Raw genomic sequence first — 72089 nt, forward strand, 5'->3', positions numbered from 1 at the left:
CCGTGATCTATCAGAGTCTGCGCCAGACACTTGGCACTGTCGAATGTAGAAGGCTTAGCAGCCAACACGTTTCCTTGAGTTGGGGGCGTCAATCCCCAAATGTACCTCTCAAACTTCTTGCTTTCCGGGGTGACCATTCCCGGACAGAGGAGAGCTAGATCGCAAAATCTAGCTGTGTAGGCAGCAATGTCGGAAGCCTTCATCTTCAGGGTCCAAAGCTCATGTTCCAACTTCTGCATCTCGCCTCTTGGGCAGTATTCAACATACATGAGTTCCTTCAAGTTATCCCAACCCATAACATTTGCCACCGGTAGGGTTAGGGATTTGACACGACCATTCCACCAGGTCAGTGCTCTGTCAGTGAAGGTGCAGGCGGCGAACTTCACCCTGTTGGCTTCCGAACAAGCACAAATTTCGAAGATGGATTCGATCTTCTCGAACCATGGGGTTAAGGCGATAACTCCACCATTGCCATCGAAGGGTTTGGGTTTTGCGTTCATGAAGTCCTTATAGGAACACTTCTTCAGGTTTCCCTGACCTCCACCAAGATTTTGGGGGTCCGGTCCACCTCCTGATCCACCAGAGCTGCCCTGATTGATTTACGCCATTGCTGCAGTCACGGCGTCGGTAACTGCTGCCTGGAACATGGCAGGATCGAATTGTGGAGGTGGTGGCGTCGGGTCAGTTGGGGTATCGTTGTTTCTTCTGACGGGTCTTCTTCTGGGAGGCATCCTGTTCTAAAAGAATGAAGAAAAGAGGATGGTAAGTCCTCTAGAATTTTAGAACCAAGAGATATAACACAAAGATATATCTCAGCCTGATAGATAAAGTGTTCTACGAAGCGATAAATAAGATAGAGTTACTAATGAAAGTAAACTATCGCCAAGATGAAATGTGTAGCAACACTTGGAATGAATCTTTATACTGTATTTGGCTCTAGCTAAAATACTCCTATAGTATTTTAAGTTGTATGTTTTGTTCTATCGATACCTGATGTATGTATACTTGGTAAGTTTTAGGCTTGCTGCAACACCACAGTCACTCCCAAGCACATGTTGGTCATGTCTCGAATAAATATAGTTGATCAGGCTATATTGACCTAGACATGATTACATAACAGCCCAGGTTTAACCGTAGTGTCCAACATCCAAATACTTTTGTTTTGTTCTACTTATGACTCTGGTTCTGGTATGTATGTATACTTGTATACTTCTTATAAAATACTTATATTTTAAAAGTATACTTTCAGAGCGCTTCAGCCCCTTAGTGTTTATAGTTGTATACCATGTAAGGTTCGGTATACTTAGTTCACTATAAACAAGAGCTCTGATACCAATCTGTCACACCCCCAAACCGGAACGGCGGAAACGTTCGGTGGTGGAGGACGTCATGTGTAGTATCACAACAATTGTATCATAGAAATCATAGTAAACACAACCATTACATTGAATACACATATGAAAAACGTTTACATCTATTTAAGTCTTGTTTGAATACATCAAAAGTATAAGAAAAATAAAAAGACATGACTCCATACTCTTCGTCTTCTCAGAACTTCGGAAGGTACCTGTCTACTGATTTCCTGAGAATACAAGCAGTTTTGAAAGAGTATCAGCATAAAACTGGTGAGTTCATAAGCTATGTTTGGTAGTGAAAACTTGTTGATGTATCTTGTAAAATGTTCGTATGTTTCCAAGAAAATCCAATATTTTCTTTGATAAAAGCATGATGTTACAAGTTCCTTCTATGAAAGTTTGTTACGGTATCCTTTGTAGTATAAAACATATCAGTTTGTATGCTTGGTTACTACCAATATGTATAGTATGATGTATTCTGTATGAAAACCTCTGTGGATGGAATGTTCAGATTGAAAACCCTGGCTACCACCAGTATGTATTGTATGTTCTGTTTGAAAGCCCTGGCTACCACCAGTATGTATAGTATGTTTTGTTTGAAACGCTGGCTACCACCAGTATGTATAGTAGTTTTATTAGTTAAAATAAAGCCATTTGTTGTATCCCTGGAATCCTTTAGTGTAATGTATAATAGTTCTATTAATTAAAATAAAACTAATGAAGAATGAAATCCCGTAAACAAAAGGTTAGTTTATATTTATTGTGAGTCGTATAACCATGCTTGATATGACCTAGTGACCTCTACGACGTTCTTCAGGCGTCGGATGTTATGACATTTGTCACCCCAGGCATGCCTGCCTAACTGTAGCTAGCAGTTCAGGTGTAGGATTGTCAGTCCCGAATAGATCTATTCACAAATCTCACGCTCTCCTTCCAGGAGACTCTGGTTATACTATGATAGGATTTAGTTCAGTACACCAAAGGGTACAGTTTTGAAGTAGAGTCTAACAATTCTGCATAATCTAGTTTACATGTAATTATGTATTGTTCTCTTGTATTTGAATCCGTTGAATACTGTATAAGGTAATAATTATACTTAAATAATTATTAATCGTTGCACTCTTGTAGTAAAGTGTATCATAAACTAAATCTGTCATAGTTTATATGTTTAGCAATGTATAACTCAGTGTAATGAAAACCCCAAACTATACCTATTATAGTTTGCATGTATATAGTATATCCGGTTCGTATATTGATCTGAAAACTATGCAATCATGATTGTACGTTGAAAACGCCCCTTATGCTCAACATATTACAAAAAGGGATAAAATATTTAACTATTTTATAAAAACGTGAAAATCGTTTGTCTGTATCAATTGCATAAGTTTTATACTTGTTAAAAGTCCTTTTGTATTAGTTTCACAAAAATCATTTGTGTTTGGCTTGTATTCCCCCCTGAAAACGTTTAAAAATCATGAAAAACATAGGGGTATGAACTCACCTCGAGCAAGTGGTTTGTATGAAAGATCGATATGAGATGCCGAGTGTCAAGTGAAGCCTCGAACACAATTGGATCCTATTTAACATGTAATAACACATATATGATTCAAATTGGGGTATTTCTCGACTAGACATGATAGGAAACCACCCTAAGGTCTTGGAAACACTTGAACTAAGTGTTAAAACCATATGTGATTGAGTGAAGGAGGTGTACGGCCACCCTAAGGGTGTGTACGGCCATGTGTGTACGGCCCATGAGTGTACGGCCGTACACTCATGAAAAAGTGTGCATGTTGAGGTGTTTTAAGGCCTTAAGAAGCATCAAGGAAGTGTTCTAGGTCCCATGCATAGTTGTAATGCAAGTTTGAGGCCTAAAATGATCATCAAAGTGGGTTTACGACCCTAAGAGTTGTGTGCGGCCGTACAAGGGGTGTGCGGCCGTACACCCTTCATGTTCATGATAAACTTGTCGACTTTAAGGTGAGTCAAGGCTAGGATAAAAGGTTTAGCATGTCCAACTAGCTGATAGGGGCCAAACTCTCACTTTGGAGGGCCTTTAAGGTGTGTACGTCCAACCTTATGAAGGTGTGCGGCCGTACTCCTTCAAAGGATGAAGAACATGATGAAACTTGAAGAGTCAAGGCTTAAATCAAGAGGTCTTTCAAGTATGGCAAGCTAAAGGATGGAATACTTACGTTTTTTAAGCCTTGGAGGGGTTCACGGTTGAAGAAACTTGAGAGAAGGTGGAGTGGTGTGCGGCCAAGGGAAGAAAGGGAGGAAGGAAATGAGGTACACACATATATATAGGGGTGGGTGACCCACCACCTTGAGTGTGCGGCCATGAGGGGGTGTACGGCCGTACACCCATGTGTACGGCCGTACACTCCTCCTAAAGGAGCGTATGGCCCGAAATGCTACTTTACGACTTTGATAACTTACAACTAATCTCAACCTTGGTTGTACTCAAGCTTAGAACACTTAAACGAGCCCTTAAACAGTGCTAAAAGATAACAGAAACGAGTTTAACATTGATTGAATTGATTAGTTGAACAAGGTAGAAGTTCCGGGTTGTCACAGAGTCTGATATCTCGGATGATGATCTCACAAAAGAAGACAAGGTGTTGATGGTGTCTAATCCGAAGAAGTTCTTCAAAAAGAATTTCTCTCGATTCAGAAACAAATACAAGCCAGGTCATTATAGCTATGAGAAACCGAGAGAAGAAAATTACAAGATCTTTCAGAATGATGAAGAGAAGAATGATAAGAAATTGTTGGATGACTCTGGATACGATTGTAATTATTGTTACGGTAAGAATCACTTTGTGAAGGAGTGCATGTTGAGGAAGTAGAATGAGAAGAAGGAGAAGGTGAAGGAAGAATCGTACTATGTTCAGAAGATTGAGGAAATCTGAAAGCAGGCAACAACAAATGCAAAAATGGTGATGATGGTTCAGGAAGACAACGATGATGGCAAGGTAGAGGTGTGGTCAACGGATTCTGAAGGTGATGACGTGAGGTAATGCGTGATGAACAGTATGATTCAGAATGGTTTGGAAAGCTTGTTCGGAATATACGAAGCGATAATGGTTTGGAATTCAAAAATCAAGCATTGGAAGAGTTTTTGATGAACAAAGGAATTTCTCACAACTTCTCTTCGCCTTACACTCTTCAGCAGAATGGTGTTGTTGAAAGACGAAACCGTTCTCTCTATAAAGCTGCAAGGGCCATGCACTTGTTTGCGAATCTACCTTTGTATTTTTGGGCAGATGCCATAGCTATAGCCTGTTTCACTCAGAACCGTTCTTACATAAATAAACGTTTTCTGATTACTCCTTATGAGATTCTGAACAATAGGAAACCTAATGTAAAATTTTTCCATGTGTTCGGATATAGGTGTTTTATATTCAATTCCAAGGAACATCGAAACAAGTTTGATGAAAAAGCAGATGGAGGTATCTTTCTGGGATATTCTTTGACATCAAAGGCGTACCGTGTTCTAAACAAACGATCCAAGAAAATTGAAGAAAGCTACTATGTCACTTTCGATGACAACTACATAAAGAAATATCAGAAGAGCAATTGTCAATCAGATGAGATTTTTCCATCAACAAAAACAGAATCTGTTCCACTCATGAATCTCTATGAAGATTTTCTGAATTTGTTTGATGAACCTGAAAAAGCAATCTCTTTGGAATCCAAAGCCAAAGACAACAAGGAAGATGAATTACTGAAGATCATTGATGATGCTGCTGGTGTAACATCCCAAAATTCAAGGCCAAAAATTTCATTTTTAATTAGGTTATTACATAAAACCAAAGTGTTAATAGTCAAAATATAATATCATGAACCCATATCAGAGTGTAATCCCAAGGATTTCGTGTGCGGAAAACATAGTGTGATGCGCTGCGATCAAGCCGGCTCCTTTCCTTTGAAAACAAGCACCTGAAACCAAAACTATAAACCGTAAGCACGAAGCTTAGTGAGTTCCCCCATCATACCACATAATACCATCGGTATCTTTCAACCGGTAACTACCATCGGTATCTTTCAACCGGTATCCGACATCGGTATCTTTCAACCGGTATCCGCCATCGGTATCTTTCAACCGGTAACCGGGGACTATTTCACCCCTACCACCATCACATAATAATATCATAAAGATACTGATCACGTACTAACATCATAAACATGCTGATCACATACTAACATATCATAAACATGTTGATCACATACTAAAATATCATAAACATGCTGATCACATACTAACATATCATAAACAGACAAATAAGCATTGCATGGGTTCTGTATACCCCTTCGGTATCTTCCAACCGGTAACTGCCATCGGTATCTTTCAACCGGTATCTGCCATCGGTATCTTTCAACCGGTAACTGTCATCGGTATCTTTCAACCGGTATCTGCCATCGGTATCTTTCAACCGGTAACCGGGGACTATTTCACCCCTACCACTATCATACAATAATAGGATATAACCATACAGTCAGGCATATCTGGAGTACTGACCTACCCTTCGGTCCTAACGACCGAGTCAGGGAAAAACTATTCCCTGCTACTACCATTAACACACATAGCATATCACATAAGCATATCACATAAGCATATCTCACAAACATATCATACCAAGATAATTATCACAAAGACAATTATCTACCAACTACCCCTGTTGATGGGCCGACATTGTGGCCTTAGACCCACCCCTACTGGAAGGTAACTCACCTCGCACTGCTGAAGTCCCGTAGACTCAACCCCACACTGTTGAAGTCCCGCAGACTCAACCCCAGCTGCTGGAGGACAGATTCCCGATCTGTCAATATCAAAACATCACCCAATTAATAATTGGGACATAACCATAAGTACATGCTTTGGGTAATTACTACATTACCCCTAGCTTGGCTTATTCAAGCCCAAGGCCCAATTCATAGGCCCAAAGTCAACTAGGACTCAAAGCCCAACATATGGCCCAATTTTCCAAATTGGGCCCAAGCCTATACATGACCTTATTCTAAGGCCCAACATCATATATAATCATTAAGGCCCAGACTATGGCCCATCTATGGCCCAATTTTCCAAATTGGGCCCAACTCCTCATATGGGTCTTACCTCAAAGCCCATTAATTATTCTAGTCCAATTGCTTGACTTTGGATGGCCCAATAATAATTCAATCATCAAGGCCCAAAAGAAAGGCCCAACAATAAACCCAAGTGAAATTAGGGTTTCACATAAAATGATGATTAGGGTTAAGTTTCCTACTTAACCCATTAAGGACTTAACCCACTAAGGACTTAATCCATTAAGTCCAATGTTGACTTAGGTTGATTGCAATGATTATTAATTAATATTCTGAATTCATTAATTAATCCCGATGCGATCCCGATAAACCCCAAATTAGGGTTTCATGGCATTAGGGTTTTCCAAATCCTAATTAGGGTTTCCAACCCAACTTAGCCCAATAGGCCCATTAGCTAAGTCCTTAGATCCATTAGGGTCCATTAAGCCCATTAGACACATGTTTGGGCTTTAATGTCAATTAGGGCTTCATTGGGCCCATTAGGGTTTATGTCCCTTGTCCAAACACCACAAACGAGTCACCATACAACGAGGCACACCGCCACCCGACACGGCGGCCGTTGGTGGCAGGAGGCGGCAGCCACCACCTCACGGTGGTGGTTTTCAGTTTTCCTTTCATTATTCCAATTTGTAAATACACTTTACAATGCTAAATCTGAAATAAACACACACACCTACTAACACATACACACAAATACGGTGGTGTATGGTGGCGGTGGGTTTTCCGGCCAAAGTCACTCATACAACCCATGGATGCAAGATACATCTTGTACACTGGAACACACACCAAAACACGCACATAGTACACGTCCTTTGCTCGGAAACGGAAACGACCACCCACCTTACGGTGGCGTACGACGACGGTAGTAACAGCCCTGGCGACCACAGCGGGGCTCGAACTCTCGCTTCATCGGCAGCAAATGCAACGGCGGCGGCTGATGGTGGTCAAAGCTGGAACGAAACACCGGCGAAAGAAGAAGGACGACGGAACTGTGAGCGACAAAGCAGTGGTAAAAGGTGCTCGCTTATTCCTCGTTGGGGATAGGAACAACCGACGTCGCTGGGGACGGCAGTCGCGACGTCCGGCGGTGAGTCCGTCTTCCCTGGCGTGGTATAGCAGCCATAGTACTCCCGTCGTTCTCCACCCCATGCATTCACGTTTCAATCTCCGACTCTGGTCTCCGGCGGTTCCCTCACTTGGGTGCACACAACGTCCGACGGTGATGTTACTATGGCACAGCGACCGGCGACCTGGTGGCGGCGGCTGGAGAGAGAGAGAGAGAGAGAGAGAGAGAGAGAGAGAGAGAGAGAGATGAAGGTGGCGGCTGGAAAGATGTCTCTTAGGGTTAGGGTTTGACTGGAAAGGGTGGCGGTTTTTAAACCCCGACCATTCTAAATCTTTGACATATTTACAAGTCTGGCCCCTCCCTACAAGATCCTTTCAATTTAAGCCTCAAACTTACCTTTTAGCCCCTGACTTCCATGAAATCTTTTCAAATTAAGTCCCACTAATTACCAAGTAGTCCCTGCCTTCAATATTACTTACAAATTGGGTCCGGAACTTACTCTTTTAACCCTCTACTTCTAAAATGGTGACAATTAGCTCTTCGAGACCATCCTTTTATACATAATTATTTATTTTAGGGCTACGAGTCCTTCATTTATTTATTTATTTATTTATTTATTTAATAAATAAACGGGTGTTACAGCTAGAGACATTGAAACTCCGAATAATCAAGTGATTTCGGATTCAACTGATCCTCCATCTCCTTCCAACACTCATAATGATGCTACATTCGAGGGGGAGAGTTCTACTCCGAATGATGATCCAAGTGAAAATGTCCAGGGGGGGAGGATCATGAGCCTAACAACTCCAATGCTCAATCAGACTTCGAGAATGTTGTTGCTGAAATTGATCCTGTTTATAACCAAACCTTCCCTCCATTAACAAAGTGGACCAGAGATCATCCAAAATCTCAAGTGATCGGAGACACTTTCTCGGCTGTTCTCGCACGCGGACATCAAAAAGTGATGCAAAATGCTTTATTTTCAAAATTAGAATTTTGCATGTTTAATTCATTTGTTTCTAAAATCGAACCTAAAATCATTATTGTTGCGCTTGATCATGCATATTGGGTTCAAGAGATACAAGAGGAGCTACATGAGTTTGAAAGGAATAAAGTATGGAGATTGGTTCCTACTCCAGAAAATGCTTCGGTTGTTGGTATGAAGTGGGTGTACAAAAATAAAATGGATAAGGAAGAAAACGTCATTCGAAACAAATCACGTCTGGTTGTTAAAGGCTATTTCCAAGAAAAAGGAATTGACTACGAAGAGACGTTCGCTCCGGTGGCAAGACTTGAACCAGTTCGGATCTTTCTAGCATACGACGCTTACAAAAACTTTCAAGTCTATCAAATGGATGTGAAGTGTGCATTTCTGAATGGAGAACTCGAAGAAACAGTCTATGTGGAACAACCACCAGGTTTTGTTAATGATAAATACCCAAATCATTGTTACATTTTGGACAAGGCAGTGTATGGTCTGAAACAGGCCCCTCGTGCATGGTATGAAACTCTGACTCGTTTTCTTAAAAAATCAAAATTTAAACAAGGTTCGGTTGACCCAACCTTCTTTTGCAAGAAAGATGGTGACCATTTAATGATCGTTCAGATTTATGTTGATGACATTATTTTCGGATCCACTAATCCTAGATTAACAGCTGAATTCCGAAACTTAATGGAAACTAAATTTGAAATGAGTTCGATGGGTCCAATTAACTTTTTCCCTAGTTTAAACATTAGACAGAGTTCAAAAGGCAACTTTATCAACCAAGAAGCTTACACGAAGACCTTGCTTGCAAAATTCGGAATGACGGGTAATTCAAAGGTCAAGGATCCTATGGCGTTCGGAACCAAACTTACTCCGTCCTTGGACAAGCCAGCAGTCGATATAACATTATTTCGTCAAATGATTGGATCATTAATGTATCTAACATCAAATCATCCCAATCATTAATGTATACTGTTTGGAAAGTCCACTTTAAACACCTCACTAAATCTAGCCTTTGTCACCATCCCCGTAAGTAGATCAATCAGTATAACGCTTTCGAATCACTGATAAATCTTGTTTATAGGTTCATAATAACGATAATGAATGTAAACATAAGTCACACTTAAAGCGTAATAGGTGTAGCTCAACTTACAGGGTTTCTAGCGAAAACTTAGAACTCCGTGGTCAGAACTTTGTCGTTGAATATTTCTTCTAGAAAGATTCTTGTAGCGCTTCAGCGATAACCTTACTATACTAAAACTACAAAAAGAGAGGTCGAATCGCGAGGGACCGGAATGCTCGGGGTTAATAAGAGAAATACTCTTGAATCAAGAGAATTGTGGAAGAAATATGAGAGTCTAGGGCCTCTTATTTATAGTAATTGAATTTTCAAAAACCACCCATGAATTTTTTAAAATCACCCTTTATAGTTATTTAAACGACCAAACACCCATTTATAATACTATTTAAAATAGATTTAACGATATTTGTAGTAAACTAACGTCGAAAGTAATCAATATTAGACTTATAATGACCGCATCGTCGATACCTTTCCAATGAGATATATATATATATATATATATATATATATATATATATATATATATATATATATATATATATATATATATATATATATATATATATATATATATATGATTTATACTTAATTTTAATACGTAAATATGCTATTATAAATTATAAATTGTTTATACGAACTCTGTTTTTGGACGTTCTTCATATCCACGCGTAGCAATCGACGAGATCCACAACTTTCGTTTACACTCCGTTGGCTAATTTTGACTTTATTTTTCGTCTATATTTATATAAATTTAAATGATTTTTACTAAAATCATAACTCTCTCGTACGGACTCCGTTTTTGGCATTCTTTTTCTCAAAATTCTTATTTTAAAGAGTACTACAATTTTTTTTGGTGGCTTTAGCTAAAAGTCAACCATTCTCTTCGTAGCATTTTACGTCACACATTTCTTGTGTGCGGCTGACTTTTATATCTTATAAAAATCATATATAATTCATACAGATTCGGATTCCTACAAAATTTATATTTTCGGGATCGGGATGACGTGTACTTGTTATATATATATATATATATATATATATATATATATATATATATATATATATATATATATATATATATATATATATATATGTGTGTGTGTGTGTGTGTGTGTTTCAGCGCACTTGTTTTTACGATTTACAGGCGATTCAACTGATTTTTTCTATTTTATTATATTATAATAATCATGAAACACATTCTTCTTTATTACGTCAAATAGTTTGCAATTGTTGACCCTAACTATTACTTTGGTTAAGATTATTTATCCTAGATAATTTTCTATAAAAAATCATTTTTAACATTTATTATATCTTAATTGACTAGTCCTAATCTGAGAGTGTTACAATCTTTTCCCATTTCCAAACGGGAATGTCTAATGACTGCATCTTGTCGTGAGGCCGTTGATACTCGTCCTTGGCTTTCCTGCAAGTCAAGCACCTCTCCACATACCAAACTACATCCCTCCTCATACGGGGCCACCAATAATAAGGACGAAGACCTCTATACATCTTCGTCGCCCCGGGATGAATAAAGAATCTCTATTTGTGTGCCTCCTCCATCAGAACCTGACGCGCACCACCCCAATAAGGAACCCACACCCTCCGGTGGAGAGTCATTAACCCCCGACTATTATAATCGAAGGAATCCATCTGACCCACTTTGCGCTCACTCTTTCGGTGCTCTTCCTTCATAGCCTCAACCTAAGCCTCTTAAAACTGCTCCAAGATTGGAGTAATCACTGTCATCCTCATACATATATCCCTGATCGGAGCCGTGACCGCCTTGAGGCTGAGAGCATTGGCCACCACATTGGCCTTATTCGGATGGTAAAGGATCTCACAATCATAATCCTTCACCAAATCCAACCATCGGCGCTGCCTCATGTTCAGATTTGATTGATCCATCAAATACCTCAGGCTCTTGTGATCCATGTAAATAGTACAACGGACCCCATAGAGGTAATGTTGCCAAATATTAAGGGCGAAAACCACAGCCCCCAACTCTAAATCATGTGTCAGATAATTCGCCTCATGAGGCATCAGTTGCCTCGAAGCGTAAGCAATCACGCGACCCCTCTACATCAGAACTGCACCCAAACCCCTGATCGATGCATCACAATAAACCATGAAATCCTCAACACGATGCGGCTGGGTCAAAATCGGCGCCTCACATAATCTCTGTCTCATGGTCTCAAAAGTTTCCTGCTGCTCAGTCCCCCAGCGAAAAGTGACAGTCTTCTTCGTCAACCGGGTCAGAGGAACCGCTATCTTAGAAAAATCTTGAATGAACCTCTGATAGTAACCTACCAACCCAAGGATATCTTGGTTTACTCCAAGTCTCAAGAGCAGCATGAGGAGCACCTAAGGGAGGTGCTGTAGACAGTGAGGAAGGAGATACTTTTCACAAAGTTCTCCAAATGCGAGTTCTGGTTGCGCGAGGTGCAGTTTCTGGGGCACCTTGTCCACCACAAGGGTATTCTGGTAGATCCGGCCAAGGTAGAGGCCGTGATGCAGTGAGAGGTTCCGAGGTCTCCATCCGAGATTCAGAGTTTTCTTGGTCTGGCAGGTTATTGTCGGAGATTCATCCAGGATTTCTCCAAGATTGCTATTCCATTGACTCGACTAACCAAGAAGTCGGTGACATTCCACTGGGGGCCTGAGCAGCAGGCAGCTTTCGAGACTCTCAGACAGCGGTTGTGTCAGTCACCGATTTTGACTTTGTCAGAGGGCGTCGATGATTTCATGGTTTACTGTAACGCTTTGATCACGGGCATGGGTGCAGTGCTGATGCAGCGGGGTCACGTGGTAGCGTACGCTTCGAGGCAGTTGAAGCCTTGTGAGGCGAATTATCCGACGCATGATTTGGAGCTGGGGTATGTGGTTTTCACCCTCAAGATTTGGCGACACTACCTCTATGGGGTTCGTCGTACCATTTGCGCAGACCACAAGAGCCTGAGGTATTTGATGGACCAGCCAAATCTAAACATGAGACAGCGTCGTTGCTTAGATGTGGTGAAGGACTATGATTGTGAGATCCTCTACCACCCGGGGAAGGCCAATGTAGTGGCCGATGCTCTCATCCGCAAGGCGGTAGCAGCTCCGATTCGGGATATATGCTTAAGGATGACAGTGATCACTCCATTGCTAGAGCAGATCCGATAGGCGCAGGTAGAGGCTATGAATGAAGACAACCGGAAGAGCGAGTGCATAGTGGGTAAGGTGGCTTCCTTTGATTATGATAGTCGTGGGTTATTGACCCTGCATCGGAGGGTATGTGTGCTATATCTAAGCGGTGTACGACAGGTTCTGATGTAGGAGGCCCACAAGTCTAGGTTCTCCATCCATCCCAGAACGACGAAGATGTATCGGGATCTTCGCCCTGATTACTGGTGGCCCTGCATGAAGCATGATGTGGCCTGGTATATGGAGTGGTACTTGACTTGCAGGAAAGTTAAGGCCAAACATCAGCGACCTCATGGCAAGATACAGCCGTTGGAGATTCCCGTGTGGAAATGGGAAGACATCACCATGGATTTCTGATGGGTTTTGAGCATTCTAACACTTCCTAAGTGTACATGCAACCCTAATAACCTTGGATCTATGTTTGTCTAATTACCATGCAAAGTTGAATTCCAAGGTTATATTCCTATCTAGCATACATGGGGAACAAATTTTAACTTGCATGAAAGATAGAATAACTTACCTTGTTGTTGCTTATGATCCTTGAAACCTTGTGAGCCTAGCACCCCAAGTGTGATGCCTCAAATGCTTCACACAACACCAAATGCTTTTGGAATGACTTTAGAGAGAATACACACTTCTAAAATCGGCCTAGCCCTCTTGTTTCTTATGTAGCCCGATTTTGGTGGTGAATGGGTTTCTTATATAGTGTTGACACATCTAGGGTTACACCATGTAAACCCTAATGTGTCATGACTCTTCATTTCCATGACCCATGGGTTTGTAACTCCCATGGAGCATCCATGGAGCATCCTATGGGTGGAACCCAACTTGATAATCCATGGAGCCTCTTAGCCCACTATATAAGATATGGAAGATTTACATAATCTACCCATATATTTAATTAGTTATCTTTTGATCACTTAATTAATTCTAAATTAATTCTTGATCAAACTAATTAAATAATATTATTAATATATTAGAACTTATAATATATTAATAAACCATAAGTGTTATTTCTCTTATTTTAGTTTATCCAATTGCATGGTGCCATGCAACCCAAATGGACCATGCCGGGTCGGGTCAAGTACATACCAGAAATAGTTATGGACTTAGAGACCTTATCCAACAATTTCATCACCAACCTTCCCAGGACTGCACGTGGAGTAGATTCGATTTGGGTCATCATGGATTGATTGACCAAGAGTGCACATATATCGGCTGAGAAGCTAGCCGAGATCTATGTACGTGAGGTAGTGGCACGTCATGGAGTGCCGGTCTCGGTTGTGTCAGACCGAGATATTCGTTTCACTTCCAAATTTTGGAAGCGGTTTCACGACGAGATGGGTACTCATCTTCACTTCAATACAACTTTTCACCCTCAGACGGATGGGTAGAGTGAGAGGACGATTTGGCGGCAGTTAGGATACGTATCTTCCGTTAGCGGAATTTTCGTATAACACTAGTTACCACGCTAGCATAGATCGACCTCCCTTCGAGATGCTCTATGGGAGGAAATGTAGGACCCCAATCTGTTGGGGTGAGGTCGGTCAGAGAGTCATGGGGAGTACCGAGGTGGTACTCAAGACCACTGAGAAGATTCAGCAGGTCTGGAGCAGGCTTCAGACTGCTTAGAGTCGGCAGAAAAGCTATGCCGACAAGCGACGGTCATACTTGGAGTTTCAGGTGGGCGTTATGGTTCTCCTGAAGGTGTCACCTTGGAAAGGTGTCATTCGGTTCAGGAAGCGGGGCAAGCTGGGCCCCAAGTATATTGGTCAATTCAGGGTTTTGGCTCGGGTGGGCCGGGTTGCGTATCAACTGGATCTGCCAGCCGAGCTTAGTCAGATCCACAATACTTTTCATGTCTCCCAGCTGTGGAAGTGCATAGTGGATGACTCCGCAGTTGTGCCTTTAGAGGATATTCAGGTGGATGGCAGCCTGAACTACATCGAGAGACCAGTAGCCATTCTTGACAGGAAGACGAAGGAGCTGAAGAACAAGAGGGTAGAGCTGGTAAAGGTGCAATGGTTGCACCATAAGGGGTCCGAGTGGACTTGGGAGCCCGAAGAGGAGATGAGGGAGCACTATCCGGAGTTGTTCAGGGCAGCAGACTTCGAGGACGAACTCTGATTCATGTGGGGGAGAATTGTAACACCCGTGACTTGAGGTAATGCTAATTATTAATCTTTGTAATTAATTCTCGGACTATGAGATTAATGTTGGATTATTGAGTTAGGCCTTTAGTGAGTGGGCCGTTATTAGGCTGTCCAGAGATGTACACTGGGCGTAAGCTTGATGTATGCGGGGCGTAGTGCAGCATTAGATGCGGGGGGTTGATACGCGTACACGCAGCATACCAAGGGGTACGCGCAGCGTACACGAGAAGACTCAAAACCCTAATTTTTAGGGTTTAAGCCATATAAATACCTCATTATGTCCCAAACCCTAGCCTCCTTACCAGCCTTCTTGACTCAGAAAGCCTAGAAACGTAACCTTCTTCATCTTTGTGTGATTTTGATCTTGTGAAGCTCATTTTCGTGGTTTGAAGCTTGGAAGGAGAAAGAGGAAGTTGGTGAAGAAGAACCTGTGTACCTTGAGCTCAAAGATCGGATATATCATCATCATCTAGTACTCATTTGAGGTAAAAAGCTCACAACTTGCCTCATGTATGCTTAGAACTATGTTAATGGTGTTTTGGACCTTTTTGGGTCCCAATAAGGGATTTTTATGGTCCAAATCCGTTTCTAGGCTTAGGGTTGCCACCCTTAGTGCTATATGAGTCCCAAGAATAGAAAAGTTTCCATCTTGAAGGTCTTATTGTGGCCATGCATGAGTTTTAGTCATTTCCATGGAAATTAGGGGCCATATTTCAAGTTTGGGTCCATTTGGTGGGTTGCAAGCCACCAAGTAATCGACTTTATGGATTAAGACACTTTAGTGGACTCAAATCTGTCTTTGGAGCTTAAGGTCTTAAGGGATTAAGCCTTTTTGGAGTCTATTGCTTAACATGTTAGTACGTTGGGCGTACAAGCCCGTATGCACAACATACAAGCCATGCAAGTTGTACGCTTAGCGTACAGAGGAGTACGTCCCGCATACTCACTGGATATGGGTTTTCGTCATTCGGGCCTCGGTTTGGGCCGATCCATGGACTTTGTTATTATGGGCCATAATGGGGCATCAGAAATCAGTTATTGGGCTAAGAACATGTTTGGGCTTAAGGGAAGGCCCATTTGAGGAGTTGGGTCCAATTTAGAAAATTGGGCCATAAGTGGGCCATTAGTGGGCTTGGAAAGGCTATATAGAATTGGACCATGTATCTTATAGATTTGGGCCTAGGTTATGGTCCAAATTAGATCAGGGGTAAAATGGTCATTTTACCCTAAGAAGGATTATTGGATTTTGATTAAGTGTTGTTGTGGAAATGATAGCTCGGGGGGTCGTCGGAGCAGCCGTTAGAGATTCCTTACCGTGAGATTCTGCATTCAGCTTTGCGAGGTGAGTTTCCTCCTGTAGGAATGGGTCGAAGGCACCAATGTCGGCCCGTTTATGTATGTTAGTATGTTTCAGACTAAGGTCCGATGCCGCGCAGTGCCCGATGAATGTTTATATGCTTTCCGGATTTCGGTCCGATGTCGGGCGATGCTTGAGGAATGTTTGTATGCTTGATGTCTTCGTGATTCTTGCATGTGTCTGTATTTATATGTTTCCGGATTTCGGTCTGATGTCGGGCAATGCCCGAGGAGTGTAGTATGCTTCCGGATTTCGGTCTGATGTCGGGCGGGGCCCGAGGAACGTTTATATGTTTATGTTATGTGATTATTTATGTGTATTTGTTGATATGTTTATATGTATACCAAGCTTTGCTCCATGCCGGGTGGGGCCCGATGCCGGACTTTGTCCGATGCCGGGCGGGGCCCATGATTTGTTATTATGTGATTATGTGTATGGTATGTGATAGTTTGGGGAGACTCACTAAGCTTCGTGCTTACAGTTTTCAGTTTTGGTTTCAGGTACTTCTGGTAGCAAAGGGAAGAGCTCGGGATGACTGCAGTGCACACACCATGATGTTTTAGCCTGGGATGTTTTACTCTGATGTTTTGATATGGATACTCTGATTTATGAACATGACTTGATGTTTTGATGAAATGTTTTAATATCTATGGTTTGATTTAATAAATAAAACGAAAATTTTTGGTCATGATTTTTGGAATGTTTCATGATTGATGCTGCTCTCCTAGATATCAGAATTGTATCATGTAACCTTTTAGCTTCTTGCTAGTTTTGCGTTTATAGAATTCTTATGTTAAAAAAATAGTACGTTTAACATATACCATGTTAATAATATGAGTATGAATTTCTATTTTTGATAAATCATTTAATTTGATATAAAACGTATATTAATTTATTTACCAAGACATAAAGTGTTTGTTTACTCAGTACTAGAAAGTGGGAAGGTTACCTACAAACTATTGTGTTGGTATTTAGTAGGAAATAACGAATAGCCCTAAAGTTCCAACGAGACTGCTTTGATGGAAAAGGGCCATGGGAAACATAGTTCCCAAAAAATTCCAACGAATGTCTAACAAATTAATATTCCGTAGGAAATTTCCAACAATACTTCCTGACACAATTTTTTGTACGGATTTCCTACCGATCCTCTTTCTTACGGAATTCCTGTAGTCCATTCCAACAAATTTCCAATGGTTTTGTCTCTCAAAAGAGTCTAATTTTATGTATTTTTCTATAGGTATTGTGTTGGTAATAATGCATTTTTTTGTTGTTTCTATATCCATCGCTATATTGTTGGAATAATAATTGTCATATTTATAATTGATAATAATATACAAGAGTTATTATTATATTAATGTTAACTAGCAGGGTACCCCGGGCTTCGCCCGGGTCGGTGTGTGCTTTTTTTTAAGTGTGTCATTCTGAAATGTGTCCTTGTTTCACATGATTCGCCTCCTTCAAATTCTTCCAATTATAGCATTGCATTTGGGAAAACATACAAAGATAAATAAGAAATAGATTTGGGAAAACAGTTAAGCGATGCTAACAAAGTAACCCCATCACCTTTCAAATTTAAAAAATTGATGAATTGGTCTTTCATTTTAAACATAAGAGTGTACTACAATAAATTCAAACAAAAAAAAGAACAACCGGGGAAATATGCCTCTTGTGGTACAGATTGCATCCACAGAGCTTTTCTAAAACATGAAACAAACGAATGGAATTAGTTTTATCACTTTAATTCCATCCCACAAAAACAAAACGTTTTTTATTTCATTCCAATGGAATGAATGATTCCATTCCATACCTTGACCTTCTTCTTGGGTTCCTTCTCAGCAACTTCTTTCACATTACTTCATGGGAGTTTAACACTAAGTTCCAAATTTTCAGTAATAAAAACTTCTTGGATGCAAGGCTGCCTTTAATGTAACAACTCATATCCCTACAAAAAAGGGTCATAAAATTGAATTCTTATATTAATCCACAGATTTGGATACTCCAAAAAGTAAACGACAGATATGAAGGAGAGTCATCCATAACTCTTCCATTTAACTGATATGAAACCGAAATGGAATCCATAATTCCAGAGTTTAAAATGTTATGTTGTGATTCCATTCCATTGCCATAACCATGAGTAACCTAATAGGAAAACCTCGAATTACCCAAATACCCTTCAAGTCCACCAACTGCAACCCCATTCACATTCTGGGCACCCGCCACCATATTCACCGGACCATGTTGCATCTCCGACTGTATAAGCAGTTCACCACCACTAAATCCTGCATCACTGCTATAAAATCAAAGTTACGTTTAGTAAATTTGTGTGATTCCAGAGACAAAAATGTACTGAAATTATGATGTCACCTGGGAAAAACCAGAGGAATGCACTCTACATATAGACAAAATTCTGAGTATCACTTCATCAATCTGTGGTGGCTCTTAGTCAACAACATGGCAACACATCAAATATTGCAACCAAACAGACATTATATTCAAAATAAATTCCATATACTGCATGTTTCTGCCAAAAGTAACAATATAAAACATATGTTAATGCCATGTCATCGCCACATCATTGCCATTTGAAGTCATCAATGCCACATCAGCATAAAGGCATAAACAGAATAACTTACTACAGAAGCTTTTCCACTTTGGAACCATCGTCTTCCAGTGAGTTTTTTTTTTGTTGTAGTAAGGGCTGATTCTAGTAATAGCCTGAAAGTCAGAGGGTAGTAATTAATCATTATATAAATTGTGGAAAATAATAAAATCTGTTAATTACTTGGCTCTCTCAAGGGCTATTTCTGCTTCAAATTTTTCTCTCCATGCCAAAAATGTTTCAACAGTGACAGGTTGTCCATGTGGCACAATCAAATTAATATTTTTCAATTTAGTTGGACCCAATCAAATCTTTTTTTTCCAAATTAACCATTTTGATGGTTTGAATGGAAAAAAACAATATATGTGGTTCAAAAATGCAAAACTATCCTTTACTTTACCAAGTCAACATATTGGAGTGAATGTTTAATCAACATTAAAAATAATTTTTTTATCAAGGGCAAAATGGTCAAGTAAAAATACTTGGTGCCTGGAGTTTTCTGTTTTTTAGAGACCAGGGAACGCACAATGCTCTCTGGCATGGTCTCGGACAAAGTGTGAAGCCAGATAATCATATAATAAAAATAAGATTACAATATTATTACGACAAAAAAAAAAGTAAATTACATTGCTATATTCTGCAAATGTCCCTTAATTATTCACCGAATCTCAACACGGGTTGAAAAATGTCTGCAGGTCAACCTACCACATTTTGACCAAAGACTTTTATGGTTATATTAAAAAGGTGGGTAAGTTTTTTTTTCGTAAACCTACAATATTTTTTCATACCTGATTATAGAGGTGATGAAACATTCCCACCCAAAAGAGACCAATCAGAAACTTAGCCATACATCTGCATTACATTTGGAGAGTTAATTTTTAACTTTTGATTCTATAAATTTACCTCTTTATTTCATGGAATCAGAAACGGAATGGAATCACTCAATCCATTACTTTGGAATATGACTCATTCCATTTTGTTAATCCTTCACTTGACTAATGGAATGAAAAATTGCAATTTAACCAATTTTTATTCATGAATTTATTTGGAAATTAAGTTTTGTGATTTTAGTTAAATAATAATTTTACTATGAGCTTTATGATTTACTTACATGATACTTCGTATACGGGCCAAAAACAACAGATTTATGATCAACAGTAAACTAATATTACTTGACGGGTACTAATCTTCAAATACCTTGAAGCAACAACCACAAAAAAGAACCACATGTTAATTAGATATTCATCAAATGCTTAAAAAGATAAACATTTATAATTATTAACCTGTGATTCAAGAGATTTGAATTTAACTGCAACAATTATAAAAATGAGCAAGAAAAGATGAATTATCAATTTTTTTAAAAAAAATTAATCCAACTTTAAGGCTATAGTGTTTTTATGCTTATGTTTTTACTTGAACTGCCTGTTTTTAATCCTCACGTTCCATAATCCATTAACTTCTTTCCAAAATGTTGCTTAAGAGTCATGGTATCCGATCCTTCAAAAAGTCTCATTTCTGATTCTTTCTGTTCTAATCGTTTATTTAATTCATGTAACCTTTTATTCATAGAGTCTTGGAGAAGGGGATGCTCCAATTCTTTTGCTGTTTCTTCCTATATCACATCAGAATCGCCTATATTTATTGTCATTTAAAAAAATGATTAAATAAAAATAATTTTACATTTGTATAATTTTTTTTAAGCTTACCACTTTCACTCATTTCATAATCTGATGAATTGATACTTTGCAAACCCCTTTTAAGCCGTTAAGTTTTCACGCAAAAGGAATCACCAATCTGAAAAATTGCAGCATAATTGGTTATTTTTTTATAAATGTTGACAAAAGTTACAAACTTTTACATACTTTAGAGAAAGATTGTTGATCAATAGTGATGACTCCATTGCGATTCTCATGAGGTTTGCGACACAAATCCTGATTTGTAGCTTCAAGCCAAGAAATCCGCTCCCGTAGGATCTAAATAACATGTGGTAGTATGATCAATACTGTTCCTTAAGGATGAAAGTAAGTTTGACTTTTACAATGATAAAAGACTTAAAAAAAGCATACTGGTAAATTTTTGATATATCTAAGTTTTCTTTTGCATCAATCATGCAATGAGCTTAAGCCTCAACAATCGACTCTATATCAAAGCTACTACAATTATAAAAATCACTAATAGAAACTTAGCAATCAATCAAATGAAATAGATACAGAATGGATTCGGTAAGCAAACCTTCAAGTTTCTGAGCATCGTTTTGAGATGGTGATTGCTTTTCACGATTAGCAGACAAATCTAGGGAAACAATAATCCCCTGATATAATGATTTATGTAAAACATTTAACCCAACACCTGTTAGTCAAACACCAATACACAGATAACTGTAGGTAAAGTTGGATGGAATTATAAAGTTAATAGAAACAATAATCCAATGAAAGAAACCAGTGGCCTGAGCTTTCAATGATGTCGATTTTGCAGAGAAGTAGCGTATGAGCAGGAGCCAAGTCACAAGAGAACCGAAACCTCATACACATTTTTTTCGTTCGACGATTCAGAGGAACCTAAGGATACTGCAACAATTTCGGTGGTATTGAATACGCTGGAACACAAAATTTGAATAATTCATAAACCCAAGAAATCTACGTATATATAAAGTACCTGATTCACCTGTTGCAGTCCCGGCCTGTTGTCGGCCACCTGGAGTTCCGATTACTACCTATATCTTTAAAATTCAAACAAAGATAAATATGAAAGCACAAAATGAAATGATTTCAACAAACAAACATATGATTGATACTTTTATTATCTAAGGTTTCAATCTTTCAGTTTGCATCAAATTATAGTGCTCACAATTATCATTAGAGTAGGAAAAGGAAATGCCAAAGAAACATACTAAGAAGAAGTGAAAATTAAAATCAATATAAACGAACAATTTACCTTTCTAAACCAAAGGTATTTAATTTCAGCAACATTATAAACAGACATTAAATTAAAAAATGTTTTTTTTTGTTATTTGGTTTAGACATTTCTTCAAACAGGTGGCGGGCATAGATACGAAGACACACATACACATATAACGTGGAAACAGCAAGTTGGCATGAAGAATGTGGAAAAAGGGTTTGTGTTTGCAACCTTGTAAAAACGACAATCAAATTTCAATTACACCCGGTACTCAAAACAAATCGACATGGAGAAAAAAAAAAGTAAGCCGATGGAATAGTAGGATACCTTAGAGACCCACACGCTTCATCAACTGTCCCAACAGGAACCGATTTGTCCCCAAAAATCATGAAGTTAACAGACGTAAGGAAGCACAACATCCCCACCCCTGCAACAGTGATTATACCTCGGATGACCAGGTGTGGAGAACTTCAGGACCTTCTCAACATACCAGAAATATGCACCGCAGAACTCACAAACACAATCACAGTCCCCGGAATCAAGGTATTGGGGAAGAACAGAAAAGGCTGGAAGACGACGACACCTGCGACGACCACTAACGGAAACTCCAACAGAGGAGGAAGCACCGTCATAAGGTTTCAGCTTCGGCTGGACAGACATAGGAAGAAGGACCGACGAAAGAACAGAAAGGAACTAAACAAAAAACCAAATGGAAGAAACAAAGGTCGAAGAACAGAAGAAGATTACCTGTGATAGAAGTAAGGATAGAAGCAAGGAACGAACTGTGGAATCAGAAGGCGACCGACGAAGAAAAAAACCTTGAGGAAGAAAACAATAATGGCGAGAGGGATAGAGAGAGTTCTGGAAGGATGGAAGACGGTGATGTTTGTTGGGTATACCTGACGGCTTGGTAAAGCGGTGGAGAATAAGCGGTGATCATGGTTGAGTTAAAGTAACCCGATGAGAATACCCTGGTAAGAACCAAACTGCAATTTCAACAAAGAATCGGACCAATTCCGAGATACAGCAAATATGTGGACTAAAGATGCCAAAACCCACCAAGTTTACTGTTGCTAACTTAGGACATTTTTAATATATATATATATATATATATATATATATATATATATATATATATATATATATATATATATTAATTAGAAAAAACATCATAAATGGTCCCTGTGTTTTCCCAGATTCTAAAGTTTAGTCCCCGTGGTTTAAAAATCTCATAAATGGTCCCTGTGCTTTCAAAACTTTTGACAGATTGTCCTTATCCCTCACATCGTTAGAACCCCACCGTTAACCCTTATTTCATTAAAATAATATAAGGGCAAATCGGTCTTTTCGCCTGTGCCCTCTTCTTTATTGAGGGAAATGATTATGTCACTGTCTTCTTCACGTCAACTCCCAAACACTCTTCATCTCCCAAGAGTACAGTGACTTCGTCTTCAACAGATCACTCTCATCCAAGAAACGAAATTGGGGTTTAGGGTTTACACAGCACCAAAGGACAATGGTTCTGTCAATATGGTGTTTGCGTGAAAAAAATGCGTGCTTGAAGGACTTGCAATCGAGATACGGTAAGATTTTTCATAAAAAAAAAAAAACTTAAGTTTTTGTTTTCCTTGAATGTATTCGTGAAGATAAATCATCTTCTTTACCCTTTCTATTTTTGTGTTTGCAGAGGGATATGATAACTATTTCACGTTGAAGATACACTATAGTGGTGTCTTCACCAAGTCACGTGGAAGGAAATACGTCGATGGTACTGTATCATACGTAGATGACGTTGACACTGATTTATTTACAGTCCATGAACTCGATGACATGGTTCGAGAATTAGGGTACAAAGGTGAACAAACTCTTTACTACCATTTCTGTATCCCTGAATTTCCCTTAGACTACGGGTTATTGCCTTTAGGTAATGACCAAGATGTTCTTAAATTGGTTTCGTATGTCCTTAAGCACAGACTTGTAAAGGTCTATATTGAAATTGGTCAGACTAGGGTAGCTAGTTATTTTAAGTCTCCTTCCAAAGTTGTTATTGAGGAACTGGAACCTGAGAGTGTGTCTCCGGAACTTAATAGAAAAAAAACCTTGTAGAAGAGAAGTAGGATCGTGTAGTAAAAAGCTTGAGTTAGACCACCCTGCCAACCATGTTGTTGACCAGTCACAGGTAATAGATATGGATGAAAGTCAGGATCATTCAAAGACTATTGTTCCATATGTTATGTCTCAAGTTAGCCAACGAAGTAATGTCATTGATGTGAATGAAGGATTGATCTGATGGGTTTTGAGCATTCTAACACTTCCTAAGTGTACATGCAACCCTAATAACCTTGGATCTATGTTTGTCTAATTACCATGCAAAGTTGAATTCCAAGGTTATATTCCTATCTAGCATACATGGGGAACATTTTTAACTTGAATGAAAGATAGAATAACTTACCTTGTTGTTGATTATGATCCTTGAAACCTTGTGAGCCTAGCACCCCAAGTGTGATGCCTCAAATGCTTCACACAACACCAAATGCAAAGGAGTAAACTTTGAGAGAATCTTACACTTGCAAAATCGGCTCTAGCCCTCTTGTTTCTTAGTGTCGCCAATTTTGGGGAGAACACCTTTGTTTATATAGTGTGTTGCATTAGGTAAACCCTAATGTAACATGACTCTTCATTTCATGATCCATGGGTTAACTCCATGGAGCATCCTATGGGTGGAACCCAACTTGATAATCCATGGAGCCTCTTAGCCCACTATATAAGATATGGAAGATTTACATAATCTACCCATATATTTAATTAGTTATCTTTTGATCACTTAATTAATTCTAAATTAATTCTTGATCAAACTAATTAAATAATATTATTAATATATTAGAACTTATAATATATTAATAAACCATAAGTGTTATTTCTCTCATTTTAGTTTATCCAATTGCATGGTGCCATGCAACCCAAATGGACCATGTCGGGTCGGGTCAAGTACATACCAGAAATAGTTATGGACTTAGACACCTTATCCAACATGATCATGGGCCACATAGAAGAAGTGTGTAAGGGTAATTTAGGCAATCTTGCAGAGGAACCAATTTGTGAAGATATTGATGGACAACAAAGTGTAAGACTCGATGAATTTGAAGCATTTACAGATGATTATTCAACTTATGCTGACTTTGATGCTGAGTACATTGTACCAAATGGTGAAGACAATCAAGTAGAAATGGAAATTCTAGAGGGCATGGTAAGTGATGACAGTGGAGATGCTTTCTATAGTCAGAATGAAGATGGTTTTGATTATAGTGGAGATGATTCTGATGATAGTGACTACATTGCATATGAGTCTAACTTGCAATTTGATGTGGATGTAGACATGAGTGAATTCCAAAGTATCATGGATGTAGATGAACATGGAATTTTAAACAAGCAAACCGAAAGTATAGGGAATGACATAGTTGATGAAGAGTTGGAAGTTATTCAAAGTGATGATTATTAGTATGCAGGATTTTATGAAGATGAAAGGACAAAAATGCTTAAGGAGTTGAGTAGGTCAACTCCATGCTCACATGGGGAGATCCATTTAAAACCATATAGGGTGGGGCAGTGTTTCAAAACAAAGAAGGAAGTTGTGGACTACATGCATGCACATGCTGTAAATACAAGGAGGTCCCTATACTTAGCAAAAAATGATAAAATCAGGATAAGGGTCAAATGTGGAGGTGTTGTGGGCCAATCTACTGAAACAGTTCAATGTGATGGGCCATAAACTAGAAGTAAGGTAAAGTGCAAGGGACAATCTACTGAAACATTTGAATGTGGTGGGCCATCAACAAGAAGTAAGGTAAAGTGCAAGGGCAAAAATGTGATTAGTAAAAAAGGAAAATGTCCTTGGGCAGTCCAAATCTCGAGGCCAGATGAGAATAAGGAATGGTTGGTGAAAACAGTACATGATGTCCATAAATGTTTGCAGACAAGATCAATTAAAGCTTGTACTTCCAAATATTTAGCAAACTTAATTGTCCCACAAATTCAGAGTAACCCTAAAATTCCAATCAAAGCTTTACACGAGGAGTTGTGTAAGAAGCTGGAGCTTGGTATGTCAGTTCAAAAGGTTGGTAGGGCAAAGTAAATGGTTGAACGTGTGATTAGTGGGGACTACCAACTTCAATATGGGTATCTGAGGGATTATGCTTTGGAACTGCTAAACACTAATCCTGGTTCAACTGTTAGGATAGATGTGTATCCTGAACCATGCTTGTCGACTACTACAAGAACTTTTAGAAGAATATATGTATGTCTAGGTGCATTGAAGTTGGGATTCAAAGCTGGGTTAAGGGATTTCCTGTTAGTTGATGGTACATTCTTGAAAGGCCCATTTCCTGGGCAGGTACTAACTGTTGTGGGTCTAGACTCAAATAATGGAATATACCCTGTAGCATATGCAGTGGTAGAGGCTGAGACAACTAGTTCTTGGACCTGGTTCATGGAACTGTTAGGAGAAGACTTGGAATTGGGAGCAAATTCAAATTTTACCTTCATTTCTGATAGACAAAAGGTATGTTTTACCTAATTATTTCTCATGATAGTGTCCCTTACTTTCTATTTTTATAAATGAAACTGACTGTATTTGCATTTGTTAAGGGGATAATACCAGCAGTTGTAAAGGTATTCCCCAATGCAGAACATAGGTTTTGTTTGAGGCATATTCAGGAGAATTTGAAGAAACAATGGAAAGGAAAAGAGTTGAGTGACTTGGTTTGGGAATGTGGTAGAGCAACAACATTAAATCACTTTAAATATGCAATGGATGAGTTGAAGAAAATGAATGATGAAGCTCATGCTTGGTTGTGTAAGATTCCTGCAGAGACATGGTCTAAATCTCACTTCAGTGGTATGTCATTTAGAAGTTGTTGAGTTTTATGTTTTAATATAAAATTTATAATTTCTCTTTTTGAATATGTTTTTCACAGGTAGGGCACACACTGATTGTTTGTTGAATAATCTTTGTGAGGTATTCAATGCTAAGATAGAGGAAGGTAGGGATAAACCAATCATCACCTGCTTAGAGTATATTAGAGAGTATCTCATGAAGAGATTGTGTGTTGTGCAAAAGGAAATAGATAAGTGTCAAGGCGAACTAAGTAATACTGCAACTATAATTTTAGAGGAGATTAAGACTCAAGCAGCAAAGTATGTAGCTAAGTATAATGGGGCAGGAAAGTACGAAGTTGCAAGCACATGGCAGGATCAGTATGTGGTGAACCTAAATGAAAGAAGTTGCACTTGTAGGTTTTGGGAGATTACAGGTTTTCCATGTAGGCATGCTGTTTCTGCTATATGGAACAAAATTGAAAATGGAGAAGATGCCCTTGATGTTGAGGATTGGGTCCATCCTTGCTATAAGTTATCAACATGGAGAGCCATGTATCTGAACAAAATTGATCCAATAAATGGTCGTTCAATGTGGCCAAAAAGTGATTGTCCATTCACTTTAACTCCACCAAAACATCACACACAGGTTGTTATGTCAACTAGATTAGATATGTACTTTTAATGTCAGCATGTATGTTAATGTTTTAAATATAATAAATGCATATGTGTAGGTTGGGAGGCCAAAAAAGAAGAGAAGGAGAGGTGTTGATGAGCCCAACAGCCAAACCACTAAATTGAGCAGGAAATTTCTTGCAGTCACTTGTTCAAAGTGTCATAACAAGGGGCACAATTCCAGAACATGTAAAGGGCAGGGAGGCATTGGTGAAGTTGGATCAAAGGGGAAGACACAGGGAAAAGGGAAGACACAGGCAAAGGGGAAGACACAAGGAAAGGGAAAGGGTAATTTAGGCAATTCTGTTAAGTAGTTAGTTGGATGTTTGGGTAGTTAGGTCTTTTGAAACTTAAATTATGGTTTGGTTGTTTAAATTATGGTAATTAGGTCTTTTGTAATGTTTGTATGGGTTAAGACCTTCCATCAGTAAGTATGTTGAAAGTAAGTCTCATGTTTGTATGGGTTAAACACAGACTTGTAATGATTTTATCAACATTCTGCTTATGAATTACCCTCTCCAAACCTTTCTCAAAAAGATGCATGTATAACAATGTAGATTTGAAATACCATTCCTAACCATTTGCAAGATGCAGTTATAACAATGTATCATACGAAAATGCACATCAAACCCACTGATTTATAACAAAATACATAATCATCATTTCCATTAACTTAATGTGTTACACTTCATACAACAAAATGAAACCAAAAATACCCATTCCATCACAATCCAAAACCCCCTGAACTAGTTAGATGCATACAAAAGAAACCAAAAACCCCCCATCCTATTACCATCCAAATCCTTACTGGTTAAAATAAAACAAAAAAAAACATCCATGAACAGAACAACATCAGCTGGTAGTTCCAAAGTTCTGCACTTGCAATCGCAACCCTCTCTTCCAATCGATTCATTGATCTTATCAAACCTGGAATCACCACCACTGCCCTTGCACACATCGGAGGGTCAACCCACCTTACGAACCCACATCTTGAACAATTCAAAATTGCCTTCCTGGGTTACGATCCGTCCATGAGGTCAACTTCGTTGTTTCCATTCCACATCTACAAATCGCCATCTTCGACACTCGCAGAAATCGTTTTGCAATTGGATGCACAGTAGAGTGACAGTAGAAGAGGGTGGGTGCGAGAAGGGTTTTCAAAATATAGACATGCATTTGGTTATAAAGAAGAGGGCACAGGCGAAAAGACCGATTTGCCCTTATATTATTTTAATGAAATAAGGGTTAACGGTGGGGTTCTAATGGTGTGAGGGATAAGGACCATCTGTCAAAAGTTTTGAAAGCACAGGGACCATTTATGCGATTTTTAAACCACGGGGACTAAACTTCAGAATCTAGGAAAACACAGGGACCATTTATGATGTTTTTTCTATTAATTATTATATCAAATAATAATTGTTAATTGTTATATTTATAATAATAATAAAAAATTATAATAATAACAATATTTAAAAGAAAATGGGGGAAGACAAAAAGAAAAGGGGGGGGGGGGGGGGGGGGGGGATTTTTATTTCCCACTATTTATATTTTGCATTAATTTTAAAAATTAATTGTTGGTTCTTTTAGGAAATTTCCAACGAACTTTTTGTTGTTAATATATCCATGGATATATTGTTGAAATTTTGTTCTGCTCTTCTTTTGTTTCAAGTTTGTTGGAAATTGGATGACAAAATATTTTCATTGGTATTTTTTTCATAGCTACAAGCAAATATTCTAGTACTGTCGACCCATGGAATTACGATGTAATAAAAGAAATAAAATAATAAAATTGATGAAGTACTGCAACGAAATTATTTTATTATCATGTTTAGTTGATGAACTGTATAAATTATTAATCGTATAAATGGAGAAAAACCATGAATGAAATGAACCCAATTGACAATATACCCCCATAACATGAAAATAACAATCCTTTAAATCATAATATTCATTTACAAGAAGATTGCTTTTCATGATCGGTTCAAACATTTTTATGGAAACAAAAATTTACAACCACTACAACAGTTAGTAATAAAATACATGTTAGTTATTTTACGAATATTAAAAAATACAAAATAAAAATGAACCCAAAAACATCTAGCTTATATTCTGAATTCATTTTTACAAGCATCTGCATACGACTCAAATCGAAACTGGATGATTTCGGCTATGTGTCATAGTTTCAGTGCATGTGAACAATTTAAGGACTTTCTGCTATTTCGTCTTATATATTAAACCTACTTTCAATACACAAACTTACTATTTTATTATGCAAAAACAAGTTCATTTCAACCACTTTTTTCGTTCTTTTCGTTATCTTTTGTAGCTAGCTCTTCCTTCTCCTCCTTCATCCTTTTCACATCAAAGAACTCAATGAGACCATCTAAAACAATATCAGGGTTATCATTTTTGAGTAGTTGCTCTGCTATTTCAGCTGGAGTAACATTTATCTCGCATATCAAATCCTCAATTTGTTTAAAAAGAATATGATCATTGATTCCAAGATAGTTAGAAACCAACTGACGAAATCCACATGGCGTACAGTATGACATGTGTATATAAACATCCATACGACCAGGACGAATAAGAGCTGAATCAAGTTTGTCCTTATGGTTTGTGGTGAATATGATGATCCTTTCATCTCCACAAGTTGACCATAATCCATCGATATAATTAAGAGCTGGATCAAGTTTGTCCTTATAATATAGGGTTTAAAAATGGTTTTTAACATTAGAACTTTTTATAAAATATATTAAAAAGAATTTAGAAACCAAGTATATAAGAGGAAGATATGTGTATTAATCCAGAACCTCACAAGTTACTTACATGATCATCATAACTTTATATTAAATCCTTAATGAAAAAAACTTACAAATAACCTCACTTCTATCTTTTAAGAAAGGGCTAAAATCCTATGAGAATTGCACTTTCTTGCAGCTTTATAGCCTCACTAACAAATCATCTGTAGGCTTGAATTCTGTCTCTTCAAATAAATTTTGATCTCTATTGACTTTGTGTTCCTTTGCTACAAGTGAACACCATCAATTTTAATAACTTTAAACAAATCATCTTCCTGGGATAATTGGAAAAATAGAACAAAAGCAATTAAAATACATGATATGCTAAACCTATGCAAAAAGAACATAAAACATGAAGATGCCATAAACATCTCAATCCCAAATCTAGAACATTAAAAAGTACAGGAGGTACTAACTCCTAATTTCCTTAAAGTTCAAATACTTCATAATTTCTCGAGTTATGATTCAACAAAACCCTTACAACTAAAAGCAGCCAAAACAAATACTTTTTTTTGTAAGCAGCAATATGAGGAAAAGCACCTGCTCATTGTATACTCCTTTCAATTTACAACTAAAATCAGCCAAAATTCACAGTTAATCGAAATATGCAACAAACAATTCAGCAACAACAAAGCAATAATTAACTGTTAATCGAATTTTACAACTGTAATTGAACTCAACAATGAAAGTATGAGAAATCAAGATTCTTACAAGTTAATCGAAATCAAAGAAGCCGCCTGGGATATCTATAATCGAACTCAAAGAAGCTTTTTTCGAGTTGTGGCTGTGGACGAAGTGGGATGTGGGAAACGATTTGGAGAAATCGACTTGAGGTCTCAGATTCGGCGGACCTGCTTGCTGCGGCGGAGATGGTGGGTCGTAGGATGTCGGCGGAGATGGTGGGTCGTTGGACGTCGGTGAAGGTGGAGGAGCACGGTGTGGCCTGAACGGAGGAAGGAGTGGCATGGGTGAGTTCTAGTTTAGTGATTGAGGAATAAGAAAGCGACGAGGGGTAGAAAGGGGATTATCGTGTCACTGTTTCAGTCAGCCATATTTTTTTGATTGACCGAGTAAGGAGTTGGGTCGGCTGTTGCAGACCGAGTCAGTAATTCTTGGGCTTTATCAAACGGGCTGATTAGGACCGAGTCAGCCAAAATTGCTGACCGAGGCAGCCAAAATTGCTGACCGGACCCGGTCAGCTTGTTATCAAACGGACCCTAAGAATGGCAAATAAGTAAATATATATAAAATACGTGTGGTTTTGGTATATGGCTGAGGTTACGTTTTTTTCTTCTCCAGGGAGCAGCTTTCCTTTTTTCTGAGCTAAGGCTCTCGCTGCCTCCGCAGCTTCCCGATCGTGGAACTTCACGGAGCAATCAATGTCCTCCACCACCAGTATTGATCGGTTGGCAGTTGCCACCAGCAACGTCCGCAGCTCCGAGTTTGACTTAACGTCAGTCAACTCCAAGTCATATATGTCAAAATTCAAGTGATTCGCCATGGCTGCGATCAAGCTTGATTTTCCTGTCCCTGGTGGACCATACAACAGGTAACCTCTCTTCCATGCTTTTCCTACTTTCCGATAATACTCTCTCCTCTCCACAAATCTATCCAAATCCTTCATCACGTTCTCCTTCATATCGTCATCCATTGCTAACGTGGCAAAGTTCGCCGGATGATCAAGATTCACCGACGTCCACGTCGAGGGTCTCGAATATGAAGAGGTTGTGGTGACAGTGAATAGCTTCAAGGTTTTATGTTCCTGTTTCTTTATCTCCGCCTCCTTAAGTACAAACGGCAAGTACTCATTCAACACCATATCTTTGTGATCCCGATGAAACGTGAGTTCAAATGATCGGAGATCAGTTCGGGAAGAATAATTCATACCATCTTGACTGCGAGTATGTCTATGTGGCGTCTTCTTAGAAACCAAAGACCAGTAGAGATTGACTCCGTTGAAAATATCGGTGAACTCCTCGTTGACTTCTATGGCAACCGCGATGTTGTTCTGGTTAGGAGTTTTTGTGACCTTTATAAGGTGGATATCGGAAGACATTCTAGCAGCGACGTAGAGTTCGGTGGCGTTGTATATTTCGTTGTCCTGAAACCCCTCGGATTCGTTGATGATCATCGTCAAGTGTGTGGAGAATTTATTGATGAAATTTCTAACACCAAGATAAAGATAGTTTCTGAATTCACGGGGCAAGTAATCACGGGCGACGCTGCGTATCACCACTGCGGCGGCGGCAACGGAGCCGATGGTGGAGACGATGGTTTTGACGGTGGGGATTTTGGATTTAGTTTTAGAAGACATTTTAGAAATGAAGTGTTGGTTGGTTAAGTGAAGGGTTGCAGGTATGGAGTTTTATATTTGGAGGGATGAGGTTTCCTGACGTTGTTTACGGACGAAATAACAACGTAGATGAGAGGCGTATTATTGGAGGCTGCAAACTTTCCATAAAGATAGATTTTTAATGTTAAATGACGTCGAATATTTTCTTCTGAAATTTAGCTATTAGTTATCTTACTCTATTCTCAAAATTTAATATAAATTCAGAATTAATAAAAAAAAATTTAAAGTATTTTTGTCTAGAATTTGCATTTTAAGTTGAGTAAATTAAAGATATGGTTCCGGTAGAAAAACGTAGCAAACTGAATGACTATTCCAGCCATGATCATCCATTTCAGCAGCCTAACTTCAAAATTCAAATATATTTCAGCCCATTTTGTGATCATTTTTGGCCCAACAATAGTGCATTGATCCAAGAGCTATTTTACAGCAGTCAAAGTGCAACAAAATTGCAGCCACGAAGCCGTATATTTCTGGCCAAAACAGAACTTGAAGCTAACAAAAGTCTTCAATGTGATAAAAAAAGTAGCTTAAGTTCTGAGTTGACTGTGTCCAAAGCATCAATATGGTAGCCCAATACCTAAACAAAAAGAGCCCAATGGAAAATTACGTTTCAGATTTTAAAAAACAGAAGGCCCATCACATAGACGTATCATTGCATCACAAAACGGCAAAAGAGAACGAGAGTCGCAAAGGACAAACTGAAGGATCGATTTCTTGTTGCAATTTTAGTATCACCGGTTATCTTTGTGTAATGGAATTTATACATCTCTCAAAGGGGATCATATATTTGTTTTAATACTTCTATGCCTAGAACTTTGATTGTCCCTTTAAGGATTATTATAGGTCGAATTTCTCGTAACCCATACATAAGAAGAAATATTGATTTGGAAAGTGAACCGACACGATCCTTGAAGAAATACAGTGATCATCTACTTCTGTTTCTACCCTAATTTTCTAACATTTCTTACTTTGTTCTTCCGACAACTTCTCCTTTCTTTTTTCTCATTATTTTTTGAACATGATCATTCATTATGCATGGATCAAATAACAATAACCAATTTCAACCTTTTTTGCTTCTTTTTCAATTTCCGGATTGTAGAGTAGTTCACCGGTTCTTGTAGACCTAGGCATAAACAATCAAATAACAATAACTAATTTCCCCGGCAACGGCGCCAAAACTTGGTGGGATGTCAAGTCCACCAAGCAAATTACACCATTTGTTTGCAAATAAAACGTAATATAATGGTAAAAAGGGGTATCGATCCTCGGGGAAATGGTTGTATTCAATCACCAATGCAATCTAAAAGAACTATTGTAAATAAACTAACTAACTACAATTAAACTAAAAGGGGGGGGGGTGTTATGATTGCTTGAAAACTAAAAGACTTGAATAACTAAAAACTTGCAATTAAGCAAGATAGTGAGATGCTCAAATGTTGGGAACAATTGGTTAACCAAGGCAATTCAACACAATGAACATTTGTGTGCTTATCATTAGGATTCAACATGAAGCTTATCATTCATCCCAAATTGGTTATAACAATCATGAAGCATGATATGCCAAGATTCCTCTTAGATAGTATGGAGGTTGGGGAAGCCCACAACACACCTTCTTAATCAAGATGAAGGGTTTAATTGAAGCAATTGAACCCAAGAAGTTAATTAGCCTTAAGAAAGAAGGAATCTCCAATTCCTAGAGGATGTCAATGCTTACACATCCATAAAGGAGCTATGATTCATAAACTAGAGATGATTTTTACCATCATAAAGCCCTTGTTCTAAGTTAATTCAATGATTCAATGCAATACCAAAGAAATAAACTAACAATAGCTCATTCAAGTGCCAAGCTCATGATCAAAGCATTAAACAAGCATAAGAAATATGATCTAGAACCATAAACATAAGATAATTGATAATCTAGCATGAATCCTTCAAAAACCCACAAACATTCAAAGGTTTTAACCAAAGTTAACCAATATAAAGAGTTTAGCCACTCATGGCAATAGAACAACAATCACAAAAGTCTAATTGCATAAAGAAACTACCAAATAACTTGGAAAGATGAAGAGAAATGAGTCTTGAGCTTCAAAATCGCCTCCTTCAGGTCTCCAATGGTGTAAAATCGAAGTTGTGGCTGCTAGATCTGATTCCCCAAGGTAATGGCAAGCCAAATGACCAAAATGCCCAAACTAGGCAGTTGCGCGGGTACCCGCGCGACGAAAATTCCACCCGCGCAAATGTTGATGTAATGTTATTGGTCCTTCATTCCTCCACTCCACCCTTCCACTACCAAATATTCCTTTGGTCCCCTCCATATCCATGTGATTTAAACCAACCAATCATCATTTAGCTACAAAAGTGGATGCTCCAAACCCAAAAATAGAAGTTTATGACTCATCTTCACAAGTCCAAAATATCCAAGTCTTCAATTCTTTAAGGCCCAAGTCTTCTTTTATAGATCCGCCAAGCCCAATAGCGCCTCGAGAGCCCACAAGTCCGTCTTCGCTCTAATCCATAATCGCGATAAGCTCTAAAACCCTGCAAAATACCTCATTCAACATAAAAAAACACCCGGTACGATCCATACTAAAGAAAATAAATAAAATACAATGCAATAATGATAAAAAGATCTAAAAATCTAAAAATAAACTAATAAAAATAAGAAAATAAAATAAGCTATCAATCAATTTAGTTTTATTAGATTAGGTTTTGTTTATCATCTATGAAGGTGATTAAGAAGGAAATTATGAGGTTGTTTGATTTCCTTATTCTTAGAGAATCTAGTTTGTTTGAGTTTGTAAATGACTACTTTTAGGAAAGACTTGAACCCTCAACTAATGGCTGAAGGATATATTTCCATAAACATCTGATAATGCTAGGCTAGCTACAAGCCATTTGGTAAACAATACTCCTACACTATCTAATGTTTTTTGTTATATATATGTTGTTCGTTTTGGATGAAAGGTACTTGGAGAGCCCAATACACCCTTTACGTTTGGGAACCATACACATCATATTTCATAAAGAGAAATTAAATATCCTCCTACTTTCATAAATGTTACGATGAAATTAAAATAATGACGCAACAATCTCTAATTAATTCACAAAAAGTCACATAATGGTACAATTGGAGTCTCGTCCCTCCCAATGATTCATATGTTCCATGGTCATTTGTCGACAAACAACACAATCCTGTGGCATGTGCATATTATATGGATGAATTTGAACATCTTCTTTGGGTTTCTTTTCTTCTGTTTTTTTCTCTGTTGGTTTCTTTTCCTCAGGTTTCTTTTCCTCCGGCTTCTTTGGAGGTGCAGGAGGAGGTCCAATTGTCACCACTTCCACGAATTTTCCAACCTTCTTTGTTCGTAAAATAATCTCATACGGATCTGCATCTCCCGTTACAGTTACAGTTCCTTTGGCTACATCCATTTCAATCTTATCTACGCCTACAATCAATTAAGCTAACACAGGGTAAGAATATATTGTATTTAAAACTTGTCACTTCTTGAATAAAAAAAAGAGAAAATTGCAAATTTAACCAAATATGTTAGTTACTTTGTGGAAAATAGTAAAAAAAAAACCCAAATTGTATTATTAGCCATCAAAATCGCAGATGGGGTAATTATGTTCGCAGATGGGGTAGTTATGTTCGCAGATGGACTAGTCCATCTACGAACATAGCTACCCTATCTGCAAACATAGCCTTGCCAAGTATAAAAACGTAATTTTTTTTGCTTCATTTTCACTCTTTTTTATTGGAAAACTCTCTTTAGGAAGCGATTTTCTTAGCACACCGGTTACAACGCAAACTAAATATTCATTCATTTTATTAAAAAGGTTTTAAAAAAAATTCCAAAGAAATAACAACTAAACTGATAATTTTTTACAAAACTTTATATATAATAAAGTTGTTTGGTAATCAAACCCTATCAATTTCGTAGTAAAAAAAATCGCAGTTGAAGTGGAGAGGAAATCACAGATGGGCTTAATCCATCTGCGATTTTAAACATACAAATGAGGTATTTATACAGCAAAAAAAAAAAAAAAATCATCACGTCTATGCTCTAGCAACTTGTACGTTCGCAGATGACATGTTAAAATCGCAGATGGGCTTAGTCCATCTGCGATTTTGGTGGCTAAAAATGAAATTTAGTTTTTTTTTTTTTTAACTTTTTTCCACAAAATAATTAATATATTTGGCTAAATTTGCAATTTTCTAAAAAAAAAAAAAAAAAAAAAAAACTTAATTATAAACAAATTGCTATGAGATTTATCTTATAAGTTCATGCTTTCTAGAAAGTAACATAAAGTTAATTTATCTTCTAAAAGTTAAATCTTATAGCTCCATGTTACTGTTGAAAATTTTGGAGCGATTTTATTAATTTTAATATCAACATAACTTTACATCTCGTTCCCGAGTTCAACTTAAGGACAGAAAAAAAAAATTAGTGGAAATGAGAGGAAAATAAAATAGTTTGGTGTTCCGAAATTTCATTAAAAGAAAAAGAAATTGAAAGATATGGAATCATCACTTTCCGTTGTAACTTTCCTTCAGATTTGAAAGATTTTGTAAGAAAAATAACAAAATGTTTAATTTTTCCTACAATTCTATCCAACTCGTGTATTAGTGATAAGCTAGAATAAAAATAGTTATTAGCACAGATATAATGGATCACTAACTACCTTGGACACCAGAAACTGATCTGAGGATCCTCTTCTTAGATTTTTCGCATGATAGTTGCACCTTCAATACTGTTCTTTGCACCATATGGACTTTCAAAACTCTCTCTCTCTCTCTCTCTCTCTCTATATATATATATATATATATATATATATATATATATATATATATATATATATAGAGAGAGAGAGAGAGAGAGAGAGAGAGAGAAAGAAGAGTTTCTTTGTTTTAATCGACTAGAGCATTGGTTTCTCAAAAAGTTATATTTTAGTCGTGTTGGTGTATGGATAGTATAGAATGTAAAGGATTACTTAGTTCTTATTAAAGTATGTTTTTAATATCTTCTTTTATATTCGCAAGTCTCTTTTTCTAGAGAAGATAGTTCCGTAAAAGTAAATTAGTTTATTGTATTTTAACATTCGGTAAAACCATAAAATAGTTTATTGTATCTTGTAATTGGAAAGTAGCTTATTGACCAACTAGCTTAAGATAGTTTAAGATAGTTTATTACAGGAGCTGATATATCCACTTTTCTAATTTATCCTTCCACTTACAAAAATATTGGTTTTTCAATTATACCATTTTGTTAATTAAAAAAAATATATATGAAGAAAAAAAAAATCTGAAACGGCCTCCTTCCTAATCGGCGCCGCTTCTTCGCTGTTCTCTGGCCGCCACTCTCCAGCCTCCGACCACTACTTTAGTTATTGTTGAATTCATCTGATTAGAAAACAAGCAATCCCAAATCAATCATGATCAAGAAACAAAAATCTCATAAACACTCACTTCAGAAATCTGAACTCAAAGATCGAACAAAGGAGTAGGTCGGCGATTCGCAACCTTGCAACATAACATTTCTTTTATTTCTTTTTCTTATGTATAAAAATCAATTGTGTGTATATAGAGTTCTCGATTCCAATATGATAAATCCATTCTGATCTGTTTAATCAATTTTAACATTCAGTTTTATCCATTTTAATCAAATGACAAATGGAATCAACAATCACTTTTAACAGTAAAATTTTCACTTCATTCCAATCTGACTAGTTTGATTCAAAACTTTAAAACATTTATGATTAATCAAATGAACCAACTTAAAAAACTTATTCAGTAATCAAATGAAATCAACAACTTATGAAAAGATTGGTAAACATGTAATCGGCTGATTATCACATTATGAACCAGATGAATCTGAATACTATTAATTAGTGAATCAGAAAACTTATTTATCAGATGAATTAGCAATATAACCAATATGTCCTTAAAAAAGATGGATAAGAAAACTTATTAATCAGATGAAACAAATGCAATCAACAATATAATCAAACATGTAAGATGCTTTGTTCTTGACCCCTAATGACTAATCAGATGAAATCAGCAATAACTAAAGTAGTGCCCACCGGAAAAGTACCAGCGTTGAAGGCTGGCGAGTGGCAGCCGGAGATCGGCGAAGAAGCAGCGTCGAACGGCAACATGCAATGAAGGAGCAACGATCAGAGATGGAAGAGCGGATTCTTGAAAGCCGATTAGGAAGGAGGCCGTTCCAGATTCTTCTTTCTTTTTTCATAAAAAATTTTTAATTAACAAAAGTATAATTGGAAAATCAAAATTTTTTTAAGTGGAAGGATAAATTAGAAAAGTGGATAAGCTAGTTTTTTTTGGCTAGCATGCCAAATATGGCCTTAAAGATGAAATATAAAGCTATTTCTCATTACAAAGCTCTAGTCACAAATATTACTATCTTATATCAGGTATCTTAAATAGGGATATATACATTAAAGTCCCAATATTTTCAACGATTTGACAAAAAAGTCCTGAACTTTATTTTTTTGACAGTAAAGTCCAAATTACCGGCAAATTTTGACACTTTTACCCTTTTTCCCGGTTAGCCGGTAATTAGGACTTTTTTGTCAAAAAAATAAAGTTTAGGACTTTCTTGTTAAATCGTCAATTAGGACTTCTGTCAAAAAAATAAAGTTTATGACTTTCTTGTCAAATCGTTGAAAATATTGGGACTTTAGTGTATATATCATTTTTTTGTTAGAAATTTAATGGTATGATACTCTTTAAGCGTAAGAGTTATTGAAACATTTTCTAGTCAGCTAGATCATATTGAAATCCTTAACGTTTGCTTCTTGTTAAATAGTTTTTTTAATCTCAACAAACCGATATTGAAAAGAATGGAGATAATCAAGAAAGAAAGAAATAACTAAGGTTGTGTTAACTTTTTGTAGTCCCAAAAATGGAGAAATAAGAAACCGAAAAAAATGAAATTGCCCTTTTTTCCCTTTTCAACATACACACCCTTTTGACTAGGCATGTGTTGTTTGTGTTTGTATAATCTGTTCCCACTTTTTAGTTCAAGATTTGGCGGCGAAGCAAGAAGAAACTTTTACAAGGGTGATATATACACTAAAGTCCCAATATTTTTAACGATTTGACAAGAAAAACCTAAAGTTTGTTTTTTTGAGAGTAAAGTCCTAATTGACGATTTGACAAGAAAGTCATAAACTTTATTTTTTTGACAAAAAAATCCTAATAACCGGCTAACCGAGAAAAAAGGGTAAAAGTGTCAAAAATTGCCGGTAATTTGGACTTTACTGTCAAAAAAATAAAGTTTAGGACTTTTTTGTCAGATTGATGAAAATATTAGAACTTTAATGTATATATCCCTCTTAAATATGTATAAACTAACTTATTGTTTGTTGTGTGAATCTTGACTTCAATGAGTTGTTAATCTTCCAGATGCATGTGATGCAAAAATAGGAAAAAAAAATACAAATGCTTTACTGCACAAACTTTCAAACATATTACACGAATATAGTAGATGACTTCTATATTATATAGAAAGAAGTCGATGTTTTGAAAAGTGAAATGATGACAAGAATACGTTCCAATAGGAATTTAAGTTACTTTTATGAACATTTTTAACAACTTAATTTCTAAGTTTTTCATACTTTCAAGTATCTATATCAAGGAAATCCAAACAATGACAAAACTTGTTTTCATGTAGTGGTTTAGTCAGTGTATATGTCGGTTTTCCCTTTCTTTTTTCACAATCTTTTTCACTTTAAACCGACAATCAATACAAATGAAGTGATACCAGGCATCGCATCGATGTGTTTGGTTCGATCATGGAACACTTAACCATAACATATAGCATTTATGTTATCTCAATAGACCAATGTTTGATCAACTAATTCCAAGATCACTAATCAACTCCTTTAACCAAATCACCTCCTTTGCATCTTTTGTCAATGCCATATATTTTTCATGTATTCAGCTTTGGTAGTAGACAAAGTCATTGAAGGTTGAAGTGATGGCTTCCAACTCACGATAGAATCTCAATCCTAAACACATAACCCATAAATGATCTTATAGCATATACAAGTCCAGAGCATTTTTCAAATCAAAATATACAACACCTAAACACTCCCGATCACCTCTATCAACGGTCACTACATCTCTATCCACGCTCAAAGTGACGTCTTCCTTTAGTCACTAACCAATTTTTATTTATTTAATTTAATTAATTATGTATTTTTTTTTAATTGTGAACTGATGTTTAATCTCCGTGAGATCATCTACAATGGGTAGTCGTTTTAGTGTTTTGCTTTTCTATTTCTCTATCTCATAGGTCATCTTTGGGAACACCATTGGCCATGTACAACTAACTTCCCGTTAACCTATTCAGCTTGTAGGACATGTGATATTGTTATTGTTTTGTTATCATTTTGTCGTTCGTTGGTCTAATTTCCAATATGATATCATATCCTATTTTCAATTTCCAGTATCTTGTTGCAAGCTTCCTTCCTGATTTCAATTGTGCAATAACTGACTACCGTATTTTCCGGGGGGTTCTAATGGCACCATGGTGAAAACGATTTAAGTAAGTCAAAACCACCGTTAATCATTATGGCGTCGTGTCATTAACTGTTTACATATAAACAACTATTAAAAAGTTGATTTGATATCAGGAAAATCAATCAATGGCTGCAAACATAATTTCAATTCTTCCTATACCTTTTTTCGTTTTAACTCCTTTAACTTATATATAAAAAACACACCCTTATATTAATGTTTATAATTATATAATTCCATTTTTAACCATTGTTATATATATATTTTACATTTTAGCTATATATATTGTAATATAAATTAAATTTTTTATAATAAAAAGTTGATTTGTAATAAACTATAATAATTATTGTATTTTTACTTATCTTTGATTAGTTTCATATTAATATTTTAGTAACAGAAATGATCCATGTGTTTTGGTCAGATTCGTAGTTTTGGTCCTTAAATTTAAAAATTGATACGTTGCATTCTTATGGTTTATAAATATTGCAGTTTTGGTCATAAGACTAACTTACCTTTTCTTTTACATTTTCATTTTTCTTTTAACAATATATTATTATTATTATTATTATATAACAATTTTATTTGTTCTTTATTTTATTAGAATTTGTATAGATTTCATATAAACTTATTTTTATTATTTTAAAAACCTTTTAATATATTTGATATCTTATTCGAATATACGATTTAATATTGTTTTTTTACGCTTTGTTCGTTCACATTATATATCGTTTTTTATGTTTTGCTCGAATAAACAAATTAAAATAAAACCCCGGATAACTTTCAAACATCAAATATAATTATTTAATGTTATTTTTTTATGTGTTTTTCATTTATATCATTCGTTTAAGTGCTCTACTTTTTTTTATTCTGTTTTAAGAGGTTTTATTATTACGTTTTAAACGAATAATCTTAAATATTAGGATAAACAACTATCATACCGTCATAACAACTATCAAAATAACAACTATATTTTTGTTAAAAAAAATAATTTTAAATGAAATATACCGCTTGTTAATACTCATTAAGTACATATTGTTTGAAATATTAAAAAATTCTCCTCGTATTTTAATTTGAATCCTATTTCTTTTGTTAAAATAAATACGAGACAATTTTTTATTATTTCAGACAATATATACTTAATATATACTTAATACCTATTAATGTAAATTATTGAGTAAATTACAAAAATACTCCCTGTAGTTTGAGATAATTTGTATGTTTGATTACTATTTTTTTAACTCGAGTGTATTTCTTATTTATATTATTAAAAAAAATTTTAAAAAAAGACTTTCGCCTTTTTTTATTCATTTTTTGAATTTTTATTGCATATTTCTTATTTATATTATTAAAAAAAATTAAGATCCCACCCCAACCTCTTTCCTTTCGAGACTTACCTATTACCTATTATCTCTCTTGTCTGGTTCATCGAAAAACCATCACTTCAGGCTATAATAACCACCAGTTTATTAACATTTATAAGTTTTTGTATAAATATTTAGGTATGAATATGTATTAACTTACAATGTGTAGTTGTTCTACTTCGTGCCATGGATCGTTTTGCTTCGCGAACCACTTACTAGTTTATTAGTTGTTGATAAAAATTAAATACTTGTAAATTATTATTGTTAGTGGAAATATGTCAATTGTGAATAATATTAATTAAATAAAAATTCTAAAGTATTATATATATATATATATATATATATATATATATATATATATATATATATATATATATATATATATATATATATATATATATATAGAGGCATGCCAAAGCATAAAATATGTAAATAAAAAGTTATAAATATAATATTTGAACATATCATCTTTATCAACAAATTTGATTTATCCGGTTAACATCTAAAAAAAGTTATACTATATATAGAACGAGTAGGTTTTATTTACTAGTAATATCTTATTTTCATGACAATGAATATGTAATATATATTAAAAATAATACGTAAATAATATAAAGGATTATAATAGAAAATTATTTGTAAAATGAAGGACCACATTTAAAATTTGTTTATTTGATTGGTTATATTCAAAAATACAAAGGATCAAAAATAATACGTAAAATTTGTTTATTTGATTGGTTTAATCACATTGTCTCGAACACTGAATAAGAGACAATCATGAGAGCCTCCTTCCTTCTTAGTTCGGAGTGATGATTGTTGCAATCATATTCAACGATTCCTTCAGTCATCTTCATAGCAAACCTAAATTTTATTGATTATGATCTTCTTTTGCGTTTTCCCTACAGATCGTATTCATGCCTACAAAATCACTTTTCCTCTAACTCTTTATATTTAAATAAAAAACCGGTTCATATTCTTCTCTGGATTTTGTGTTGCTATGGGAAAAGATGAGAGCCTCCTTCCTTTTTAGTTCGGAGTGATGATTGTTGCAATCATATTCAACGATTCCTTCAGTCATCTTCATAGCAAACCTAAATTTTATTGATTATGATCTTCTTTTGCGTTTTCCCTACAGATCGCATTCATGCCTACAAAATCACTTTTTCGTTGCTTCTTGTTGCTCGATTTTGTGACCAAACTTCCGAAATAAGAAGAGCAAGAAGAGGAAGATCAAACCATACAGATTCATCCTCTCCTTTCTACTTTTCCCAAACTCCGAACTCCATTGTGAAAAACCTCTAAACCGAACTCCGATGGCAAAAACCTCTAAACCAAATCACAAGAATTTGTTGGTTATGAATTCATTTCAACCACTTGAATACAGAATCAATTAGGTCAAAATCGCTGTGAAACGAACCTTAATGTTTCCAGCTTCTTTAATGGCGGCAATGATTTTGGTCTGATCTGGGATTTGCATCTTACCGACGGTTGAAATCACCACACCAGCTTGTTTAATCGTCTTCACTAAACTTTCATGATCATATAGATCCTCCTGTTCGTTATTAATTAAACGTTTTTAGCAAGTAAGGCATGCTTTGAGGATTATCTTCATTCAAATAGAGATTTTGGGCTGATGTTTCAATGGAAGAAGATGAAATTCTAAGAAGCCAATTTTGCTGCCCACCAAGTGTTTGATAAAATGCCTAAACCAGTTTTTCTCGTGCTGCAGCCTTGTTGTTCAAGATAATGTACTTTGCTTAGTTTGGATGCTTCTTGTGCACACCAACATTGTGTTGGTGTGCCATTTCCTTCCCTTCCTTGTTAAATATTGCTTCATAGTTTTAGCTTCATCTCGAGGCTTGTTCTCTTGTATGGATTCTTCTTCCACAAGTTCGAGTGATATTTGTCTGTGCCCGTTCAGAAGCTTCCATTGTTGCCCAAACGGTGAAGTGGGAAGTAAAGGGATTGGCTGTATGATTTCACACATCAAAAGGCATCATTTACCTACTGAAGACCGTAAAAGTGTGTTACGTGAAGCTCTTTCTAGTGATGTTGGTTTATTTATGACAGTGGAAGAAACTTTGAAGGCATTTGGTCAATGGATGTGTGGGAAGTGTATGACTTTGCAGGCTCTTAGCCGTTATTGTCATCACCCGGATGGTCGTGTGAGGTTTGTTACAGGGGATGACGACTCGAGTCGTTATATTGTCGGTATTCTAAAGCCGTCAACTAAAGAGTCGGTGACAAATGCTCTCGGGGGTTTGGTTTTTGATGTTGCGCTCCTTGATCGTGTTTTTAAAGAGCCTATCACTACTGTCAAGAGTATCCCCCATAGTTGTCGTCTTGCTTTCTCTCAGGCTTTGAAGACCGCTCTTTACAAGGTGATTGCCCAACCTGGCTCGGTTGAGGCATGGATGTGTTTGTTACTTCTTCCTCGATGCACACTGCAGGTGTTTAGACCCAAAAATAGACAAGAATGTAGGTCTGGGAATAGAAAATCTTTACAGCAAAGCTCCATCCTGAAGTCCTTGGATACATGGGGGAAAGAGGGTGGTATCACAAAGTTAGTTCAAAATCTGTTAGACAATCATGAGGTTGGAGCTATGAGACAGGGTGGAGGCATCCTTCAGAAGGAGGCTACATCAAGTAACACCAACATCAGACAGTGTCTCCGTAAGGTTGCAGATGGTCATTTTACCGCAGCAGTGAAAGTGTTATGCTCATCGGGTGTTGCACCATATAATGGTGATACTATTAAAGCTTTGGAGGACAAACACCCTTTCAGACCACCCCCATCCATGCCGAGCCCCATAATTTCTGAACCTCCCCTTGTAGCAGACTTTGACTGTGTATTTGGTTGCATCAAATCCTTCCCTAAAGGAACTTCTTGCGGGAGAGATGGCTTGAGGGCTCAACACTTACTAGACGCCCTTTGTGGAGAATGGTCTGCTATTACCACAGATCTCATACATGCTATCACTTCAGTTGTTAATTTATGGTTAGCGGGAAGATGTCCAACCATTTTGGCGGAGTTTGTTGCATCCGCTCCTCTCACGCCTCTACTTAAACCTAACAACGGGATCCGTCCGATTGCAGTAGGCACTATATGGAGACGTCTGGTTTCCAAGGTTGCCATGAAAGGTGTGGGTAAAGAAATGGCCAAGTACCTTAATGATTTTCAGTTCGGGGTTGGTGTATCTGGCGGTGCTGAGGCTGTGTTACACAGTGCCAATAGGGTGTTGAGTGAACACCATGTTGATGGGTCTATTGTAATGTTAACTGTGGGTTTTTCGAATGCCTTTAACCTGGTGGATCGATCAGAATTGCTCCACGAGGTTAAGAAGATGTGCCCTTCCATTTCTTTGTGGGTGAATTTCTTGTACGGGCAAGCAGCGAGACTTTATATCGGAGACCAACATATATGGTCTACCACTGGGGTGCAGCAAGGTGACCCCTTGGGCCCTCGTTTTGCACCCGCTTGTGCACAAGATTAGAGACAATTGTAAGCTCCTTCTCCATGCTTGGTATCTAGATGATGGGACTGTCATTGGGGATTCAGAGGAGATGGCTAGAGTGTTGAACATAATTCGGTTGCATGGTCTAGGTTTGGGTCTTGAGTTGAACATCAAGAAAACGGAGATTTTTTGGCCCTCATGTGATGGTAGGAAGCTTCGTGCCGATTTATTCCCAACGGATATAGGGAGACCTTCTTTGGGGGTGAAGCTCCTTGGGGGGGGGGGTGTTAGCAGAGACGCGGGGTTTATTAGCGGGCTGGCCATGAAGAGAGCGGTCAATGCTGTTGATTTGATGGGCCTTCTTCCACAACTATGTGACCCGCAGAGTGAGCTCCTTTTGCTTCGATCATGTATGGGCATTGCAAAACTTTTCTTTGGTTTAAGGACATGCCAGCCGGTACACATAGAAGAGGCAGCGTTATTCTTTGACAAAGGATTGCGCAGGTCTATCGATGATTTGGTGGTATGTGGAGGCCCTTTCTTTGGAGACATTCAGTGGCGCTTGGCTTCCTTACCTATTCGTTTCGGTGGTTTGGGTTTATACTCGGCCTACGAGGTTTCCTCCTACGCATTTGTAGCCTCGAGGGCCTAATCTTGGGCATTACAAGACCATATCTTACGTGACAGTGGCATATGTGGTATGGACTCGGATTACCTATGTGCTATGACTCGTCTTCGCGATACGATTCCGGGATTTGACTGTAGCGGTTTCACTAATAAGGACACCGCCCCCCTAAATCCCAAAAAGCTTTGGCGTGTGCCCTTTTTAGCAAAATCGTCCAAGATATGGAAGTCGACTTCGACATGACTGTCAGACAGAAAGCAGTCTTTGAGTGTCTGCGGGCGCCTCATGCTCAGGATTTTCTGCTAACTATCCCTATTGATGGTCTTGGCCAACATATGTCTCCTGTGGAGTACCGAACTATCCTTCGTTACCGCCTCATGATTCCCATATTCCCAATTGACGAGATATGCCCAGTTTGTCGCAAGGCATGTTTGGATACCTTTGGGGAACACGCGGTTCATTGTAGAGAGCTCCCTGGTTTCAAGTATAGACATGATGTGGTTCGGGATGTTCTCTTTGATGCTTGTCGGCGTGCTGGTATTTCTGTGAAGAAAGAAGCGCCAGTGAACTTAGTGACGGACCCGCAGGATGGCAGGTCCACACTTAGACCGGCTGACATTTTGGTCTTGGATGGATAGGAGGGAAGCATGCGTGCGTGGATCTTACCGGGGTCTCTCCTCTCGGTGGTTTGGGGAGCGGGGGTTTCACAGCTGGGCATGCCGCTTTGAAAGCCGCTGCGTGCAAAGTGGTAAAGCACGAGAATACATGTATAGAAAATCAACATGTGTTTGTTCCTTTTGCATTCGATATATTTGGTTTTCTCGCACCAGAGGCGGTGGAGCTCCTTAATAGAGTCCAACGGGTCATGCATTCTAATGTCATATCTCCTAGATCCACAAATGTTGTTTTCAAAAGAATTGGTTTTGTCATCCAGAAAGGGCTAGCGGCGCAGCTTGTTGCCCGTTTGCCTTCAATCGATATGTATTGAACTATAATATTTTGTTAAAAGAAATATGTATTTTTTTATATAATAATATATAATATAAAGGATTATAAATGTAAAGTTTTTTTATATCGTATGGTATGATAGAAATTAATGAATTAATGGTGATGGTCAAAGGTGGTAAATGGTTTTACAAAATGGGTTTGACTATTATTTGGGTGTGAATAACAACACCCTATTTTCCGTAATAAGATCAATAAGGTTTATTTTTTTCCGCAAGAATTTGAAACTCTTTATTGTTGGTCGTGGTTTTCATCTTCTATTAGTTTTTTTATTAAATCTTTAAGCTTTCTTAATTTTCCTGCAACCACATAGATTGGGGAGAGAAAATTACAAAAGTCGTCTAATCCATCCGATGACCATCCATTTTGAACCAATAATTCCAAATCTGGGTCTAAAAGCCACGAGTTAAAAACGGTAAGAGTAAGGACCAAAGTCGAGACATTGTAATGATAAGAGTAGCGAAAAGTGATCATATTAATGCATGCGGGTGCGGGGTAGAGCAAAAACATTAAGGGATGTTTGTTTTATCTTATTTTTCAAGTTTTTTTTAGCATTTTAGCTTATTTTTTTGGCTTATAAAAAATTAGTGTTTGGGTTAGCTTAGTTTAAGCTTATGAGCTTATTTTATCCAAAAATAAACCAATTTTCATAAGCCAAGTGAAAACAACTTTTTTTTTTCCAAATGATTAGCTTATTTGTTTATATTATCTATTTATCCTCAACCCCAAATAATTATTCTTTTCCCAATACTATATTATTCTCCTTTTTAGTCACTTTACAAAAATAAGCTAATCCAAACATTATTTTTTTAAAAGCTTATTATCTAATAAGTCATAGGCTAATCCAAATTTTTTTTTTTATCTTATAAGCTCATAAGTTCTTAAGCTCTTAAGCTCATAAGCTTAAGCCTAAAAAAATAAGCTTACACAAACACTCCCTAAGGTTTGGCCAGTCTTGAAGCACATTATAGGAAATAAGAATTCTATTTAGTCTACTGTGTTTTTTATATTTGGAGCTCATATATGTAAATTTTCTACCCCATTTTATCTCAATCACATAAGTGGGATGGGTGGATTTAACTAAAATGGTATGTGTTGTACTAGCATAAAGATGGCCCCGACCCGACCTTTCACTTTCATTTCTTAGGGAGGACGGAGTCGAGGTTGGGTTCGCCGACGGTTTAGGCAGTACTGAGGGGTCATGGCCCCTTCAATGGCGGGTTCCAGCGGTTTAGGGAGGTGGGAGCTCTTGTGCGGGTTGTTGAACCCGCTTCAACATTTACTCCTCCTGCATTGACGACTTGGAAAAGAGATAGGCGTATCTCACAGCCTTTACCTTCCCTAGAATTTTCCCTACCGTCGATTGCTCCTACCTTATCAAAGAGTTGTCCAAATCTTTTTGAGCGTCCGATTGAAGATGACAAAAATTTAAGAGACCCTAATCGTAAGCCTTTGAGTGTTTGTTTTTTACGGGCCATTATTTTATTTATTTATTTATTTATTTTATTTGTGAAAATAGGATTATGAGCCCAAAATTTAGTGTGCATCGAATAATAGTTGTAAACTAATTTTTTTTTTCTGAAAGTTCATGAATCACGGAAAGGTTTTTTTTGGGTATTTGAAATTATTTATTTAAAATAGTTAGTTTTTTTTATATAAGTGTTCATAAATATATCTGGTAGTAACATGCATTTTATGAGAAAGTATTTGGATTACAATATCAAAAACATAATAAATTAATTTATATGTTTTTAAATATTAAAAATAATGATGTGGCAGTGGGTTGGAAAAGATAGGGTTTTCATGTGTTGTGGGTTGGAAAATATATAAGAAAAAGGAAAAAGAAAAGCTGATGTGGAAGTGAGTTGAATGGATTGGGAGGAAATGACTCCCTCATCCCTTACAGAGTTAAAACTCCACAAAACAAACCATAATGCCATATTATCAGATTCCATTAAGGCACCAATTGATTCCCAGAGTGCTTTCTTGAGTGCTTTCTTGTGACTGAGCTGTTAAGGAGCATATATGTTGACAAACCAACATTATTTCTTCGATGGTAAGCATACTTTATAAATTGCCAGATACCATGAACCTACCTTTCACTGTGTTGGAGGCTCTAAAAAAATAAAGGATTCTAGATGGAGGCAATCCCACTTGATTTTTCAACAGGTTCAATAACTCACATCAGAAGTTGGGATTTCCCCAGACCAATTTATCAAAACACCTTATGTTTATTGTGGATTTAGTTTCTTGAAGACCTACAAAATACTTGGTTTTGCATACTTAATTCCTTTATCCAACTTCGCATTATATTACACCTGAGACCTCAAATATTCAGTGACAACAGATTCATTTATAAATGATGTACACACCTCTTTTGTGAATCATATTTTTAAGCTCGTCTTTCTTGCCACTGACTTGAACCCTATTTTTTTCCACTTTAATATTTTCAAGGATTTACATGGTTGTATTCAACGATTTACGGGTGATAAATGTTTGCGCTTCAACACCAGAGGGATAACTAGGAGCTTATATGGTGTGTGATTTACCGTTGACGCTATTGAGTTCGTATGGATACCCGAATTGGATGGTCGATCTTTATTTAAGTCTAATGGAGTAGGCTATTGGGCTTCACTAGGATTTCTTTTGAGTAGACTAAATTTTTTAAGGATGGGCTTATTGGGTCCACCCGATGGTTATGTGAGGGCACAAGAATTAACCGACTTACGTGCTCAAAGTTTCATGAGGCATCGTTTGGGTGTTTGGCCACGATTACCTCGATTCTAGGTTCATCCTGTTAAGCGAGCCTTCAAATGACTTCTTTCATTCTTTCCCGCTTTCCCTCAATGATAGTTCTGGCCAAATATGTTTTTTGATTCACATGATGAACCGCCTTTCGATTAAACATTACGATTGTCTTCATCATCCCACCATTTGTTATTTTCATAAGACCAATCAATACATGTCATCACTAGGCTTAATAGTTGAGATTCAAAAATGTAACACCCAGTAAGCATCATTTTGGAATTTCTTATTAAATTCTTAAGTTTAAGCATTCGTCACGACGTGAGCACTTAGGTATCACGACATGACCCTATCTGGAAGAAACGCGCATACCTTTGAGACTCACGATCTGAGCCCTTATGGGTCACAACGTGAGAGGTGGCTACGAGGCAAACCCTTATTTTGGGGGATTTATCCCGTATTTAAAGGAAGTGAGGGTTAGGGTTAGCCCACCCTTAGCCTACATCACCTCTTAATACCCCCCTATAAACCCTAGCACCCCATAATTGGTTTTGAGCTCATTTGTAGTGATTTTAGTAAAGAAGGAGAAGAGGAAGAGCATCTAGTACACCATCTCAGCATTTAAGCCTCACCATCATTCATCTTCACACCTTCTGGAACCTTGTGAGTTTCAAAGGTCAATGCTTTATGAGTTAATAAGCTTAGATCTAGGTTTTTATACATTATCTTTCATGTCTAGGTTGAAATAGTGTTTGGGGTCCATAAAATTGCCAACTTTATGGATCTCCAGTGCCCTTTTGATGATATAAGTGTTGGATCTGAAGTATGGTTAGGTTTTGAGACTCTGGTATGAGCTCCTAATGTCATTTCTTCCTTTTTGTGCTCTAGCTTGTGTTTGGGACATGAATTGGGCATGCATGTCCAACAAGCCACGATCTTTATGATATTCTGAAGTAGATAAGACATTCTGGAAGTTTTGGTTGCTTGTCTAAAAGGATTAAGAGCATGTTACATCAAGTTGTTCAAAGCGTTTCTCACGACGTGAGAACTTATGGGTCACGACGTGAGCTTGGAACAACCCCGATTTCCTTGTCCTTATAGTTCACGACGTGACGACTGGCTGAACAACCTTAAAGTGTGGATTTTGACCTTTGACAGATGACCGTTGATAAAGTTTGACTTTAGGTCAAATAGAGTAATTTGAGTAGTAGATTAAGGTTTGGTCATTGTTTATTATATAGGTGACCTGTAGAGACAGTGTTGGGAGCTGTGATCATTTCAGCTACCCTTCAGACTTTGAGGTGAATTTTCCTCACTGTACTCGTAGGTCGAAGGCACTAATACCGGCCCACTAGGTTATGTATCCTGATATATAAGATGATGTTATGATTTTTATATGTTAGCTGTAGATCTATATTATTACATGTATTCATTGGTGATATGTTAGACTGGTAGATCTATATAATTACGTGTACTATTTGGCTATTGGTTATAGTTGTATATGTCGACATGTTATTGTGTTGTGGGGTTGAGGCGGTCCTGCTTTGTGTTGAAGGCTAAGATACTTGGGCGGTCCAGTTGATACTGTAGGCCTAAGAGACCGGTCCAGCTTATGATGTAGGGTCGGGAGCGATCCAGCTAGTAGCTGAAGGCTCGATGGCGGTCCAGCCTAGTGCTGCAGGCCTAGTTGCGTGCATTGTATTATGTTGTTGTGTGTGTGTGGTACTTTAGGGGAACTCACTAAGCTTTGGATTTATAGTTTGATTTTATGGTTTCAGGTACATCATAGGATATGGTAAGGTGAAGGTGTGATTGTTCACATCATCCTAGATATTTATTTGACTTGTGATTTGGGGTACTCTGATTTATACTTATGGTTTTGTAAGCTATGTTTTGTGTGAATTATGGGTTTTGTGATGGTTTTAAAAATGAAAATTTTGTCATGATTTTTGGGATATTACAAGTTGGTATCAGAGCCCTGGTTTGAGATAATTGGATGAACACCCATGTGATTCCAGACTCAAAATAAGGATCTGCAAAATAATTTTCAAAATGTAACTTAAAAGGGGACCAACAGAAAGGATGTGATGTGTACAATCAGCCAGAGCCGAGGAAAGTGATTCCCTAAGATACCCACACTTGATTTGTATATTGATGATATGATAAAACTGCATGCTAGTATGTAGGTTAAGGATCTTCAGGAATTTCATGATAAAATTGTATGATGTATGATGTTTGATAGCCTGGGAGAGTTTCTTGATATGTTATATGGAACTGACATTATTACTGTGGTTGCTTAGTGTATGCATCATAGTTGTATATAATTAAGATTTTATAGCTTGAGAATGTTTGATTTAGCCTTATTTCCTGCTCCTTGTTTGGTTGTGGACTTATGGTAGAATCAGGTATTCGAATGTCTATCGAATCCAGTGTTATGTATGATTAGCATGCACGAGCGGCTGCAGGCTTAATGGAAGTTTCATGAGTGACTATGGATCATAGCAAGCCAACGTGAGGAAGAATTAGCCACTATTAAGAGAATATGTATAGGATGTATGCGTATCCTAGATGTTGGACCTTGTGGTCGGGTGGTCCGTGACGCCCTCTTGAGACAAATACGGTAAGGTGTGGAAGGTAGTATGGGCTGTACTATTTGAAGCACAAGATTCGTATGCGTTTCAAGGAAGTTGTAACGTCCAAAAATTTCACCCCAAATTCAAACTTTTTAAATCACAAATAAAAGTCAAATAGTATTGTTTACAAAATGTTTTCAAATCAATATCCATCAGAGTGTCCCAAAATCATAACATAAGGATGAGGAGCGGTACGGTCACGCCTTCGCCTTGCCACGATCTCCTGAAGTACCTAAAACAATAAACTGAAAACTGTAAGCTCGAGGGCTTAGTGAGCTACCCCCAAAATACCAATACCACACTGACAATACCATATCAGTAACAATCAATCAATCAATCATGCATACTGGGCCATCGGCCTGACTGGTCCGCCCTATCGGGCCTACAGTCTATCTGAATCTATTCATGCATACTGGGCCATCGGCCTGACTGGACCGCCCTACCGGGCCTACAGTCTATCAGAATCTATCCCGAGCCTTCGGCATGACTGGTCCGCCTCGTGGGCCTACAGTCTCCCCGGACCGCCCATAGGGTATGTTGGCCTTCAGCACAAAGCAGGACCGCCTCAACCCAACCAATAAGCAAATAACCAAGTTCGCATAACTATCATATACTGGCATATACAAACATCAAGCATATTTGTCATACTGATCATCAACCATAGAATCCTCTCGTAACTAGAGTACCGACCTAGCAGGCCACTAACATACCAATCCTTACGGATCATAAAGCATAACATACTATCTACCCTGATTCCGATCTAGCAGACCAAACCATATGTAGCATACCATAACAATAACAACTAAAAGGGCCGGCCTTGGTGCCGTAGACCCTATCGATATAGTGAGGATAACTCACCTCGCAGATGCCGACTCGAAAGGTAAACTCCAATTCTCGGATCACTTGACACAGGCTCCACCACCTATGACCATAGTATAATATACTCATAAGTCCTTAAATCTATAAGGTACTCCATAACCCACCAGTCAACCCCTAGTCAAGGTCAAAGTCCTCAGTCAAGGTCAACAGTCCATGTTGACCCCCAACTCGCCGAGTACCCTTGGCTACTCGCCGAGTTCCTCGAAGCACATTCCACTCGCCGAGTCATCGGGGTGACTCGTCGAGTTCCTTCGATTCCCGTTCAAACTCTAAGGCCACCCGTCGAGTTTCCTACTTGCCACTCGACGGGCACACACGCATACATATCCTAGGGAAAACTCATCCGACTCGCGAGTTGTTCTTCAACTCGTCGAGTCTTATGGTGATCTTCATCGGACTCGCCGAGTTGTTCATCCAACTCGTCGAGTTCACGGCCATCTTCATGTGACTCGCCGAGTCAACCTTGCGACTCGTCGAGTCCGTTCAGTCCTTTTTCCATACATACTTGTTTTGAGCCATGCAGCGGCTCCAAATCACAGATCCAAGCTTCTAGGGCATGCTTTTCACGTAAAGTTGCAAACTTTACGTGCATGCATGACTAATAAGGCTCTTAATGCCAAAACTAAGTTCTTAATGGGGCTTTATGCACAAGGAGGGCCTCATTCTCGACCAAAATTAGAGCTTTATGACTCTCGAACCCAAGAAGGTTATAGATCTGAAGTTACAACTTCAGATCTAGCTCATATCCCACATTACCATCTCAACCAAACCATAAAAACCCTAGATCTCAACCAAAAGAGGTCTAGAAATAAAAAGGAGAAAAGATGACGACTTGATACCTCCAAATGATGCTATTTGAGGTAGATTTCTGATCTCCCACACTTCCTTGCTCCTAGCCCTTTTGTTTTCCCCAAGCTCCTTTCCTCACAAGATCTCCTCTCCAAAGCTTTACACACACAAAAATGAAACACCACACGAATTAGGGTTCTCTGAGCTCTCAAAGGACTGCAAAGAGGCCAAGTGAGGCTTATGCTTCCTTAAATAGGGTGCAAAACCCCGGGATTTAGGGTTTCATCTGCCAGCTCCTACTCGCCGAGTCCCAATATGGACTCGTCGAGTAGGTCACTTAACACGCGATCCCACCCCGCTGCTACTCGACGAGTAGGTCAACGAACTCGTCGAGTAGAGCTTCACCCAATAAATCTTATTTAAACAATACTTGAGAATCGGGGCGTTACAACTCTCCCCCACTTGAACTAGACTTCGCCCTCGAAGTCTGTCGGAATAAACAATGCCGGGTAATGCTCGCGCATCTCCGCTTCCGGCTCCCATGTCCACTCGGATCCCCTCCGATGTTCCCACTGTACCTTTACCAAAGGTATTTCCTTGCTCCACAAAATCTTCTTCTTGCTTTCCAAAATAGCCACCAGTCTCTCCACATAGTTCAGGCGTTCGTCGACCTGAATGTCATCCAACGATACCACTGCCTCCTGGTCCATAATGCACTTTCGCAATTGCGAAACATGAAATGTGTTGTGGATCCGGCTAAGCTCCTCCGGAAGCTCTAGCCTATAAGCCACCATGCCAACCCTGGCAACAATCCTGAACGGCCCGATGTAGCGGGGACCCAATTTTCCCCTCTTCCTGAAGCGGACCACTCCCTTCCAGGGTGAAACCTTCAGGAGAACCATGTCACCCACCTGAAACTCCAGCTCAGATCGGCGTCGGTCGGCATAACTTTTCTGCCGACTCTGAGCGGTCTGCAGTCGCTGTCTAATCTGTTGTATCATCTCGGTAGTTTGCAGAACTACCTCTGTCCGACCCATCACTCTGTGCCCAACCTCGCCCCAGCAGACTGGGGTCCTACACTTCCACCCATAAAACAGCTCGAAAGGCGGGGCGCCAATACTGGAATGATAGTTGTTGTTGTAGGCGAACTCTACAAGCGGTAGGTGGGAATCCCAACTCCCACCGAAATCAATGACGCACGCCCTCAACATATCCTCTAGGGTCTGTATGGTCCGCTCACTCTGCCCATCAGTCTGCAGATGGAACGTTGTACTAAAATGCAACCTCGTACCTAGTTCCTCGTGGAACTTCTGCCAAAAACGGGAAGTAAATCGGACATCACGGTCGGAAACTATGGAAACTGGAACCCCATGGCGAGAGACAATCTCGCGGACGTACAGGTCGGCCAACTTCTCCGCCGACAAACTCTCCCGTATAGCTAGGAAATGGGCACTCTTGGTCAATCGATCCACGATAGCCCATATAGCATCGAAACCCTTTGTTGTCTTTGGCAACTTTGTGATGAAATCCATCGTGATCCGTTCCCATTTCCACATGGGAATCTCCAGGGGTTGTAGCTTACCATGCGGCCTCTGGTGCTCGGCCTTGACCATCCTACAGGTTAAGCACCTCTCAACAAACCAAGCGATATCTCGCTTCATGCCCGGCCACCAATTACTCGAACTCAGATCACGGTACATCTTGGTGGCTCCCGGATGAATAGAGAAGCGAGACTTATGAGCCTCCTCCATCACTGTCTGCCGGACCCCTCCGGTCATCGGAACCCAAACCCGACCGTAACGGGTCAACAATCCGCGGCTATCCTGAACAAACTGGGCGCTTTCGCCCTTAATCTTCTCTAACTTACAGTTCTCTGGTCTCATACCCTCAATCTGAGCATCCCTGACCAGACCCACCAGCGGCGAATCCACCGCTATCCTCATACACCTGGCTGGGGTCGAGGACCCAGCTGACTTGCGGCTCAGAGCATCTGCAACCACGTTCGCTTTACCAGGATGGTAAAGGATCTCACAATCATAGTCCTTGACTACATCCAGCCACCTGCGCTGCCTCATATTCAGGTTTGGCTGATCCATAATGTGCCTCAAACTCTTGTGATCTGTGTATATGGTACAACGGACCCCGTACAGATAGTGCCTCCAAATCTTGAGAGCGAAGACCACCGCTCCCAAATCAAGATCGTGCGTGGGGTATCTCGTCTCATGCGGCTTTAACTGCCACGATGCATAAGCTATCACTCGTCCCCTCTGCATGAGGACTGCCCCTAAGCCTATGATGGACGCATCACAAAATACCACGAAATCCTCCACTCCCTCGGGGAGTGTCAACACTGGCGCCTCGCATAACCGCTGCCGGAGGGTCTCAAACGCCCTCTGCTGCTCAGGGCCCCACCGGAAATCCACTCCCTTCCTCGTTAGACGAGTGAGGGGTACGACAACCTTGGAGAAATCACGAATGAATCTCCGATAATACCCTGCTAAACCCAAGAAACTCCTGATGTCTGAGGGAGATCTCGGAGTCTCCCACTGCATAACTGCCTCCACCTTGGCCGGATCGACCAAAATCCCATCCTGGTTAACGAGATGTCCGAGGAACTGAACCTCTCGTAACCAAAACTCACACTTCGAGAACTTGGCATACAGCCGTTCTTGTCGCAGTACCTCCAGCAGCTCCCGCAACTGAGACGACAACTCCTGCATCTCTGGCGGTGCCAGTCGGTACGGCGTCTTAGCAATAGGGGCCGCACCCGGCACTAGATCAATCCTAAACTCAACCTGCCTCTCCGGAGGCACTCCGGGTAACTCCTCCGGAAACACATCAGCAAACTCTCTAACCACCGGAACCTCTGAAACTGAGAGTTGCTCCCTAACCTGCGTATCTACTACATACGCCAAATAACCGGCACACCCGTGCTGTATATACTGTCGAGCCCTGGCTGCCGAACAAAACCCTGATCCCAACCTGGTGCCCTCGCCATATACTACCAGTTCTCCCCCACTTGGGGTTCGAACCACCACCCGCTGCCTCTCACAGTCGATCATGGCGCCGAAACGGCTAAGCCAATCCATCCCTACAATCACGCATACATCCCCCATGGGGATAGGAATCAAATCTATCGGGAAGGACACCCCGAAAATCTCCAACTCGCATCCCCGGTAAACCGAAGAAGCAGAAATCCCGTGCTCATTGGCGATCGAAACTCGCAACGGACACTCAAGATCACCTATCGGCACACTGAACCCTCTAGAGAAAGTCTGAGATACAAACGACCGACTCGCCCCCGAGTCAAATAATACCAAAGCGGGCAAAGAATTCACTAAAAACGTACCTAACCACATGTACAATCAATAAGCATAACACCAATACAATAACTGAGACAGAGAGTAGAAACGTACCAGCAACCACATCCGGCGCTGCCTTGGCCTCCTCGGCCGTGAGCTGGAAGGCGCGACCCTGAGCCTTCGGAGGCTCCACCCTGCCTGGCCTCCCATCTCCAATCCTCACAGTGGCTGGCGCGGGACCCTGCGCCGACTTGGCGGCGAGCTGCGGACAGTTGGTCTTCACATGACCAACCTGATGACAATGGTAACAAATCCTCATATCTGCTGGAGGAGCGGACTGACGGCAGTCCCTGGCATAGTGCCCCTCCTTGCCACATTTGTGGCACCCCCCTCCTGCTCTACACACTCCCGAATGAACCCTGCCACACTTTCCACAAGTGCGGCTCTGCTGACCCCCAGACCGTGCATCAGCGGTCTTAGATCGGTTAGGCGCCGGCTGAGACTGTGCCGGTGCCTGATGCTGCTCCTTCAGCTGCAGCTCTATCTCTAGCTCACGCCGCCTCGCGGCTTCCTGTAGATCCAGGAGGGTCTCACAACGCTGTGTAGCCACAAACTGTCGTATATCCGTCTTGAGCATACTCAGATAACGAGTCATCTGAAACTGCTCCGACGCAAACTCCGGGCAAAACATAGCCCTCTCCGTGAACATCTGGGTAATCTCCATCACAGACTCCCCATCCTGTCTCAATGTCAAAAACTCTTGAGCAAGCCGCTCCCGTTCCACGCGTGGAACGTAGCGGGTGCGAAACATATCTCGGAACTGCTCCCAAGTAACAGCAGCCCGCTGATCATCAGAATATGAACCTGTCGTCAATCTCCACCAGTCCTTTGCCCCGAGCCTAAGAAGGTTCAGAGCACACCTGACCTTCTGGTCAGCAGGACATGAGCACGTGAAGAAACAGCCCTCCACGTCAGACAACCACCGCATAGCCCTGATTGAATCCTGAGTACCATCAAATGTCGGGGGCTTCGTATTATCGAAGTCCCGGTACTGGAAAGCCCTGCCGGCTCCTCCTCCAACCCCTGCCGCAGTTACAGCCGAAGTGGCTGCATCGGCTGCTGTCTCTGCCAGAGCTGCATATCGCTCATCAAAATACTCGACCATCGCGGTCTTGATCGATCCAAATATCTCTGGTAGCTGCGCTCGGAAAGCCGCAACGACCTCATCGTGCAGAATCTCCCGGATCCTGGCATCCAGCTCCTCAGTCCCCATCTGAACCATGGGCTCAGGTGCTACCGGCACCTCTGGCCCTCCGTCCCCCATTCCCGACCCTGATCCGGATCCCGATCCTGATCCGGACCCAGCAGCAAAACGTCTCGTCACCACCATACTGAAAGATACGTTTAAGACATCAGATACACAACATAATATCGGGAGACCAAAACTCACAAATCCTAGGGGTTGTGACTTCCTTGCTACGCGTATGGGTCCTGTGCTTCCAGTAGTACGGGCCCATACTACCTTCCACACCTACCCATATTTGTCTCAAGTATCACCACAACTCCCTAATACTATACTCAACATAATGTGCGCTCAACCCTCACTACTAGGGGACATCGCCTATCTCACTACTGATCCCACAGCTCTGCACAACTCACACCTCCATGGAACTTCCATCAGCCCCTGCAGCGCTAGTGTATGCTAGCCGCACATAACGCTGGACCCGATAGACTTTCGAATATCCAACCCTACCCTAAGGTCGAGTCAGACATTCTCAGGCTATAAGATCTTAACTATACACGGCCGTGATGCATAAACTAAACATCTACAGTTATGATGTCAATCCCATATACAAGAAACCCTAGGCTAATAGGTACCATATAATCAGACAAATCTATCATGCGATTCCTGAAGATCCCTAGCCTAGCACTAGCATGCTGTTCTAACATATCAGAATATCAAATAACTGTATGGTATTTTGGGGTTTACTTACAGGCTCCGGCTGATCGTACCCTCTACATCCTCTATCCTTTCTTTTGAAAACCATTTTTAAAACTTACTTCCCAAAAATCTCCTTGGTTTGAGACTGGATTCACACGAGTGTTCCTCTAATTCACTCAAACCAAGGCTCTGATACCAACTTGTAACGTCCAAAAATTTCACGCCAAATTCAAACTTTTTAAATCACAAATAAAAGTCAAATAGTATTGTTTACAAAATGTTTTCAAATCAATATCCATCAGAGTGTCCCAAAATCATAACATAAGGATGAGGAGCGGTATGGTCACGCCTTCGCCTTGCCACGATCTCCTGAAGTACCTGAAACAATAAACTGAAAACTGTAAGCCCGAGGGCTTAGTGAGCTACCCCCAAAATACCAATATCACACTGACAATACCATATCAGTAACAATCAATCAATCAATCATGCATACTGGGCCATCGGCCTGACTGGTCCGCCCTACCGGGCCTACAGTCTATCTGAATCTATTCATGCATACTGGGCCATCGGCCTGACTGGACCGCCCTACCGGGCCTACAGTCTATCAGAATCTATCTCGAGCCTTCGGCATGACTGGTCCGCCTCGTGGGCCTACAGTCTCCCCGGACCGCTCATAGGGTATGTTGGCCTTCAGCACAAAGCAGGACCGCCTCAACCCAACCAATAAGCAAATAACCAAGTTCGCATAACTATCATATACTGGCATATACAAACATCACACATATCTGTCATACTGATCATCAACCATAGAATCCTCTCGTAACTAGAGTACCGACCTAGCAGGTCACTAACATACCAATCCTTACGGATCATAAAGCATAACATACTATCTACCCTGATTCCGATCTAGCAGACCAAACCATATGTAACATACCATAACAATAACAACTAAAAGGGCCGGCCTTGGTGCCGTAGACCCTATCGATATAATGAGGATAACTCACCTCGCAGATGCCGACTCGAAAGGTAAACTCCAATTCTCGGATCACTTGACACAGGCTCCACCACCTATGACCATAGTACAATATACTCATAAGTCCTTAAATCTATAAGGTACTCCATAACCCACCAGTCAACCCCTGGTCAAGGTCAAAGTCCTCAGTCAAGGCCAACAGTCCATGTTGACCCCCAACTCGCCGAGTACCCTTGGCTACTCGCCGAGTTCCTCGAAGCACATTCCACTGGCCGAGTCATCGGGGTGACTCGTCGAGTTCCTTCGATTCCCGTTCAAACTCTAAGGCCACCCGTCGAGTTTCCTCCTTGCCACTCGACGGGCACACACGCATACATATCCTAGGGAAAACTCATCCGACTCGCCGAGTTGTTCTTCAACTCGTCGAGACTTATAGTGATCTTCATCGGACTCGTCGAGTTGTTCATCCAACTCGTCGAGTTCACGGCCATCTTTATGTGACTCGCCAAGTCAACCTTGCGACTCGCCGAGTCCATTCAGTCCTTTTTCCATACATACTTGTTTTGAGCAATGCAGCGGCTCCAAATCACAGATCCAAGCTTCTAGGGCATGCTTTTCACGTAAAGTTGCAAACTTTACGTGCATGCATGACTAATAAGGCTCTTAATGCCAAAACTAAGTTCTTAATGGGGCTTTATGCACAAGGAGGGCCTCATTCTCGACCAAAATCAGAGCTTTATGACTCTAGAACCCAAGAAGGTTACAGATCTGAAGTTACAACTTCAGATCTAGCTCATATCCCACATTACCATCTCAACCAACCCATAAAAACCCTAGATCTCAACCAAAAGAGGTCTAGAAAGAAAAAGGAGAAAAGATGACGACTTGATACCTCCAAATGATGCTATTTGAGGTAGATTTCTGATCTCCTACACTTCCTTGCTCCTAGCCCTTTTGTTTTCCCCAAGCTCCTTTCCTCACAAGATCTCCTCTCCAAAGCTTTACACACACAAGAATGAAACACCACACAAATTAGGGTTCTCTGAGCTCTCAAAGGACTGCAAAGAGGCCAAATGAGGCTTATGCTTCCTTAAATAGGGTGCAAAACCCCGGGATTTAGGGTTTCATCTGCCAGCTCCTACTCGCCGACTCCGAATATGGACTCGTCGAGTAGGTCACTTAACACGCGATCCCACCCCGCTGCTACTCGACGAGTAGGTCAACGAACTCGTCGAGTAGAGCTTCACCCAATAAATCTTATTTAAACAATACCTGAGAATCGGGGCGTTACAGAAGTCCTAAACCCCGAGGATTGAGTAGTTCCAAGATGATATAGTAGTTTGGATTATGAATCTATTTCTAATGTTTTCTCGGTTTATTTTTAGTATTTCGATCACTAGAGGTTCTGGATTAGGAGCTGATGGTCCGGAGAGGCCATATTTGTCTGATGATGAGATCCGCGAGATGATCGCCACTCAGGTGACCAAGGATATTAGGGAGTTAATCCCAGAGGTTTTTGGGTCTATTAAGAACACCATGATTGAGATGTTCGACGAGCGCTATGCTGCTGTCTTTGAGGATGCTGGTGCTGCAGCCACCGCAACTGTTGCAGCTGAAGGACTCCAGGGGAGAGGGTCATTTCAGTACCAGTACTTCAGCAACATGAAGCCCCCCTGAGTTTGACGGGGTAAAGGACCCGACTGTTGCTATGATATGGTTATCCTATGTGGAGGGTTGTTTCTTCACTTGTTCGTGTCTGGAGGACCAAAAGGTCAGGTATGCCCTGAACCTTCTTCGTTTGGGAGCAAAGGACTTGTGGAAGCTGGTGACTGGTACTTATTCTCCTACGAAGAAAGTCGCAGTCACTAGGGAGCAGTTTTAGAGATGTTCTGTACTGAGTATGTGTCACTGGTGGAAAGGGAGATGTTAGCCCAGGAGTATGTGTCACTGAAGCAAATGACAGAGTTGATGAAGGAGATCACCAAGATGTTTAAAGAGAGAGCCATTTTCTGCCTTGGGTATACTGCTTCGGAGTAGGTCCAGATGTCCCGCTACTTGAGCATGCTCAAGACGGAGATCCACGAGTTTGTTTCGACCCAACGGTACAGTTCTCTTTCCGAGCTGCAATCTTTTGCTCGAAAGAGAGAGATTTAGATTCAAACCCAGATGAGAGAGAAGAGGCAAACCCCAGCTCAGTCACAGCCGGTAGCAAAGCAGTTCAAGCCCACTGATTCACGACCAGGAGGTCAGAGGGCCGTACTTGTGGGAAGTGCAGGAAGGCGCATGTCGATCCGTTGATGGGTGCGACAAATGTGGAAAGGAGGGGCATTTAGCGAGGGATTGTCATCAGCAGGCTCTGTTATCGAGTATCAGGATTTGTTATCATTGTGATCAGGTTGACCATGTGGAGGTCCATTGTCCTTTGCTTGCTGCTAGGCCTGTGCAGGCACCAGCCCTGACTACTTTGAGGATTATGGATGGACACTAGGAGAGAGTTGAGGCCCCGAAGGCTAGGGGTTATGCTTTTCAGCTCACCGCAGAGGAGGCCAGGGTGGCGCCTGACATCATTATTGGTATGTCCTCATTTATTATTCTGTCAAGTTATTTTCTTGTATGATTATGATTGTATTTTTGCTAGGTGCATTCTTAGTGAATTCCTTGCCTGCTCTTGTGCTTTTTGACTCGGGTGCGAGTCGGTCGTTTGTGTCTTAGTCCTTCAGTTGGAGTTTGGATATGACTCTTGGGGAGTTGGAGTGTCCGTTGCGAGTTTCCATCGCCAACAAACATGGGGTTTCTGCATTGAGCATTTTTAGGAATTTTACCTCGGAGATATTCGAGGTGTCTTATCCGACCGATTTGATTCCTAAACTTATGGGGTATGTATGCGTGATTGTAGGGATGGAATGGTTGAGCAGATTTAGAGCCATGATCGACCGTGAGAGACAGCGGGTGGTAGTTCGAACCCTATGTGGGGAAGAACTGTCTATTTATAGCGAGGGTACCAGTGTTGGTTCGGCCTTTTGTTCAGCTGTCAGGGCTCGACAATATCTTCAGCATGGGTGTTTGGGTTATCTCGCTTACAAGGTTGACAATCATGAGGATGGGAGAGCTTCGGTTTCAGATGTGCCAGTGGTCAGAGAGTTTCCAGATGTATTTTCGAAAGATTTACCCGGTGTGCCTATGGTGAGGCAGGTAGAGTTTAGGATCGATCTAATCCCTGGTGTGGCCCCGATTGCTAAAGCATCGTATCACCCCCAAACCTCCAGAGATGCAGGAGATCTTTTCTCTGTTTCAGGAGCTGTTGGCCAAGCAGTTTATTAGACCGAGTAGTTCTCCCTGGGAAGCACCAATCTTGTTAGTGAAGAAGAAGGATGGATCTCATCGCATGTGAATAGACTATCAGGAGTTGAACAAGTTGACAGTGAAGATTTGTTACCCACTCCCCAGGATTGATGATCTCTTCGATCAGTTGCAAGGTGTATCTGGATTCTCCAAGATTGATCTGAGATCGGGATACCACCAGATGAGAATTCGAGAGGAGAACGTTGAGAAGACAACGTTTCAGACTCATTATGGTCCTTACTTGTTCGTGGTGATGCCGTTTAGGCTCACTAACGCACCCGCATCGGTCATGGATCTGATGAACCGGGTATGCAGGTTGATGCTTAATCTGTCAGTTATTGTTTTCATTGATGATATTCTGGTCTACTCTAAGACCAGGGAGCAATATTAGGAGCATCTTACAGAGTTACTTGGGGTGCTAAGGCAGGAGATGCTTTATGCCAAGTTCTCTAAGTGTGAGTTCTGGTTACGAGAGTTCCAGTTTTTGCGACACCATGTCAATCAGAACGAGATTCTGGTCGATCTGGCCAAGATCGAGGCAATGATGCAGTGGGAGGTCCCGAAGTTCCCGTCTGAGATTACGAGTTTTCTAGGGTTGGCTAGTTATTATCGGATATATATTTATGATTTCTCAAAGATTGTTGTTCTTCTATCTCGCCTAACAAAGAAGAGTGTTGATTTCGGTTGAGGCCTGAGCAGCAGGTTACGTTTGACACTTTGTGGAGGAAGCTATGTGAGGCCCCGGTATTAACCCTCCAAGAGGGTGTTGAGGAATTTGTGGTATTTTATGATGCGTGGATTACCGGTTTAGGGGCAGTGCTCATCCAGAGAGGTAGAGTCATTACGTATGCATCCAAGCAGTTGAAGCCTCATGAGGCTAGGTATCCGATGCATTACTTGGAATTGGGGGCGGTGGTTTTCACCCTCAAGATTTGGCGACATTATCTCTATGGGGTCCGTTATACCATCTACATGGATCACAAGAGTTTGAGATATCTTGTGGATTAGCCGAATTTGAACATGAGACAATGCAGATTACTTGACGTGGTCAAGGATTATGATTGTGAGATTCTCTATCATCCGGGGAAGGCTAATGTGGTCGCTGATGCTTTGAGCTGCAAGGCGGCTAGTACTCCTATCATAGAGTACTGTTTGAGGATAAGCATCGACTCCCTGCTTTTGGATGTGATCAGGGAGATTCATGTCGAGGGGGTCAAGAGGGAAAATTAGAAGCAGGAGAGGATCATGGGTGAGATTGACAGATTTTCTACTGATAGTCACAAACTTTTGACCCGGTGTGATCGGGTATGGGTGTATTTTTCTGGAGGAGTTGGGCAGATAGTATTGGAGGAGGCTCATAAGTCTCAGTTCAAGATTCACCCTGGAGCAATAAAGATGTATCGGGACTTGAGGCTTAGTTACTGGTGGCCATGCATGAAGCAAGAGATTGCATGGTATGTGGAGAGATGTTTGACTGGTCGAATGGTCAAGGCTGAGCACTCGAGGCCGCATGGAAAGTTGCATCCCTTACATGTTCCCATGTGTAAATAGGAACAACTCACTATAAATTTCATCACCAAGTTGTCGAGGATGACCAAGGGTTTTGATGCAATTTGGGTTATCGTTGAACGATTGACCAAGAGTGCCCACTTTCTTACCATTCGGGAGAGTTCTTCGGCTGTGAAGTTGGCCGACGTGTACGAGCGTGAAATTGTCGCTAGCCACGGGGTACCAGTCTATTGTATCTGATCGCGAAGTGCGGTTTACTTCTCGATTTTGGCAAGAGTTTCATGAGGAGTTGGGTACGAGACTGCTTTTCAGCACCTCTTATCACCCTCAGGCTAATGGAAAGAGTGAGTGGACTAGCCAGACACTCGAGTATATGTTGAGGGATTGAGTCATCGATTTCAGTGGGAGTTAGGACTCCTACCTTCCCCTAGTTGTGTTTTCTTACAACAACTATCATTATAGTATTGGTGCACCGCCTTTCGAGCTTCTCTATGGAAGGAAGTGTCATATGCCAGTGTTTTGGGGAGAGGTCGGCTACAGGGTCATGGGAAGGACCGAGGTAGTCATCCAGACGACATAGCTCATTCAACAGATCAGGTAGAGATTACAGACGACCCAGAGCCGACAGAAGAGTTATGTCGACATATGATGATCCGAGTTAGAGTTACAGGTTGGGGATATGGTTTTACTAAAGGTATCACCATAGAAGGGTGTTATACGCTTCAGGAAGAGTGGAAAGTTGGGTCCCCGATTTATTGGACCATTCCGAGTAGTGGTGTCACACCCCCAAACCAGAATGATGAAAACGTCTGGGAGCAGATGGAGTGACTTCATGTACAGTATCATAACAATTGAATAGTAATGAAATATAGCAACACAAACATTCATACATTGATAAAAAAAGTTTACATTGTTTACAACACTTTGTTTGTTCAAACGTTAAATATACATAACTGAAAAGTAGAAAGACACGAGACGACGACGCCCACCCTCAAGAATAGTTGAGTACCTACTTACTGTCTTCCTGAGAATACAAGTGATTTTAAAAAAGTGTCAACAATTAAGTTGGTGAGTTCATAAGCATTTTGCATGAAAAGAGTTTGTAACTGTTTTGCGAAAGATGGTTTCGTATATTTCTAGAAAATCCTATATTTTCTTTAATGTGAACTGAAGTTGTAAGTAATTCCTTTGTATCTTTTCCTTGTAAAGTAATAACGTATATTTCCAGAAAATCCTATATTTTCTTTAATGTGAACTGAAGTTGTAAGTAATTCCTTTGTATCTTTTGCTTGTAAAGTAATAACGTGTATTTCCAGAAAATCCGATATTTTATTTAAGGTGAATTGTAGTTTTAAACCCTAAGACCACGATGGAAGTGAATATCGTACAGAAAATAGTATATAGTTTCATTTCTTTTAACAAAACTAACGAAGTATAAGCTTCCCGTAAACCAAATAGTTTAGCTAATCTCTATGTGAGTTCTTATAACCATGCTTGATATGACTGCTATGCCTGAACAACGTTCTTCAGGCGTCGGAATTGGTAGACTTTTGTCACCCTAGACTTGTCGGTCTAACTGTAGCAAACAACTGAGGTGTGGGGTTGTCAATCCCGTATAGAGCTATACACAACGGTCTCGCTCTCCCTCTAGGAGACTCTGGTTATAACGCAGGACTTAAGATGTACGCTAGGTAGGTACTGTGAAGGAAAGTCTCACAAGCGCATTAACAGATTTACGTGAACTATGACTCCCTTTTTACTTGCAAAATAATATAATTATACCTTTAAATAATTATATGTATCTTCGAAAGGTGTGATTTGTGGCTTCCAAACTATACCAATTATAGTTTATCTTGTTGGTTTGAACTATTCATATAATCTTTTATATAAAAATAAAGGTGTATTCTAGCATGAAAATATGAAATCAAAACTTACTACTTTGGTGTTAAAACCCACTAGAATAGTAATGACTATAATGTACCATTTATGCTAGTAAAGCTATCTTTTAGTATAAGTTCGCAAAGACCATATAGTTTTACAAATCATAACTTCTCTTATGATTTTATAATAAGATTAGGTTTGTTTTAGCAACATGTAAATCATAAATATTTATACCAAAAACCAGTATAAACCATAACTAATGTAAATAATATTTTATCTTCAACATAAAGATGAAAAACAAGAAATTATTTGTGGGATAAACAAAGTTTTACTTGTATTCCCTCCCCCCCCCCCCCCCCTAAAACATGAAAAAGCTTGAAAATATGGGGGTATGAACTCACCTTGGTTTGGTTTGGTGGATGATTTGAAGTGATGAAGTGAAGATTTCAAGCCTAAAACACTTGAAGTGTTTGATGAACTCTTTGACGCTTATGTTACCCTAAGGATGTTAACACATAATATTATGTGTAAATAGGATGAAATTAACATAATAATGTGTAGAATCACTAGTAAATGTCGAAAATACTTACAAAGATCTAAGGACCACTTGAAGGTGATGATCTTGGAGGATTTCTTTGCTACTGTTCTTGAGATAAGAAAAGGAGATGAAAAAAGATAAGGATAGTGGGGGTTTTGATTTTGGATTACTAGGGTGTTTAAGAAAGAAAAAGGATGAGATGATGTTCACTTTGAAATCTGTTGGATATTAACATGGATATTTGTGGGGTATTTACATGGAATACTGTCAAAGTTTGCATGGGAAATGGGGGATAACATCTAATCAACAAAGTCAACACCCTTATCCTTGTCTTATTCACATTCTAGACCGCAAACCCCATTAAATAAGCCTAGTATGAAGTTGTTTGCGGTTGTGGGGTGTCCCATGGAAGGGTTTATGGTCATATACCTTCCATTTAATGGGTTTTCGGCCAAAGTGTGGTCCACTAAGGGGTTTACGGCCAAACCATGCCCCATTAAAGGTGTTCACGGCCAAACATTGTTCCATTAATGTAGTTTTCGGCCAAGGTGTTTGCTATGCATTGAGATTTCGGTCCTAGGCTCATCCTAGGGTGTGTTTTCGGTCCTAGCATGTCCCCACAAGGGTGTTTTCCGCCATAGTGGAGTTCTAGGCCTTAATTCATAAAGGAAATGCTTTTTGGGTGCTATCTTGTTGACTTGTCAAAGTGCATTTCAATCATGGTTCCACAAAGCTTATTTACACATATTTATATACATATATGTTAGCTTATAAGTCATTGTACTCATGGCTTTCAAATGTTCTAGGGTGGGTGGGATACTAGGCTAAATACCAATAAACAATATTCTAAATTCATGATTCCTATTCCAATTTATTTGTCTATTTTTGCCTTGATAATCTTGTTTACTTTCAAGAGGTTATCTTATACATGATTTCCAAAGTGTATATACCCATATACATTCACTTATGCCCTTTTTTGGTTTTCAAGGTTTTATTGTAATAGGGTTACAATTTAGACCTTGCTTGATCCAAATCTTTCGGGTTGTCACAAGTGGCCAGGGTAGGCAAGGTAGCCTACCGATTGGATGTGCCTGAGGAGCTTAGCCAGATTCACAACAACTTCCATGTTTCTCACTTTTAGAAGTGTGTGGTTGAAGATTCATTGGTAGTTCCCATGGATGACATTCAAGTCGATGAGCGCATGAATTATATGGAGAGGCCGGTGGCTGTTTTGGATAAGAAGACAAAGGCCTTGCACAACAAGGTGGTATCTTTGGTCAAAGTCCAGTGGCAGCATTGGAAGGGGTTTTGAGTGGACGTCGGAACTCGAGGTGGACATGCGTGAACATTACCCATATTTATTCACAACACCAGACTTCGAGGATGAAATATGATTCAAGTGGGGGAGATTTGTAACACCCAGTTCCAGGTAAGCACCATTTTGGAATTTCTTATTAAATTCTTAAGTTTAAACCCCGGTCATGATGTGAGCACTTAGGTGTCACGACGTGACCCCAATTGGAAGAAACATACATACCTCTGAGACTCACGACGTGAGCCCTTATGGATCACGATGTGAGACTTGATTAAGAGGCAAACCCTAATTTTAGGGGATTTATCCTGTATTTAAAGGAAGTGAGAGCTAGGGTTAGCCCACCCTTAACCTTCATCACCTCCTAATACTTCTCCTTGAAACCCTAGCACCATATAGTTGATTTTGAGCTCATTTGTGGTGATTTTAGAAAAGCTAGGGAAGAGGAAGAGCATCTAGTACACCATCTCAGCATTCAAGCCTAACCATCATTCATCTTCACACCTTCTGGACCCTTGTGAGTTTCCAAGTTCAATGCTTTATGCGTTAATAAGCTTAGACCTAAGTTTTTATGCATTATATTTCATGTCTAGGTTGATTTAGTGTTTGGGGTCCATAAAGTTGCCAACTTTATGGATCTCCAGTGCCCCCTTGATGATATAAGTGTTGGATCTGAAGTATGGTTAGATTTTGAGACTCTTGCATGAGCTCCTAATGTCGTTTCTTCCTTTTTGTGTCGTAGCTTGTGTTTGGGACATGCATTGGATATGCATGTCCAAAAAGCCACGATCTTTATGATTTTGTAAAGTAGATAAGACAATCTGGAATTTTTGGTTGCTTGTCTAAAAGGATTAAGAGCTTATTACATTAGGATGTTTAGAGCGTTTCTCACAACATGAGAACTTATGGCTCATGACGTGAGATTGGAACAATCCCGATTTCCTTGTCTTTCTAGGTCATGACATGGCCAATAGATGGTCACGACGTGACGACTGGCTGAGCAACCTTAGAGTGTGGATTTTAACCTTTGACCGTTGACCAAGTTTTACTTTAGGTCAAATAGAGTAATTTGAGTAGTGGATTGAGGTTTGGTCACTGTTTTATGTATATGTGACTTGTAGAGACAGTGTTGGGAGCTGTGATAGATTCAGCTACCCTTCAGACTTTGAGGTGAGTTTTCCTCACTGTACTTGTGGGTCGAAGGCACCAATGTCGACCCATTAAGTTATGTATCGTGGTATATAGGATGATGCTATGTTGGTTATACGTTAGAGTGGTAGATCTATATGATTACCTATATTCGCTGGTGATATGTTATACTGGTAGATATGTATGATTACCTATACTTGTTGGCTATTGGTTATAGTTGTATATGTCGACAAGTTATTGTGTTGTGGGGTTGAGGCAGTCCTGCTTTGTGCTGAAGGCCAAGATACATGGGCGATCCACTTGATACTTGTTGTGATATGTCTTCGAGCTTATTGCCATTTGAGGTGATTTCTCCTGAGTTAAGCTTGAGAATTACATCAAAGAAAGAGACGACGTTAGTCGTCGTCCGGGAGGGGGTCGCAGAACAAGACTCTGACGGTCTAGTCAAAAGTTGTATGAGAGAATTAAGGCTTAGATTGAGATAGGGATAGAGACGATCCCTTCTTCTGGAGAAGAAGGATCTCTTTTATACTTGCCGTTGAGGGAGAATGTCTCCGACAATACCTTTTGTCTTGTTTGGACCATCAGGACATGGAGGCGTCCTATTGGCGGATCGTGTACCACTAGCGGTTATCTGCTATTGGTGCAAAACCACCAAAGAGCAACGCTCTGAGCGTTGCAATTGTCGCTCTGGGGAGTGCTTGGTAATGTTTTGGATTGTTATGGACCAGAGCCAATTGTTCTGAGTTGGACCTTGGCATTATAACATCAAGGCCTAAGTATAAGGCCTCGAGGGCGAGGCCCCAGGCCTAGCACTTAAGCTGAGTAGCGGCCGTTAGCTAGGTCGTCCTTTTGATAACTGTCCCATTATATTTGACGTATTCTTAGAGGGATACGTTAACAAGTCCCATAAGCTAGTAAATCCAGTGTTAGCCTTGGGTAGCTAGGTTGTTCTAGCTTAGATCAAGGCACGTCTTCGGTGGAGATGGCTTTAATGTCCAATGATGTGACGGAGTCAGCTGCGAAGACGGTTTCATCATTGCAATGGTTCAAATTTTCCGCCTGTATTTAAAACCTTCCTTATCCGCATCGGTTTCCTTTAAATCTGCTATTTCTTCCTTCTTATTGCTTTTTCTTTCTCTCTCCGTCTTGTTTTTGCTCATCAGTGGGCACTGACCGCTCCGAATACCAGGATTATGCCCTCTCTAAGCAAGTTTTCAAGTCTGTAGGTCAGGTTTGGTTTCCTTCCCGAGCATGGGGTGGAGTACCCTTGAAAGGGGGCTATTATAACTCGGCTGCCGGAAGGCAAGGTCAGAGTCCCCATACCGATCTTTGAAGCGGGGCTCTGGATATCGACAAATGATTTCTTTGACTACATCATGCGCCAGTATGGATTCTCTGTCAACGATCTAACTCCCAACATTGTTAACAAGATAGTTGGCTTTAAGATGGCGTGTCGAGCCTTAGGTGTGCTTCCCTAGTTTTGGGATTTTAAGTATTTCTTCAACTCATCGACCCAGTCCGACGTGCACACATTCTCTCAGCGGCGGGCATGCACACATTCATCATAAATCAGAAGTCCCCCAAAAAGAATTGGAAAGATAAATGGTTATGGGTGAACCGTGATTTGGTTGGCTATGG

The 72089-nt window shown here is 39.5% G+C and overlaps 3 protein-coding genes across 3 annotated transcripts; 1 reads left to right on the forward strand and 2 right to left on the reverse strand.

Annotated features, from left to right (window-relative positions):
- Positions 1-25897: 25897 nt before the first annotated feature.
- Positions 25898-27626, forward strand: LOC145158200 (protein FAR1-RELATED SEQUENCE 6-like). The gene is made up of 4 exons (XM_079077130.1): positions 25898-26323; positions 26410-26659; positions 26739-27286; positions 27372-27626. Exons 1-4 carry the CDS (start codon positions 25898-25900, stop codon positions 27624-27626), a joined length of 1479 nt encoding a protein of 492 aa, XP_078933256.1.
- Positions 27627-29380: 1754 nt separating this feature from the next.
- LOC145160159 (AAA-ATPase At3g50940-like) lies at positions 29381-32551 on the reverse strand. Its single transcript, XM_079079270.1, has 2 exons — positions 31393-32551; positions 29381-30008 (listed from the first exon to the last, which is right to left on the reverse strand). Exons 1-2 carry the CDS (start codon positions 32422-32424, stop codon positions 29601-29603), a joined length of 1440 nt encoding a protein of 479 aa, XP_078935396.1. The 5' UTR covers positions 32425-32551; the 3' UTR covers positions 29381-29600.
- Positions 32552-35550: 2999 nt separating this feature from the next.
- LOC145156773 (heavy metal-associated isoprenylated plant protein 43-like) lies at positions 35551-37234 on the reverse strand. The gene is made up of 2 exons (XM_079076022.1): positions 37150-37234; positions 35551-35912 (listed from the first exon to the last, which is right to left on the reverse strand). The coding sequence occupies exons 1-2, from the start codon at positions 37232-37234 to the stop codon at positions 35575-35577; spliced, it is 423 nt and encodes a 140-aa protein (XP_078932148.1). The 3' UTR covers positions 35551-35574.
- Positions 37235-72089: the final 34855 nt, after the last annotated feature.

The sequence above is a fragment of the Lactuca virosa genome, chromosome 2, assembly GCF_052849685.1.
Source record: "Lactuca virosa cultivar CGN04683 chromosome 2, Lactuca_virosa_CGN04683_v6, whole genome shotgun sequence".
Lineage (NCBI taxonomy): Eukaryota > Viridiplantae > Streptophyta > Magnoliopsida > Asterales > Asteraceae > Lactuca > Lactuca virosa.

Excerpts from the sequence above, each read along its gene's own strand:
- LOC145158200 (XM_079077130.1), top strand. The coding sequence starts at position 25,898 with ATGGTTGAACGTGTGATTAGTGGGGACTACCAACTTCAATATGGGTAT. Across the intron at positions 26,324-26,409 it reads TCATTTCTGATAGACAAAAG|GGGATAATACCAGCAGTTGT; the intron begins GTATGTTTTACC and ends GCATTTGTTAAG. Across the intron at positions 26,660-26,738 it reads GTCTAAATCTCACTTCAGTG|GTAGGGCACACACTGATTGT; the intron begins GTATGTCATTTA and ends TGTTTTTCACAG.
- LOC145160159 (XM_079079270.1), bottom strand. The coding sequence starts at position 32,424 with ATGTCTTCTAAAACTAAATCCAAAATCCCCACCGTCAAAACCATCGTC. Across the intron at positions 30,009-31,392 it reads TCCCTGGAGAAGAAAAAAAC|GACAAACTTGATCCAGCTCT; the intron begins GTAACCTCAGCC and ends CTATATTATAAG.
- LOC145156773 (XM_079076022.1), bottom strand. The coding sequence starts at position 37,234 with ATGGTGCAAAGAACAGTATTGAAGGTGCAACTATCATGCGAAAAATCT. Across the intron at positions 35,913-37,149 it reads ATCAGTTTCTGGTGTCCAAG|GCGTAGATAAGATTGAAATG; the intron begins GTAGTTAGTGAT and ends AATTGATTGTAG.